The sequence below is a fragment of the Vanellus vanellus genome (genome assembly GCF_965231255.1).
Source record: "Vanellus vanellus genome assembly, chromosome: 21".
Taxonomy (NCBI): Eukaryota; Metazoa; Chordata; class Aves; order Charadriiformes; family Charadriidae; genus Vanellus; species Vanellus vanellus.
In genome coordinates, this window is record NC_138926.1 from 2,742,370 (window position 1) to 2,814,087 (window position 71,718).

Consider the following 71,718-nt stretch of genomic DNA (forward strand, 5'->3'; position numbering starts at 1 on the left):
TTAGCCAACAAGTTACTGGCTGAGTTTAAGTCCTTTGGCTATTTGTCAATTATCTCCAAATAGGCTTTGATTATTTTTTCCTCTGACATTCAGACTTTGTGATTTGTCTGACATACTTAGTTTTGAGCTTTATTCACAAGGAGCCTTAACCCAGCCTTGGATTAATATTTTTTTTTTTTTCATTTAAATCCTATTTTTAAAAAGGACTTGTAACTGCAAAGTTTGCCAGAAGGGGGAACTGTAGCTCTATCTCCCAACAGCTGCTCTAGCACAACTGGCAGGCCCAGACTTATTAAAAACTTTGGATTCAGTTAGTCCTTTCCCTCTTTCTCTTGAGGCAGCTGCTGGAAAGAACTCTTGGTAACAGTCAGAGTGTATTAATTATTCTATTAGATCAGTTTTGCCAAAACCCAGTGATCTAAAAATCACATCAGGTCTGAAGGGACTTTAAGTACTCATTTAAAGTCATGAAGTTTTTATTATTACAGATGCTGCTTGAAAGGAGAGTCTTGTGCTTTTTTGTTCAGTCTTTCAGTGGTTTGGTTTCTCAGCAGTCACAGTTTATCTGACAGCAATGCAATTACGTTTCTAGTAACATAACTCAGGAAGCTGGGACTTTAATAAGAGCGTTAGCACTACAAATCTTGCAATGAATTTTTGAGCCCTTCAGACCTCAGCACTGTTGGCTATCTGAAGGGACTATTGGGTGAGGCTATGTGGCATAGGCATTGATCAAGACACAGGCTCCACATGTAAGGTTGCTTCTTTTCAGTTGTACGTGCGGTTCTCCAGAGCTGGCTAAGCAGAGAACAGCAACAAAAAAGGGTAGGCGTGTGTTGCAGCTTTTCTGAGGTCACAGGGCTGGCAAGTGGCAGAGCCAGGAATTGCATCCATCTCCTGTGTTGTTTGCAGATGGCACTGTGCCTTCCCAGGGCACAGCAATGATCATTTATTAATGTTCAGTTTAGCAACAGGTCCATTATCTGCCTCTCCCGCTTTTTACTTCTCCATCCCTGCCCTTCACCCAGAATCTCAAACCACAACAAATTCTGTACCTCTTTTTGGGGAAGAGAACTCTTCAGAGAAAGTCACAGCCTTAAATGTAATGGAAACATTTGCTAATGAATGAGCCCTCGTTATACACATTACAAGGAAACACTTAATTGACAGTGGCCACCGGATAACAGGGTTTAATTAATAAATCTAGGTGGCGTCATATACACCACAGGAAGGGATTACAGGGGTTAATGTGTCTGTCTGTTGGACTTTTATGGAAGAGTTGTGTTGCCTGTCTTTTAACATGAATAACCCACATGTCTGCGACCCAACACTTGCAAAAGGGAGAGTCAATTGGTCATGAGAAAACAGCAGCCCGGTTTGAACATGGCTGTTTGAACATGGTTAGATGGCATCTGAGGCTGAAGCAGACCAAAGGCACATTTGTTTTCTTGCCTCTTTAGCCAGCATCTGTGTTTCCGTGGTGCTATCTATTCTAACCACACACACCATCCTGTGTTTGACAATGTTCTCAAACTTAGCATTTTAATGACCAGTTCGTTAGTGCCTCAGATAGACTGTCAGCACCCACCACAAAATACTAGCGAGCTTTAGCAGCAGGATATGCAGAACAGGGATTCTCAGCTGATGGATATTGATACCTTCATTGAAAAATTTCCAAAGCTGTGCTGACCCACCTCCACCTGCCACTAACACAGTGACTCCATATCCATTGGGAAGCAAGGCTTCGGAGAACCCACTAAAGTCTGGCCCAGAGGACAGACTGCTGTTACTCTGACCTGCAGCTGCTCTTCCAGTTTGCAGTGCAGTGTGAAAAGGTCAGAAAGAGTCCAGGACTTCTAATCAGTCTGTCTTTTGATAACATTGTCATCCTCTTCTATTTGCATGTATTTAGGAGCGTTAAAGTGCTCGTTTTAGAGCTGAGAGCCTTTGTTTTTTCGTCAAGCGCAATGGGGAACCGCTCACAAACACTCTACCTTTACCCACTCTGCAGATTGCTTGGGTGCTAGTCACTAAATCCTCAAAAATCCCTTGCAGGGGAGACAGAAAACAGCAGCTGACAACATGCACCTTTGCCCAGAAGACCTGTATCTCCTGTATAAGTTGGCTAAGTCCTGCAGAAGCAAACAGAACCGGCCCGACTTATCCCAGCCCACGATCCGGGCTGCATATCTACTCTTACTTAAGCATACAAAGTGACAACTAGGCACTAGATGAACAAAACTATTCTTTGCTTGAAGTAGTGCCTCATATCAAGAGAGCCTTTTGGATGATGGAAGAGTTGTTTGTACTCCTGTACACAGGAGCATCTTGTAACAATGTGGCCATACCAGTTCTACTCAAAACAATTAGGAACAGAAAACCCTTTAACCTGCTCTTTGCCTTTCCTAACAATCATTTGTGGCTTACCAGTACATCTTAAATCACTGTTCTTTGCCTCATTCAGGCTCTCATTGTCATGCCTTTACTATATATATCTAAAAACATCACATTGGAAGTTTAAAGGAGCAACTTTTCACAAGGATGCTGCTGTAAGCTCAGAGCAGGTCTTTATTGTTAAGCAGTTACTGATCCTGATTCAACCAAGAGAACAGTTGGACCATAGAGACCTAATTAGCTGGTAATTATCCTCAAGCTTTGCCCCATCTGGATCACAAACCAGATCTTTATCTAGTGTCAATTTAGTCCCATCGCAGACAATGGAACAAAATTAAACTGTTAGACTGGAACCTGTTCACAATCCTAATATTCTGGAAGACCCTGGGAGTCTGCAGAAACATAGCCGCTAACAGCACGTGTTAAATGGAAGACTGAAGTGAAGGTAGCATGCTAGCAATGATGCTTATTGGTCAAAGCAGCAGCACAAAAAAAAGGGACACAAATGAGCTACTGGAGATAGCTCTCTGCCTCATCTTCTCTAGCCAGGCCCCTCCATGCAATGGCATTCAAACCTTCTCCTCCTTCCTATTTTCTTCTTAGCGCTCACACCGCCTTTCATGCTTCCAATGCTCAAGTGCCCTCAGCTCCCCCCATCTTGCTTTCTGTTAAAGCATCCACAAGCTGCTTTATGGGGAAAGCTAAGGCAGGAGACTGTCATGCTGGAGCGGACTGAGAGCTGCCATAAGCTGGTTGCCACACATGAAGTTGATAGCTTGCTTTTCTTTACCCAGATAAGCAAGGTTAGCTCTGTTTATTGGTATCTACAGCATGCCCTTGAGTTTGGAATTAGTTGTACATCAAACGTCCACATTCAGGCATTACACCAAGACAAACACCTGCTAGTTTACTGTCAAGCTTTCCAGCTCATGATGCTATTACCTTTTATTGTCAGCCCCATCCTTCTCACCCCAGCTGCCCAGGCATGTCTGCCCAGGGTTTTTTTTTCCTGAAAGAATTGTAGTAGGGATGCTGTATATTTCCTTTACGTTATTTGTTATTTTACTCTATTATATAGGGGATGAAGGTCTATTTGTCATTCTAGGAACAGACATCACTGTAGAGGAACAGGCTGAAGTAAGCTGTTTCATTACTGATTGTCATCAACAAGCTATGAATTAGTAGTAATAAGTTAAAAAATGTTTGTCTTACTATGAGAAGTTTTATACCTTGGTTTACTCTCTAGCTGCAGCTGCATCATTTCTCACTTAATCACTGCTCAGTTAATAGAAGATTTTCTATAAGCCTAACTCTTCTTCCATGAGGTAATGTACATACCTACTTTTGTGTTTTTATTTTCCTATGCATTTAGTATTCTTATAGACTTTAGATCTGTAACAGCAATAAGCAATAACTTTCTTCTATATAAAAAGCACAGAAGAGAACACAGAGAAAAATTAAGACTAAGAAGTCTCAGAGTGGTCCCTAACTCTTGTTCTAGCTTGAAAGGAACATTCTCACCTACAACAAGGATCCATAGCTGATGAGAGTGAAGTTTCATGTGAGTTAGTAAAACTTGAGAAGCCTAAATCTTCAAACATTCTTATTCCAGGGCTAGTAGACACAACATTTGTCTGAAGCTCAAAATTGAGTCAAAAAGAAAGAAAAAAAGAATTCTACATGATAAAACATAGACTGTAGTAAAGTATCCTTACCGTAAGATTTCAGGCTTCTATTCTTCATGGTGTTCTTTTAGGCCAATATTATGAGTCGTGGTCCATAGAGATTATTCCCATCTTGATGGGGTCTATTCTAACAGCAAGAACACTTTGCTTTTAAACACTGAGATTAATATAAAGCTTTAACCACAACACAAGCAGCAACCAAAACTATCACAACTTTTTCTAAGACTGTCCCCTTTTTATAGCACAGAAGGCACTTAGCACAATGTCTCCTAATTAGTGCTTGCAGGTGGAAATGAAAGGGTGTGGGCAGTCTTCCTTTCTTATAAAAGGGGGAAGATGAGCTTTTCTGCTGTTTTAGCTGGTTTTCTTTTTCTTCTTGTACTTATATCAGGGAGACTTTCAGAGCTAACCAGGAAGGAAGGCATCATCTCAACTCTGGTAAGATAATAATAAGGAAATAATAGGAAATAAGAGAATAAAATGGAGTTAAGCAATAAAGAGTTTAAAATGTAAAGTGTTAGTTGGGTAAGCAGGAATGCTTTTGGAGTAGGAAAAAATGTTAATAGCAGATTGGTGGCAAAGTGGTAGGCAGGTAGCAGGGGCAAGTTTTCAGGCAGAGTTTATAAAAAGCTTTTTTCTGTGCTGAAGATGTTTTTCAGTTGTTGCTCTTTACAGCCAGCTGGAGAGTGTGGAACTTTAGCTTAGGAAATCTTGGAAATAGGCAAAAGGCTAATGTGAGTAGCTCTTGCTTGTGAACAGACATGACCAAGATCTGTGCAGTCTGAGTTAAGCCCTGAGTGAAAGACACTGTGCCTAGGATCAGTTAGCTGCTAATACCAGGCTTGAGGCTCCCAGAAGCAGTAAGGTTGCTGGCAGTGGAGACTAAGGGCTTTCAGAATGCCACTGGAAAAGGACTGTTGAGAGTGCTTTTGAGAGAGCAGGCAAGGAAACAGGCAATGGTGAGAAGACAAACAGCTCCAGGTGAAGCATAAAGCTGAGATTATGGGCAGAAAAATGGGACATCTGATTCAAGGAACTTGGAGGCCCTCCTTAATTGTGAGGGAATTGGACGCATGTGCCAGTTGTTTCATGTCCTACTCCCACACTTAAATTGATAACACAGTAAAAGCTCTGTGGCTTAACCATTGGCACCAGGGTCTTAACAGCTATGTGTATTTTAATGTCCTAATTATACTGAATGGCAATTGAATTATAGTTGGTTTCTCCCTGTTCCTCACGGGTACTAGCTGTTTTGTCTGAACCCTAGGCTTGGGGCAGGGCTTGTCCCTGCACCGTGCTGGGATCATCCAAAAAGCTCTATCTGAAAACATGTTGCAGCAAACAGAAGGGAAGTGAGGCAGAACCAGTTATTGTGGAGATGAGCAGTGGCACAACCTGATTGATTGCAGATTCCTGTGGGTGCCTTGGCTGCTGTTAAGCAATCCAGAGTGTGGCAGATTTGTTTCCAGAACAGCACTGCTGCAGACAGGTCATTCTTTAGGGCCAAATCTTGTAGTCCAAGGCTACTCTGAGGGATTTGGTGTTACAAGTGGTTTTGACAGAGCTGGGGTTGATGAATCTGAGTGTACTGCAGGCAGCCCAGCTGTCTGTGCAGAGTCCCCCCAAATACGGTGCTCCTGTGCTCTTGGAGCTGTGTGCTGGTTCCTAGCTGATGTTGAAATACCCAGCTGCTGCAACCCGGGCAACAAATCCTTCTGGGAATGGCATTGTTCTTCAGCTCTGGCTGTGAAATTGATTCCTGAGCTGTTCCCCAGGTAGGAACTTTATGCAGACTTTGTGGCAGGTTGAGGAAGAATACTAAGCATCATAGGCAGCCAAATTAGGCACTACTAATAGGAGGGAGACTCTCCTGTCTTTTGAGCACCAAACCCTGCCTTGATGGGCTACCATGCATACAGTAAGCCCTTTGCCTGTGAGCAGGCTAGCTCAGAAGTGTAAATTTGGCCAGAACCGCTGAAAGGGGTTTTCACTGCAGCTGAGGTTTTGCTCTTTCCTTGTTTAGAAGGACTGAATCTATTTATAGGCTCTGCTTCTTGGAAATCTCTCTGCCCTTCTCTTAGCATGAGGCAACAAAAGTCTCAGCCTTACCTGTGAACTCTCGGGACCCAGCAGTGCTACGGTAAATTCTCATATGCTGTTATTTATCGACTTCTAAAGCCCCTAGCTCTTCTTGTTTGTCCTTGTAGTAATTAAGTGTGAGTCTATCTACACTAGTGAATTGGAGCAGTACAGCGCCTGGGTAAGTGAGGAGCGAGACCTGGGCTCTTGTAGTGTACTGTGATAGCTGAGCCTCTTGCAGGCAATTCCTGAGACTCTGCAGCCTGCATGGGAGGGGAAGCCTGAGTGGTTTGTGTAGGACACATAGTGTCTGGGTTCCCTCTGGGGATGGTGGTCTTGGTTTGTTTTGAGTGGCTGTGCTAAGATCCATCTGCAGGTTTGAATTTGGGGTCCTGCAGAGCCCAGGCTGATGGAGGCTGTCTAGAAACCATTTATAAAGATCAGTACTTGATGGCATCAATAACTCCCTCTGGGCTTCTCGCAGGCTGAGATAGTGGCAGATTGTCAAAATTACTTAACGTCCTGGAACACCACCCATTCCAGTATGAATAGGCTTCTTGTGTACAACTCACATGATCGTGGTGTTTTTCTGGTGTCTCTATGGAGACCGGAGACATTCTTCTGGTCTACTGGTTTGGGATCTTTTTTCTTCTCTACTTTCAGGTAAATTGTCTTGTAGGAAAAAAGAAAACAAACAGATATAATCCTTGTGAATAACGAATAAAGCATCAGTCACAGAACACCAAAATGTCTTTGCCCCTTTTATAGAAGGAGTTGGAAATATTTTGATTTTTCCTTTTTTAACACGCCACCATCCAGCTTGGCAGAGATTTAGCAAGCCTCATGCAAAAAATAATTGGCCTTAGGCAAAGCTGGATAAAGCAGCATTCACATGTGGATCCTCATCCAAATTAGGCTGGAGTATGGATTAAAGACTGAAGCAGTATTAGGTTTGGGAGGCCCACCATGCCAAAAAATTAGGGGAGCTTTTTTAAGATGTTCCAATCCCAAAGAGTCTCATTCTCATGAGATCAGATGCTTCTTCTTACTGTTGGCTCCACTCTCTCTAGGAAAGTGTTTTAAATGAGATTTTTGTTACCTTGGCCATATTAAAATAGGTGTCTTGGTTTCCATTGGCATCCTGGAGAGGACAGCAATGTGGGTAGGATGATGAGGAAGGACTGTTTTGCAGTGTGGAGTTCCCTGGAGAAATGGATGCATGGAGAAACCAGTGTTTATTGTACCATTAGTATTTGGGATGAATAGTAAGGCAATGAACTCATCTGTCTTGCCCAAACTGGACCCTCAGGTGCTGTGCTTAGGACAGCAGTAGGAACAGTTGCCTTCTGTGACATTCGCCAGGATTTTTTCAGCAGTGGGCCTGTCCATGACTGGTATGATCTGCTACCTCTGCTCCACAGCAAGTCCCCTCGCTGTGTTTTATGGCTCAAGATGACACAGAATGCTCCTTTGCATTCCTGGTTGCCGCTCCCAGACTCCTTATCCCTAGTTTACAAGTCCGGATTCTAACCTCTTAGCTATAGCATGAAAAAACAAATCCCCACTTGCTGAAAGATGGCATATGTTTCTTGGCGTACACTCAGGTGTATGTGGTACCTATACAACACCCAGAAAATCAGAGCTACCCCATAAATATCTCTCTAAATGCCTTTAGTTCTGCCAGTGAGTCTGTCTCAGGATTCATAATGATTTATTCTATCCGGTTTGGTATGTTTGGTGCCCTGCGTAGCGGCAAGGCAACGCCCCCGGTGAGATCATGGAAACCACTCCAACCACCACTGCCAATGGCAGGATCTGGTTTGATTTTTGGTAGCAATAGAGCCTAGGAAAGGCGAAGCTGCTCAGGTGGTGTGCAGGCCTGCAAAGAGCTAACTGGAAAAATAGCAAGACGCTGTCTCACAGCCCTCAGTGCTGTTGTGGGGAAAAAATGAGGTCACAGGAGGAAAATACTGGGATTTAGATTATGCTCTCCACCTGGAGAATGCATGATGTTGAATGAGGTCTGGCTTCTGTCCAGAGGGACCCTCTGCCTCAGTTTCTCTGCATGTAGATCTGAAGCCATATCCCTATCTCCTTTCCAAGGGACTTTACAATCTGTGAAATGGGTTCTTTGTGTTGTGTGTCTGAGCCTGTTACCAGCGCTGGTAAAACCAACTAATATTAGCTGTATTAGTACTTTAAAGTAGAGCATCTTAACTAATTTTGGGGACTAGTCCCTGGATTCACTTATATAAGTACCATTATACTCTATTTCTAGATGATTCAAAGTTGGCTCTAAGTAAGGGAGACTAGATTTAGGGCTTGTGGCAGAGCGATAAAGGTGTTCCAATCGATAGTTCAGCTTTCACTACAATTTTATTGAAGAAAGTAACTCAAGCCTTGATTTATTCTGACCATGTCAAGGGGGCTACTTTCTAGTGTAGCCATAAGGCCAGGTCTGTCCATTATGGGACAAAACCTGCTAGCGAAGCCGGGGCTGGTTTGGAGCGAATAAATGCTGCAGCATCACAGTGGGGAAGGGGGAATAGGAGGAGAATAAGTTGGGCTCAGAGTGAGGTCTGTTGATGCTCAAAGAGGCTGCAGACAGTTTTAAAGGTGACAGGAGAAGTAATGTAACTGTGAGGATTTGAGACAGACTCTGTAGCTTTGGGAGCTGGAAAAAGAATTCCAATGAAACTGCTGGACTTGGAGCAGTCCTATTCTGCAGTCACTTAGGCCAGGAGTGAAATTTGCTTGTAAAGATAAGCTGGAAGCAACAGCCTCCCTGAAGCCAATGGAGTGCGTGAGCATGTGCGATTACCTCTCTGCTCTGCGATTTCTATTACATCGCACACTTGGGTGCCCAGTGGTATCATCTCGCCATCTGCGAAGGGGCCAAGGTAAAGTTTAGAGTCAACAAACGCTTCAGTTTCTCTTCTACCCTATGATGGGATCCAGCTTTTAGAGAGGCCTTCCAGGAGATGGGGGAGAGAGAGACCCTGATTGTCTCTCTCTCTCTCTCTCAAAAAACCACATTTCTGTCAGGGGAACATAAACTACTACGGGGCTCATTTGGTTTACCTTACGTGTGTATGTGTGGGGAGATTTTATGCTCTTTTCCTGGTTTTAAAAAAAAGCTTCCCGGACAATTCTTTTGTCTGGCATCAGGCAGATACTAGAAAGCCTCTCTACTTATGCGAGATGGATGCTGAGATCTTTTACTCAAAGGCACTTTCATGCACCAAGACCTTTCATGCTGAGAAGGCAAAGCCTCTGCATACGCTTCCCTTGAGCAAAATACTGGCCCAAATTGTGCCTCCGTGTTTCTAGCCACACATTTGATTTTTCTATTCTGGATCAGGTATCAAGCCCGATATCATGCTGAAAAAGGCATATGCTTAAGATCAGAGTGTTTGTGTTTAACAGGATTGGTTATGTCTGTATGAATCCACTTTCAAAAGTGGTTGAATTTCACTGGAAAAGGGACTTTTCTAGTGATTAAACATGGTAATGTCAGGGGGTTGTGAAAGGTATCTTTACCCTTTTGATAAGGAAAAGGAATTCGGAACAAGAACCAATGCACTTTAAAGCTTTAGCACTTTTTTTTTTTAACAGAATGGACACAAACCCTCCCAAGTTTTTTGCATTTCAAATTCTTCTTTAAATGTAAAAACTAGTGAGCTGAAAACCCACCAGATAGAATTCCTCTATTTAGGCAAACGATCCCAGTGTGCGAGGCAATGTACAAATACAGAAGCAAGTAATCACAGCCAGCTAGCTCTTCCCTGAGCGGAGCCAGGTACTTGGGTACTACCTAAATAACAAATTTAGTAATACAGCGGCAGCTTAATTCCTATGGCCTTAATCACCATCTTATGATAATGTTTGCGCTGGGACTAAACAAGTCTACTGTAAGGTGCTTAATCATTTTCCCGAGGTGCACAGCACCGGTGGGGTTCCAGTACTGCACGAAAAGAGCCTGGTAGCACAAATTGTCTCCAAATAGAAACAAATTGTGTCCAGAAGCCCTAGTTGAGAAGGTCTCCTGCCGTACCTTTTCTGATTGAACATGATTGCCCTCCTGGAGGATCTACTTTCAGTTCTCTGGCGGAGCGCTGAACTCCCTGCTCTCAGTCGTTAACAACCTGTTGCTGACTGACAGGCTCAGAGCACTGCTATTTTCCTCCTCAGTTCTGATACTGGTTTTACAGACAACAAAATTTGCCTCAGTCAGTGAACTGCAGGATCCTCTCCCTTGGATTAATTCTCCCTTCTCTCTTGGTAAAAGGGCAAGTGCAGAAATCCTGGTAACTTGCTGTCACACTGCCGTTCGGGGAGTGCAGGTGCTGGGCTCCTGCACGCAAACTGCTTCGAGTCTTCTGCCCTCCAAACCTTTCCTAACATGCCTTTTGCTTTCCACCCTCCCGTACGGCCCCATTTCTCAACTGCTAGAGAAACCTTAGGGAGAAGTGCTTATCAGCGAGGCTGTCCTACATGGGAAGAGTACGGGGGGCTCCAACAGCTGCTCGGGGTTTGAGTCCCCTTGGCAGATGTTTGCTATTCCAGCCACTTCATTAATGTTGGAAACAAAACCCCTGATTATTCCTGACCAAAGCACCCCCTTTTTGATTGACAGCCAGTGTGTGTTTCATACGACATAACCCACTGTATTGCTCTGGCCACTTCTTTAAAAAAAAAAAATCATTAATAAAAGAAAGTTTCTAGAGGGGTGCCAGGGTATGCTAATCCCACCTGCCAGTTCACGCTCTGGGGAGGGCATCGGTGTTTCTAGAGCACGGGCAGGGGTGCCAGCCCCCGTCTCTGGATATGCAGCCCTTCAGATGGGAGAAAATGTTTAAAGATAAGCGGAGACTCTTGTTGTGTGGTCAGTTGTGTGCGACTTCGGCGAGCTGACTGTTTTCTTCCCCTCTTGATTTCTGGGCTGGATCTAGTCGGGCTCATGGAAGACTCTGATTTCCAGCGCCTGCATTGTGTTCTCAATTTAGGAAACATTCCTCTGCTGTGTCTTGTCAGGTTTTGTGAAGCTGGTAAAGGCAAAATGGATTTGGAGTGGGGGTATGGGGGTTCCTGCCCAGCCACTGAGGAAACACGGTGGAGCAAAATGCTGTTTGCTGCTGGTTTTTGCTGTTTCAGGATTTAAATCAGTTACTCGCTCAGGTTATTGCTTCAGAAATATCATTTGCAATAATTATCAGCAAGCACTAATTGTTTAAGTTAATGTTACTGGTATTTTTTTTTTTCAAAAAAAAGTCTGAAAAAACAGGTAAAGAAAGTGTGTTCCTAAAATGTTTTATGGCTGAATTGAGTATTCATGAAGCTATATTCATAATGAAGGCAGCAAATCTCCTTAAATATTTGTAGTTTGTTCAGCAACAGCTTAAGTAATTTAAAAATAATTATATCATTGGGGGGGGGAAAAAGTCCTTGAACTCCTTAGTGGTTGTTGTCATTCTAGTTAAATTCCTGTTTGTAAGATAGCTTTAGTTTCTCAAAATAAAACGAAGTAAAACCATTTCAAACCAGTTTATTTTAAATGAGAATGCTGTTTCAATGGCTCAATGAGCGAAATGCTGTGTTTTATCTTTGTTTTACTATAAATTGCGGTGCTGTTTTTTAAAACCACGTAATGAGTTTTTAAGAAAAAAAGTTCAAAGGATATATCAAAAGTATTACATTTCCTTGCATTGGCCTTCCAGTTTTGACAGTGTGCAGCCAGTGCGAGTATCTTTTTTTGGTTTTAGGGCTGTCCAAATCGGCAAATGTCCAAATCTGAAGCTTAAAGCCAAATGATATTTGTAATTAAAAAGAAATAGTGCTTTTACAAAAGAGATTAAAGGTAGTTTATACATTTTTTAAAGTTTTTTAAAAATATAGATCAATAAAATAAAAGTTGCTTGAATGGTTTAGGAGTTTGGGAGGGTTGTTTCCTTCTGCAAAAACAGATTGAGTTTTCCAATAGAAAATAAGAGTTTACTGCCATTTGGATTACCAAAGCATGAAAGCTAAATGGTGGCTGATAGTGTTTTGTAGATTATGCTTAAATCCTTGCATGAAGCCTGCAAATAATGTTTTGGGGGGGGGGGGGGGGCGGGGGCGGTGACACATTTCCATAACGACCCTCTCTTTACCTGTTTAAACTTTATGTCCACAAGTAATTGCGAGCTACTGTGGTTGCTGGAAAACCATGCACCAACCAGTTGAAATGGGGAAGACTCTTCCTGATCCACCTTCCCCTGAATAAGGTGTCCTGATGATTCCTGTGCTAAATCATGCTGACTCCAAACGGGGCGCGGTACAATTTCTCAGCGGGCAAAAATCCCTGTTTGGGAGCCGTTCTTCCTGCGAATCAGGGGAACTGCCGCAGAGAGGCCGCAGAGCGGAGAAATAAAACTCCGGGCTGAGCGCGGGAGGAAAAAGAGCTTTGGCGGAGCAGGGAAATCTCAGCACCCCGTGCGCTGCCCTGTGGGCTGCCGGGGGTCTGGCCTCAGCAGAAGGGGCTCAAAACTCATCTTTGCAAAAATCCAGCTGAGATAAGCAGTGGTCTGCCAGTAAATCATCTCAGGCTGAGTAACGCTGCTCTGGAGAAGGCAGCGTTTGCTTCAGCAAGGCACCTATAAATAGGAATTTATTTTATTTATTTTTTTTTTTCTCGAGCTGCTCTCCAGCACTTGGCGGCTGGGGAATAGATTTGATGCTGATCGGAGAATGCTTCAGGGGTTCGGGTAAAAAGCATTCTCCCGCCAGCAGCCCGTATTTGCAGGATGTGCGCTTTTAATTTATTTAAAGTAATTACAGGCTAGAGAAGGGGGGGGGGGAATAGAGAGAGAAGAAAGGAGGGAGGGGGGAGAAACCAGCCAGTCCCAATCTGGAACCTTTCCAAATTAAAAAAAAAAAAAAAAGGCAAAGCAAGACGCACACCCCAGTATCTTAAAATAGCGAGCGGGGAGGGGAGAGGCTGGGCGGGATCCTCCCCGCCGGGCGCGGGGTGACAATGGTGCTCGGCGGGGAGCAGCGGGCGCCCTGATTGACAGCCGGAGCCTCCTAAAAAAGGCCGCGGAGAGATGCTTATCGCCGGGTTTATATAGCGGGGGCGCGGAGCGGCGCGGAGCAGGCAGCGGGGCAGCAGCGGCAGCAGCGGCGGCAGGAGCCGGGGCAGCGCTCGGAGGCGGCGGCGGGGGGGGGGGGCTCATGCCCGGCCGCCCGCCGCTCTGGCAGCCCCCGCAGCCCCGGGGCCGGCGGGCCGCCCCGCCATGCACTGCCAGCCCCAGCCGCGGCTCGCCGCGCCCGGCCGCCCCAAGGCAGGCAGGAGGCGCTACAAGACTTTCATGATCGACGAGATCCTCTCCAAGGAGACCTGCGATTACTTCGAGAAACTTTCCCTCTACTCCGTCTGTCCGTCCCTCCTGGTCCGACCCAAACCGCTGCACTCCTGCGCCGGTAAGCGCCGCAGCCGGGGGGATCCGGGGATGCTCTCCCGAGGGAATCGGGGCTCCGGGGATGCGCCGGGGTGCGTGGGTTTGCGAGCCGAGCCTCTCGCACCTCGGTGCGGCCAACAAACTCCCGCATGTCCCGCTCCTCCCAAAATCCAGCCCTGAACCCGAGTTTTCACACCCCGTCCCCAACGGAGGGGTTCACGTTCGCTCCCGCTCCCTGTGTTTTCCAGGGAAGCGCGGGGAGATGTCATTTAAGAAATCCTCAGGGCCACATTGCTAATCTCAGGGCACGGTGGTGGGATTCAGCTTTAATCTTCTTCGGGGTGTTCACAAATAACTAACTAATGCAAATGATAATGAGTTACCAGGAGCACAGGTCCTCTAGTAGAAAGCGGCCTTGATCGTGTGCTCGTGGAAACCACTGGTGTTTTTTTTTTTTTCACTGCCATCTGTGGGAGTACAAAGAATTTAATAGAAAATTTGGAAAAGGAGAAAACCTGCTGTTGAGGCACATCGTTTTCTACCCTAAATTCTCCCTTCCTGTGAAACAAGTTAGATTTCTAACAGAGGAGATGAGGAAAATATTTGTGTTGATTTTGTGGACGTAAGCCCCACAAATAAATACACACAAACTGATCTCTGTCCTGGAGACATACCACTGATTTTAATGCAACAAAAGGAAAGATTGTGTCTTGACCATGGGCGTTATTAAATTTCACAAACAGATTGGTCTAATGTGAGCTTTTAAAAATCCATGTTAAAAGTAAAAAATACCATTCTTATAATGCATTCCAGATTAAAAGAAAATTAAATATCCCTCTCTTTCTGGTGAAATAGGCAGTTTTCCAAATTTATATTCTTCCCATAAGGCAACATTTCCAGTGGTGACAACCAATGTCTTAACAGAATCGGCTGATGAAACTGAAACTTAAAAATACGTTATTCAGAAGATCTTAACTATTAAAAATATTTGTGAAGGACTAATTCCCAGTAAAATAATAGATATTTCAAAGTCATAAAATTATACTTTTCCTCTTTCTCTTTCCTGGGAATGTTCATTTTGCATTTGTATTAAGTTGTGTTTAAAAATTCAAGATCTGCACTTTGGCTTAGGTTTGGTGGTTTTTTTTTTTTGTTTTGTTATGTTTTTTTAATGCTTAGCTGAATATAAATAAGAAGGAACTTTTCAGGTCTTCACGGAGCTGTGCTAATATCAAACTTGCTGTTAGGGTATCCTTACAGTTTGACGGGTAGAGTAAGTCCTTGATCTTCCTCCAACCTCAATATTTATTTTATAAATACTTATAATTAAAGATCCAGAAGCAATTAGGAGGCTGGATCAGAATTAAGAACCAGGATGACCAACTTTTTGGGAGAGGTTACACGCATAGCGTGATCCTCATTCAACATTTATTTCTTCCGATTGATTTGTGCGTGACGTTCCTTGCCTTCTCTAATCGCTGACAGATTTTTATGCCAGAAGATCTGGTTGTTAATCAAGATATTGCTGACAAGGGAATTTTTCAGAGCTGATCCCTCCTTACTGCGTAGACAGTGAAATTCGGAGCTTGGCCGAAATGGGCATGAAGGTCCCAAATGGGTTCAGTGTATGGGAGCTCGCAGTTACACGGAGGGGACCCAATTCCACACACATCGGCGTCAAGGGCATGACTTCCACAGACTTTGGTCTGCCAGGAAGAGGAGAGAGATTTCCATCTCTCTTTGGACAGAAAAAGGAAGCAATAGAAAAGAAAGCTCCCTTTAGCACCCAAAAGGAATATTCACCTGAATATTTACCGACATCCAGAAGCATGTAGGACTAACTCGGCATCAGAAAACATGCTTTGAATGTCATGTTTAGTCTAAGGGATCCTTAGCGTTTTCGATGTGTGGGGCGTTTCCCAGCAGCTGTTTTGAGTCTCACCATCCCCATGGGGAAAAAAAGAGAGATTTTTTTTTTTTTTTCCCAATATGTAGTTCTGTGTCAAGTATAGCAAACATTGTCTTTGCAGGACTAATATAGATTCATTAAATAATCATTAATAATCCTCAAATGATTCAGCAGTGGATTCTGAGTGATGCTAGCATGACTCCTGTGGTTACTGTTCAATTAAAGCCTTATTTCTTTTTGTGCCTGGGATCTTTAATGAGTTTGCCCTCCAGACTGTGTTTCTAGCCCAAGCTCTGGCCTGTCCCTCTGTCAGGGTGGATTGTGAATATCTGCTTCTAATGGAATAAGCTTTATGGAGTTGCAGTGCTTGAGAAGTGAAGTACGGAGAGAGATTTGCTTGCGGGATTAAAACCATAAAAGAAACTGCTAGAAAAGTCCACGCTTCCAAATTGTAAGCCTTCCAAGGTTTATAGGTACAATTGAAGTCCTGTATGTATTAGATAATGAGATTTTTTTTTTTATTATGAAAGAGGACAAATTCTGTTGTTGTCTAAGAAGTGGACAATACCACAAAAGATAACTAAATATGAAAGAATTTGAAAAATACCCAACACAAATCTGTTTAAAAAAAACCAAACCCAAGTGGAAAAAAAAAAAACAAAACCAAAGCACTTAGTGACTAAAGAGTACAGAAATACAGCGTTATGGCGTTTAACTTGCTGCCTGCGTTTCCTTTGTCTCTTGAGTTAATCAGGGAGTGAGCGCTTAGTCTCTTTGTGGTCTAGAAGAAACGAATCTTAATGTACATCACAGAAGTGTACCTTGCCAGTGTAGTCATGGCTGGGACTCTGGAGTGCTTGAAACACTAATGAGTGATTAGTTACTTCAGCGGAACTTCTCCTCAGCAGCATGGCTTTTTCTCGAGTCAGGAGGCAAATCTTGCAGGTGTTTTCATGGCTCCGAGTTAATAGTTCTTTCGTCTCGGGTGAAGTCAGAGGAGTCTGATATGCCTTTATAATTTAGTTGGAGCTGAAAAATAGAAGATGTTTTAGTTGTGCAGCGTGTGTGTTTAACAACATCCCTTGTTAAGTGATCTGAAGAACATAGGGAACCAAATGGAAAATACTTTTTCTTTTGGCTATGATCAAACACTAAATATTTGAGCATGTGCAGCTGAATTGGGACAAAAATTGTCAAGCAGAGAGAGCTGGAGGGTGGAAGGAGTGTTTGGGACTTTTCCTGTGCATCCTGAAGGTGAAGACTGGTGGTTTAGTCGTGAGGAGGATGCAGGAGGTCCAACGCAAAGCTCACAGGTCTCACTGGGGACATTCCCATCGCAAAGAGCTTGGAACGAGCCCCAACCAAAGTTTTTCTTTGGAAAGAAAAATGCAATTACCTGTGGGGGGAAAAAAAAAAATCCATCACTAGCTTAAAATTGGTGTAGGGACATGTATTGTGGCATTCATTGAGCCAAATAAACGAGGCTGTACTCACACTGAATCTGTAACAAAATGCCCAGGTTCAGAGCCATTACGATCACAAAGATATTTAAACAGAAATATTTTCAAATACCTCTTTAATTTATGACTTTTTGGATTGTGATGACTTAGTGAAAACTTTTTATTTTGTTCCATGATATTTCTATTTTTATTGGCTTTTCATATTATGTTATCTAATTAATTTCATGGAATCACGGAGTTTTCAGAGTTGTATAAGTAATGATTACAGTGTTAATGTATACTGTGCTTAGTATGTTGTAGTGATTTCTGAAGGTTGCTTTTTGACTGAGCGAAGTCCTATAGGAATCACTTTTCAAATTGTCTTTATATAATTGTTCAATTTTAAATTTAAAAATATTTGTAGGTGAGTCTATACCGATTCTGATTTGATTCCTGGATTTCCTTAAAATCTTGTTTTAGCAATACATTCAAAATCCAAATGCCACATTTGTAGTTCAGGGCATGATAAAGACTCAAAGGACATTGTCGGTGTAGGATATTGTGAGCTCAAGCTGGAAATGTTTCATATTTACGGAAGTAACTAAAATAACCTGATAAAATAAACGCTGGGGTGGTCATGGACAGGGTGTGGGGGAGAAGTTGTGTGCTACCCCTGGTGATAGTGGAATTCCTCACATTGTGTATTGATAATGGACAATATTGTTCTTGTGTGTCCTTTCTAAATGATCTCAGTTAAATTAAGATGGCCGAATTAAAAAGAATGATGTTGCCTCTTTCAAGAGAGCTTTTTGTGAGTTTTGTTTATTTTAGCAATGTTTGCATTGCATATTATTTATCTATGCTCTGTATTCATTTTTACCTGGATCCGTTCTGGACCTCATTGAAATACCTTGAATTTAAAATTATCGTAGTGACTGACAATTTAAATTCCAATGAACATCCGTGTAACTTATTTCCATTCTACCCCAAAGTTTTTTCCTGGTCCGTATCTCGGGTAGGCCTGCGCTGCTTTCTCTTTTTGTCTGCGACAGTAGCTATACCTGAGCAATGCCTTGCATGAGTGTAGCTTTACAGGTACAAATATGCCTTATATTGCTGTGGTTTGGGCTTCTGAGAGAATTAGCTACTTTGATATCAAATATTTACACTTGTGTAAGGGGAGTTGTATTAAGGGGATTGTACTGCTTTGCGTATGTTTAAAAGTGCCACAGCTTCTGGAAGTGGACATAACCTTAATTTTCTCAGTTTTTTTTTCATCTTTTTGAAAGCTTACTACTAATCTGTGGAACTAGTTGCCTTTAAAGAACACTAATAATTATGACTTCCTTGAAATTATTATTTTGGATTTTGGGGTTGGGTTTTTCTTTTTGGAGGGGGAGAATGAATCGAGGTTTTCATGTAGGTAGGTTTCTGGTATACAGTGCTTCAAAACTTAAATTCTTCTTTTTCTGTTCTTTTGTCTGTCTTGTGTTGTTTTATCTTAGGATGAAATTGGGAACGGCTTATCCTAAAGGGTTTTTTTGAGCTTCCATTTTCCTGGTATATTTGATATTTTTGCTTTCTAGATTAAATAGAGCGATACCCGCAACCACTGGGGCCGGCGGGGAAGCTTTGCTTGTGCCATCAAGTGTGAGCTTTGATACTCCTGGTCCTCAGTCAGTCTTGTCAGCCTTTTTAGGAAACCATGGTGAGAAAGTAGATTTATTGCGTCTTAAAACAGCTCCGTTTTTATGCGTGACCTCACAACAAGATTCCTTCTGATTCTGTTCAAAAAGGCCTTGGTATGGACAAGGTTTGAATTTGCTCTGAGACATTACTTAAAAATCGGCTGGAAGCCATTTCTTCTGCTCAAATACTCGCTGAACCTTTTCCTTTAAATGGGTACTGTTACGGAGTTCCTGGGGAAAAGCAGGGCACTGTGGGAAGGGAAAAAGGAATCCATGGAGTGTATGGCCCAATGTGGGGAAAAATGAGATGCCATCCGTTCAAAGTGCGTTATCTGAAGCATAACAGCTGGATTAATCCCCTTAGATAAAGCAAATACAAAGTTGTGCTTATACCTTCTCCCAGGCTGACTTGAACCTGAGTGTGCCCAGCATCAGCCCTGCATCTCCAGGGGGGGCTGAATCGCCATCCCCAGTACGCTGCAGATGTGAGGCTTTGCCGTGGCATCCCAGTCATTAGTCCAAGGAGTTGGGAAGAGTTTTGGTCCTGTGGTGTGTGGAGTGGGTGCTCAGGAGACCTCGATGTCTTAAAAGTGCACCTGCGATGGCAGGAGCTGGGGCTCGATGACTCACGAGGTCCATTAAAGATCTGGGTCCCAAAATGTAGTTGCCGAGGGAAGCAGGACAAAATGAATATGCTTGTTGATACGGCAGCAGAGCGCGATAGGTGCCAACTTAAATTGCAAAGCTGTAAGTGTCTCTGCGAGGAAATCTACATTGCTGCAATACTGTTTGGGATTTTTTTTTTCTGATTTGTGCAAACATACGAAGAAAAATAAATCTGAAAGCTGCCTACATTTATTAAGTTTAGCTTACAGTGTTCAGTATAATTCTATAGCTTAAAAGCAAAAAGTAAAGGCGAAATGACAAAGGAAATCTATTAATCCGGACAAATATGAAGTGTTGCTTCTGTAGGTGTCTCCAATCCAGTATTAAGGAAGCTATCAAGTATTCCTAATAAATGTAAGGTAAGTCACAGATGATGTTACCGCATACAGATCCTAGAAGATGCAGTCACATTTAAGCTGACCTCTCGGCACGCTCTTCTAGAAAAGTCAGTATTTGCTGTCGGAACTGTCTCCCTGCTCCCGTAGCGTGATTTATTCAGCTGCAACCTCAGGAAAGTCTGAGTTTTCTCAAAACTCTCAGCCAAATAAAGCCCCATCCATTTTAGCCCTACAAGAAAAAAATCTTTCTGTAGCAATCACGCTGAAGACCAGCTTATCTGCTGAGGTAAACTGAACAAACGCCACAGGCTTTGACAGTGGATTTGTCTGTAACTGCTGAAAATTGGGCACAAAATTTAATTTTAAAGAGCTTGGCACTTTTCAGGATGTCTTCCTTGGTTTTTACGTGTTTTAATGTCTTTAGCGGAAAACATTGTTCAGAAATGCCAAAAAAATGGTGTATGAGGGATAATAATGGTCTGGCTAATCATATTTATATACTCAGGGAAGAATCTGTCAATTTTCTTAGGCAGATTACACCCAATATTAGAGGTGGTATTTCAGAAGCAAAGCCAGGTCAGAATCTGAATTTGAAAATGGGTCTCACTTAGACTGAGCAGGGAAGTCTGGCTCTAGACTAGATAGATATTTAAAAATTTGGAATCGAGGCTGAATTTTGCTGACTGTATCTTGGTACTGTTAATAGTGAGTAAAAGAAATTAATGAAAGGCGAAACTACGTGGAACAAAGCAGAAAATCACACCCCAGTGATTGCAATAAAACCTGCTGTGGAAAGTAATCAGCGTTGTGGTTGCGGTTAAGCGTGAATAAGCATTGTGGAGGAATGTTATAATAAGAGGTATTAATGAATGTGGGATTCCACTGGGAAAATTGACACCTACACCTTATTTTCTAAAGCCTCACGGCTCACGCTGAAGCGCAGATTAAATCTATCTACACAGGTTTAGGTTTAAATGCTGTGGATTTGTAAAAAGTATCCTCAATTTGAACACTGCTCATGGAGACTACGTGATACAGACCTCATGCCACAGCTCTCAAGTTATTGTGATTATTATTTTTATGACTTTTATTTAACTTGCTGCTGTAAAATGTAGGAAAAGACAGATTTGTCTAGTAGACTGAATGTCCCCCAGCATTGCTGCCTTCAGTAGCAGCTGGGTATGAACAAGGGCAAGAATCTTCACTGGGGAAATTGGGGGAGAAAAAGTGAGATTGTTTTGAGCCCACGGGTTGTGTGAAGTCCCAATCAACTCGCCAGGCTGTGGGGAACAGAGCAGTAGCTAAGGAGAGTTTTTGATTTTTCTTCTGTTTACTTGTGTTGAGCATTACATCTGTTTTCCAGTGAGAGAGTATGGTGAAGGACCGCTCGCTGTATCATAACCTTGGCAGTGTGTTGATCCACCTTCTGAAAGGTTTTAATGCCAATAGGAGTGTTGTACGCAGGTCTGGATGATGGAAAGAAATCTCTGCCTTTCTAACTTTAAGTAACTTCCATGCCCTTAGTGTAAGCCTGTGAGGAGAGAAGATTTGCATGTGACTGTACGTGGTAGATGGCAGAGCTGGTCATCTGGAATTGATCATCACATCAGGAACTGATCTCGGTGGACGACTCGCTCAATACACTCGCTGGAGTTGTTTCTTAATCCACTGCTGGCATTTACTGGGTTAGAGAGAGGCTCTGCTCTTGTACACTGTTGCTCAGATGGTTTTGATTTCTTGATTCTGTATATCTTTTTCTTGTGCTCATTCGCTTGATACCTTGTCCAGTTAGAGGTGATGGTGCAGCTCTGCTTGGAGGAACTGGAAACTTGGGCTTTGCATTTGCAGACCATGTACAAAATTTCATCACATCAAAGCAAAAATACTAGGAGTACTCAGAGAAATGGATGATTTGGTTTGTTGGTGGATAGAAGAAATAACAATTGTACTTCTCGGCTCAGTGATGGAAAATGTTTTAAATTTATTTTGGCAAGTTAAAAATTTAAAAAGTGTGTAGGGGGGAATCAGATCAGAGAAAACACTTGATCTGGAATAAAAGATTGAAAACACCTTCTAAAGGCTGAAACAAAACTCTAACACTTTCCTCTCATGAGACATTTGGCAAAGCAATGAAGTTACTTTTTGTATTGAAAAATTTTCATCTTGTTTTCTTTTTTGAGGAAAGGAAGTTACAACCAAACATTTTCAGTCAGTTCTATTTAAGAATTGCTTCAGCTGGACCGCGGAAGCCAGAACATGTTAACACAAGCTTCATTTGCTAGAAAATAATGGTTCCTTGGAAAGTTTAGGACCTGGTTTGTGATCTCTGCTGTATTTGTGTGAGTCAAGACAAAGTCTGTAACAGAACGGGATCTCAAGAACGAGCTAATGGGAGCCGGGCAGTGGATGTCCTATGTATGCTTTTACTCGGCGGGGAGTGGAGCACAGGATTGCTCCGCTCAGATGAGACAGACCAAGTTGTGCCCTCTGCTGATGGGAGTGACGGTGTCTGCTCACACTGCCTGATACAGGAAAGTGTCCCCTGTTTGCGTTGCTCACCTTTCTCACTCTGCCAGGAAAAGTTTCTGTGCCATGGTGTGTCTGCTCGCTCCCACCATGGATTGCACGGGTGAGACGAACATGAGAGGTTCAGAGTAGGCTTAGCGGCAATAAATCGTGAGGTCATAGTAATATTACCATCCAGGGAAATATTTGAGATGGATTTCTCCCCCCCCCTCCCCCCCCGGGTTATCTATTATTTCTTGTGTTCCTGGCACTCTGGGAGAATCTAGCTGAGAGGCTTCTAGCCCTTTGTTGAGTGATGTGAAATTCCCAAAGCTACATTTTAATGACATCTTTAAAAATATAGAGAGATTTGGTGTTAGGACCTGGCTCACACAGTAAATACTTAATATTTTCCATTTTCCTCTCATGTAACTTTTCATTTTGACTGGTTCTTGGCATCTTCTCCTTCATTTCTCTTGGCCAGAACGTAGCTCGGAAGAACACCAAGTCACCAGTTGCAGATATTTTGGACAGGTGTTCGGATACTCAGCACTGAGACCCATTTAAGTAACTAAAGGGAAGGGTGAAGAACAGCCTTTCCCAAAAATCCTCTGTTTTCCCAAACGTGGACCCCTGCACTAGTATTCAAATCTCTTCCAACTGCAGTTAGTGCATCCCAGTGTTGCAAATGAAGTTATATATGTGCTGCTTCTCGCATGCCCTCTGAACGTACCCAGGCCCCAGAGGGGACGAGTCCAAGGGGTCTGGGTGATGCTGGTAGAACACGGCTGTGAGGATGCTAAAGGTTTGATTCTGCTCTTAGCTACCTGATGAGAATTCATGAGAGTGGCAGGGTTCTTGGGGTCAACATCAGTTAGTTGGCTGTGTAAATCTCTGGCGTGCCACATAGAAAGGCAGTGCAGCATCTCTTCCTAATGAAAAAAAAAAAAAAAACCACAAAACCCCCAACAAACTATTTAATTTCCCTTTTTTGAATGATCTGTTCATAGCTGGCGCTTTTCTAGAGCATAAATATCTATCGTTCAGCAAGAAATGACTTTCATTAAAAACAAGAAGACATTTTCTAGAATATCCTGGCATATATGATGAGTGGGAAAAGACAGTCTTTTCCCTGTATGAGTTTTTTATAAAACTGTGGTTTTGGCAGTGTTTATTTCCAGAATATTTGAGCTCTCTCTAAACCACAAAACCTGAAAGAAAACTACCCTTAATCAACAGCTCCCAGAAAAAAATCTCTGCTTTGTTTTTTCATTTTCTGTAAAAAAAAAAAAATAAAAAAAAATAAAAAATCACACTCTCTCTTTTTGAAGGAGAAAAAGTTTTCCAGAACTTCCTATATGACAAAAATAGAATTCCCTTTGAAAATATGATGACAGAAAACTTGCAAATGCTTATGCTCTTTTTTTCTGTGAGATTCCGAGCAACAACCTTACAGTGACCTTAAAATGTGTTTGGATGTGTGCATTCAGGTCTTATCTTGTAAATTCTTTAGCGTGCCAGTGGTTTTTATTCATGTAGTTGGCTGACTTCAGCAGGACTACTCATGCAAAGAAGGATTTGAATTGGAAGCTTTTGTATTTGCCCTGTAACTCAGTCTTGCTGTTTTGTGGAATTTCTTCAAAATAAGAGAGTTTTCAGTGTGGTCTTCAAGTAATCTTTAAACATTTGGCTCACCATTTGGCTTTGGATATTTCTACTAATGATTATCTTCCAAGTTACAGGATAGTTAATGGCTAATTTTCCTGATGATGCGAATTATGAATTTTTTTTTAAACTGGGATTTTACTTCACAGCAGTTGGCTTTCATATGAATTTAATTTTACTAGCCATCTGCGGAACTAATGTTGAAGCAAGAACAGGTCCCTGTAGCTTGGAGTGTACAGGTGCCTATTGCCACATCTAGTGTCCAGCTGCCTACATTTACACATTAAAAAACAAAACACTGTTGTGTAAGCACAGCACGGTTGAAGCCTTAATAAAAGCATCTCCTTTTCTTTTACAAGACAGAGAAACGTGTGTGATAGGCTTGTGGTTACTTAAATAGGGTATTCTGTGACAGATTAACCTGTCATCTTTGAAGCAAAATTAGCAGTGGTGGTACTGTCTTATGGAAAGTATCGACTTGCACACTGTGTATCACGTACGTATAATTGCATAACATCTATGTCTTTAGGAAAGCCTAGTGCTTGGGCTTGCTTTTATTCACGTGGCTCGAAGAGGAAAAATCTGAAAAATCTCCCTGAAGTAGTGAGTAATGTAATAATTGATACAATATAATGGTGAAAACTCTGAAGCAAATGGGGATGATTATTATTTTTTTTTTTGCCGCAAAACATTTGTGTGAGTTTGTGAATACATTTTGCTTTACCCTTCTGTCTGTTTTGTTCAAAACCTCCTCTTGACAGCTTTGCTAACAGTTCATTTTGTTCCTGCGGTGACTAAGTAGTGGAGGAGCTGATATTTGAAGTTTTCTGTAACAGCAGAGGATGGTCCTCGGCAGTTTGGATCTCTGCCGTCTGCTCTTTGCTGCGCTCTTTTGCTTTCCTTTAAGCAGATTTGGTTTAGGTAGCTGGAGAGCGGTGAAATCCTCCACTGAGGGACAGGAAGGCATGCCAGAAGTTAGAAGGGTTGGTTTCACCTTGCTGCAATAAATTACAGAGCAAGCATAAATGATGGGAAGGAGTTTGATGAAGTGGGTGAGGAACAATTGATGGATTATTTTGGTTAAAATTACTTAGAGCCCAATCCAACTCCCACTGAAGTCAATTAAATCGCAGTTGGACCAGGGCCAAAATGAGTCAAATTCAATTATGCCTTAACTGTAAACATTTAAAAGCACATTATTATAAGGTAGTTTAGCACTTAAATTACATTAATACAAAAGCACTTACGAAATCCCAGACTGATAGTGTTTTATTTGTACAGCTCTATTGAAACCCTTTTCCTTGCGGCTGAGACCTCTGAGACTGGTGCCTAACCCGTGGAGCACCTGTCTGTCGCGACGAGATGTCTCAGCAATTGGTGCTGTAGACGTTGTTTCTGCCCATCAGAGACTAGCCGGCTAGCGATTGCATGAGAAGAGACAGCAAAGAACACCAAAAAGAGATCGTAGAAATCCCAGCGTCGTTTCATCTAATTGTCAGGGTTTAGGGAGCTTACTTGTGTAAGTATCAGCTCATAAACGGCTGAAGCTTTTGCATGAGCCAATCTCAAAACTGTAATGGTTATGGGTATTCATCTTTGTCTCAGCTGAACAAAGTCCAGCATTCAAAATATGATTTTAGAAGAAATAACGTGATAAAAAAGATGGATTTATGAATATATTGAAGTTTAACAACATATGGTGGTGTTTTCAGAAAATCAGGGAGATTATCGTTTAAATTGTCACAAGCCTGCTTTAGGACAATTTATGTATTTTTTTTTTTTAAATAAATTTAGGATTGAGCCTTTTCGTTCAGTCCTCAGAATTTCTCCTTGCCGTCCCTTTTGCAACAGGGCGAAGGCATCTCCTGCTGTTGGGAGCAGCTCAAAGTTGGCAGGTATAGGGTTTCCTGGCGTGCATTTGTGTGATGGGGTGGGCTGTCTCAGGAGGCTTTAGCGCCGCATCCTAAGTGCCATCCCTAAAGGTCTGTCAAAAGCTTTGGGACATGGCGAGCTGCGAATAAAACTGGGAATAGCTCTTAACTGGGGTCATTCCTGTCTCTCCGGGTGAACTAAATACACCCCACAGACAGACGATCTCCCAGGCCATGCCAAGCGCCGAAAGGACTTGTGCAGGGTTTGAAGTTGGTCTGTGTTTTTTTTTTTCTGTCTTCGTAAACAGCTGTGTTTAAAATGACAGATAGGGCCTGCTCTGTGTTTTAACTAAGGACACATCACTCTGGCTCTGTGAAACGCCTTTGTGGTGGATGGAGATGCAGAGCGGTGAAAGGATGGAAAATGAGACATGGGTGGAAATGACAAAGATGGGTTTGGCGGCGTGCGCAGCTAGCACAGGGGTGTCGGAGCCTCTGCAGAGCTGTTTCGCTGGCTAAATGGACTTTGTTTTTAGGCTGGCAAACTCAGTTCGGCAAATTATTTCCTTTTCTTTTGTGCTGTCAGAGTTTTCATGGTCGTCTTGCCTCTTCTTGTATCCTTTTCTGTTTTCCATGTGTTTCTATTAATAGCAGGATCAATTAATAGCTTCCACTAACACTTTCTAAAGAGTTTGCAACTATGATATAGAAATTTCTGTCCTTCAGAGAAGGGTAAAAGTGATACCTATCCAGCGGTCTTTCTCGGGGGAAAAAGGGATACAACCATGATAAAACGTTGATAAATGTTGATCTAGGACTTCTGTGGCACATACTCAACTTGAGGAAAAAATACTGCCTGTTTTTGTCCCCATCAGTAAAAACCAAAGACGCTGTGGTGAAAGCAATGCAGACAACTTGATAGCTATAGTTTATGATCTGTGGTTTTAATATGTTTGAAAAAAAAACGATTTCTGTGCCTTATTTCTCCGTTCTTGATATTAGCACGATTAGTCATGTTACAACTTGTAAAAATGCATTAAAATCAGTTGACAGCTGTTTAAAAACTGAGCATTACTATTATCTATTCACAGATACTGCTTAGTACAGCCTAGGCGTGATTTGTTTGACTCGTATTAACTCACCAGTGATCTTAACCTTTCAAAAGCAAAAACGGTGATAATGTTTTTACCTGCTGATTGTATTTCTCTATCTCCAAGTATATGCCTGCAAAATAAAAATGGTACTTTCCTGTAGTAAATTACAGGATAGAAAATCCTTTTGGACAGTGAAGGATACTGAAAACGCCTTCATTCATCACGGTGCCTTGACGGCAGCTTCGGTTGAAGAAAAACATTTCCTTTAGGGGAAATATCTCGGGGAAAACTCCCGATATTCCTTCGGAAGCAAAGCTTATGCTGGATTTCTGAGTTCCTCTGCAATGATTTGAACTTCTTGCTGATGATTTGCCAGGACATAGCCCACTCTACCCTGAAACCAGTCATGCCTACACGGTATTCACTGAGTATTTCTTCCATACAAAAAAAGTTGTAATGGAATAGCTGCTATTGCCTATTGCTGCTTTGTTAATTAATTGAAACTTGTGTTCATTGCCAGTAGCTGGTGTGTAGCTTGAGTGTGGCTTAAAATGTGGTGGATTCTTGTCTTAAAATGTTTGTTTTCCTCAAAGTCAATCATGGGTCATTTGCCTCCAGTAATTGACACAGACAGTGGAAATGTTTGTCCAGTTGATGACAAAGTTGAGTGTTTGAAAAGTTATTGCCTTTGGTTAAACTGGGGCCAATTTGCACATTGTGAGAAAACTCAAGTACACACCTCATCTGGTTTCTCTCCACAAGAATTTTCTTCATTCAGATGTCTCACTTTTTACAACAATCAGTAAATAGTGACGCTTATGTATTTTAAACTCTAACCCTTTCCGTGCTGCAGATTATGTCCAAATACTGCTTTTCTCAGCATCTCTTGATTTCGCCCCCCCCCCCCCCCCCCCCTTTCTTATTTACTCCTTGAAGTCAATAGAAGTTTTGGGTGTGTAGAGAAAGAATTGCATCAGACTGCAAATATATGAACGCTTTCTGCTGAGCATTCATTTAGCTGGCAGCTTGGGGCATGCCGCTGTTGGGAGCGGGGATAACTGAATGGAGCTTGTGATTTTGCAGAGCCCCTGGAATAGCTGAGACCTTTGCAGTGGGCACTTGGTGGTTTGGCCATCTCTACTTGACTCGCTGTATGGTGCGGAACCAGTTACATGCTCACTTCATGCCTCATCTTTCCCATTAGCTAAAGGAAAACAGTGGTTCATTAGACACTTGTGCAAGGTATTGCAAAATCCTTTGCTAAGAAATGCAAGAGAATCCCAAAGTAATATGGTCACTGGGGATGGCATACATTGAACTGTACTCTTCGTGAGGATTAATTAAGTACAACTAAAATCTATGTTTTTCCCACCAGAGAGAAGCCTGTAGGAGGGAAGAGCTTTCCCCACGAATCACACTAAGATAGGTGTTAAGACAAAGCTGTGGTTATTACTTTGTAGGGGTTTCAACTCATTCATTGGTGACTTTTATCCATCCTTTGACCCTTTGCTGGACCTTTTTCATTCTGTCCATGTCCTGTGCTTTTCGATTTGCTCTTTCACCGTCTTCCTTCATTTTTTGCTCCCCGAGCTCTTTCTTGCTGTCTCCCCTCGGCACAAACTGCTTCTGATAATGTTTGAGTTCAAGCCGAACTTTCGAACCCATGACGTCAAGTTGGTTTGGAATTAGGCAAAACCAGTTTGCCCATCCCTCGTTGTAAAAGGGTTAATCCTCTAAACTATTGAGAGACAAGGGCAGGGAATTATGAAAGGAGTCCCTGTTTTATAAGCATTTGTATTGCCAGTGCTTGAATACCCGTAATAAGTAGGTTGCTTCTGTGATTAATGACTGCGTTTTACATGCTGATGATGGATGATGTGTCTTATTGTAGAAGCCATTTATTTTTATTTGGTTTCCTCACCCAAGCAGTACTGGAAATGAGATGTTAACGTCTTGGTGGGAGTATGTTTTATTCTCAACAAGCTGATGAAAGGTGACCCACAAAGAGGAGAAAATAATTAAAATGATGCCTTTTCTTTTGGCTCTTCATAATGTGTGCAAAGGCAACTCACAGGGATTTTTGTTTTAATACAGGATTTTTCTTTTTCTTTAGCAATTGTTACTTTGTTCCCTCCAAGTTGGAATGAATGCATTCACTGTTGCATCCATCTAACTTGAAGATTTTCATTTCTATAGACTGATCTGATAAAGAAAGGAGGAAAAAGACTTAAAGGACTCTAATTGGAGAAAATCTATTTGAAGACTGTGAAATTAGTTGCAGCGTCCAAGCAAGTCTTTCTAAAGCTCTACATAAACTGAAAGACTTGGGATCTGGCTTCCCAGCAGATCCTCCAGGGCGGAAACAGAGACAGCATGGCATCGATACTTCGAGAGAAACAGATGAGTAGGATTTTTTTAAAAACGGTTAGAATTGAAGTGCTTTTTCCGATGTGGTTCACCAAACATATATTAAAGGCTCATTTAGCACTTGGAATTTAAAAGACTCCTCATAACTATTATACCATGGCTGAGCAAAGCAAACCAATTCAGCTCAATGGATTGGAAGCGTTCATTGCTTTTCATCGTATAGCAGTAAATGCCAATAATTGCGTAAATTCTCTGGACAGATTATCTAATCACGTTCTGGGTGGGATACGGCCCCCATTTCAAAGCTTAATGAACGCACTGGCAATGTAAAGAGCCTGTCGCGCTGCCTGCAGGGAGAGCATGGAAATACCCAATCTAAGATGAGCTTCATCCTAGCGGTGCCACATAAAGGAGTCTGGTAATGATGGTGTTTGAGAACTAAAAAAAATATTCCCTGCAGATTTATTTATTTACATCACCATCATGTAAAAACTGGCAGTCATGGGTGATCTTTGGCAGAATCTCTCTTGGTTTAGAAGAACTTTAAAAAAAAAAAAAAAAAAAAACCAAAAAAAAACCTGAAAAAAGTTATTTTGGTCTGAAAAACCACGCACTGCATATGTGCCTGTTACTGGAGGAGTTCCCGTGGAAACATTGCCAGTTGCACAATAACAGGATACATGCATTGCTTCAATATTAACATATATATTAATGGCACATTAAGGAATTTTGTAATCGTATGACACAAAAGAGTTCTCAATGCGGCGCTCATGCAATTTATTAATGGGACATGTCTTCAGCAAGCTGTGAGATAGTAACACCTCTGCCTCCCCTTGTGGCTTCCGTTTGAGTACTTTCCGGACCATAAAACAATGTTGTGTGGTAGCTATTATCATCCTCATTTTGCATGTGGGGAAAATAGAAGTCCGGTGAGATTCAGGGACTTGGCTGAGGTCCTACGTTAAGGTGGTGGCAGGGTTGGAAACACTATGCCTAATGTCCTTCCCTAAAATCTACGCCTAGGTGAACAGAACTTTGTTCTTTTGGTCCTTTATGGGGCAGGTGAGAGTAAAGTCAGTAGGAATGAGACAATATTCCCATCAGTCTGGATTTGTTTCTAATGCTAGTGGGAACTGTACACCCACACATGTGTGGAGGGAAGAAAGGGCTGCATTGTTTTTTGCGTATTGACTTTTGTGATTGGTATTTAAATGAGATTATCGAGTCACAGACGTACCTGTGGAACACGGCGATGCTGCATTCCTCAGTGACAGGTGCCGTAGGAGAATCAGAGGTAAATAGATGTGCTGATGAAAACCAGAGATGGGTGATAACCAAAGCTTCCACTCAAAGCCCTCCAAACCTTAGGGTGAGGGAAGGTATCCCATCTGGATCCCTAAATCAGAGCGTTTCTAGGGGCGTGTTTGTAGTTCTAGATTGGAGCTGTTGGGAACAGGCATTCTTCTAACATTTTTGTCCTTCATGGCATTAATTCACAATTAAAGCTAGCAGAATTTGAGCGCTGTAGAAGCCTAATTCAAACCCATATGATTAATTAGGGCTTATCTCCACCCTAAGTCCTACTCTGTATTTGTCTGGAGATGTGAAAACAGTGTCTCCTTGGCTGACTTCCTATCAGAACAGAAAAAAAAAAAAAAACATCCAGCATGCTGATGGCTGATGTGAGTGAGGGCTCGTATTGTTTGGAGATTGGGACAGGTCGAGCTCACCAACTGGAATTTCTGGCTTATCCTTCTACCAATGCTGTGGTATAGGCAGGCTGGTAGCTGGGAAACCTTGTCAGAAAAAAGATGACATGTGAGCGGTTGCATGCCTCAAAAGTGCTTTGCAACTCTAAGGTTGACGTTTTTCTCATGGAACTGCTTACTCTGGGTGCGTCCGTTTTGAGCCTGCCCATCCTTGAGACATTTTTCAGCTTGCTTTTGGAGATTAGATGAATTTCAAACTCATTTTGGGCTTCAGCTGAAAAAATCCACCACCCACCCTGAAATGAATGGGCTGGGTCTCAGCTACTATAAATCAGACTGGTTTTGATGTTGGGAGCTATGCAGGTTTGTACAAGCTGAAAGTCTGGTGCAGACAGTACACCCTGGTGTAGCATGGACTTAACTGTTGTTTGGAGTCCTCTAGGTCCTCCTTCACCGAGCAGTTGGCTATTCTGCTTGTTGCTTGTCTCTTTTCCCTGCTACAGACCAACCCCATAGCTGCCTTGTCTGTTCTGTTTGTATTTTCATCCAGTGGCTGTAAGCTGCAGTGAAAATACATGTGTAATGCTGCGGTCTGACGTGCTCTTTCCATGATGTCTCCAGTAGTGAATGCAGCTTTCCTTGTCCTCACTCACTGCTGGGCCACAGGGCAGGCTAATTATGTGCAGATGTTGAAGTGAATGGAATATCGGTTTGCCTGGAGACTGGGGGTGTAAGCGATGTGAGCATCCCGCCTGCCCGTGTCCATACTGGATAGACGCGGCTGCAGGTAGAGGCAGTGATGACACCGTGTGACCGAGGGTTCTTGCAACATCTTCAGCTCATGACTATATATGATGTAGCCAGTCCTGCTGAAGTCAAGGCAGCAGCTTTGGGAAGGCTGTTGCCAGCACTGGTTTTTAGCAATGTTGCAGAACGGTTTGCAATGAAAAGTCTTGATAAACTTGAAATCCAGCTGTACTCCCCCCCTCCCGCTGTCTTTGATTCATTCTGTTTGGGTTAAAATTCAATCCATGGGGTGACATGGGTATGCTGTTATTTGATGTGGAGGGAATAAAAATAGCTATGCCCTGTGCTGGTGGAAGCTATGACATAGTCTTTGTCAGCTTATTCCACCTAAAAAATCAGGTTTGGAGGAAATCCTTATGCCAAGGTGCTCTAGATTGCCATAATGAGGTTTTGGCTTCCTGGAGTAATAGTGTAATGTGCATTATGCTTTGCATAATTCCCTGTATGTGTCTCTCTTCCTTACCCCAGCCACAAGAGCTGGGTTAAGATCACTGATCTAATTGGCAAACACAAAGGATAGACAGGCTGTGAACAAAACCTGCTCGTGTATCATTTGCATCCTTCTAAATTGCATTGTTTGTGCAGCTGTTCAGCCAAATCATCCGCAGAGTTTATTTTTGTCCATAGAGGAAACAGATGAGTTTTCTCTCTGTTAGGGCAGATGCAAGATCAAAGAATCATATATGCAGCTCAGAGAGACCAACCTCTCTGCTAAACATGTCCTGATGGGGGCAAGATTATTAATAAAGCGACCCTTGAGATGATAAGCCACAATTATGAGACAGAGGCTTTGCCGAGATATGACAGGTCTCTTTCAGGTTAACACTGGTACTTGCTGAAGTCCCTCTTTCATTTCAGTGTGGTTGAAAAGAGGGGGGTGTCTGTGTATTTTAAACACTGATCTACTATTCTCCCGAGAAGAAAAAAGCGTTTTCCAAAGGATCCATCAGGCAAACTTACACAGTCTGGTGTTTAGAAACAATTGAATGCTCTTTCTCCCCATGTGTCACTCACCAAAGTGTTTTAGAGGCGCGAAGCAGGAAGAGGCGGTGATATTTATGGCAAGCTTTTTGCTGGAGCTCACACAGGGGTGGGCTTGAGAAACCTGAAGAGTGCTTTTGTGTGCACGGCTAGTCAGCTGTCCAAGGCAAGTGTTTGCTTATGGATGTTGTGATAATAATTAACAGAGCAGGAAGTAAAGGACTGATTGATTTATGCGTGCATGGCATTATGTGTTTGAACTTGGACAGAAACTGCGAAATCCCGAGAGGGGGTAGATTTATTTGTCAAATGTGTAAGGAAATAAGAATGGTCATAATGTGTCAGTCCAAAGTCCATATAGACTTGTAGCTTGGACGGTGGCCAGTGAGAGATACTTAAGGAGCAGTATAAAGAACAGAATGTGACTTATCCTTCCATTAAACTGTACCCTCTCAGCTCTGATGATCCGTTTCCAGATCTAAATCCAAATTTTGCTCCTTGACCAGTGACACCATCTGGACAGAGGACTGGATTTGGCCTCCTGTGTTTCTCCCCAGTGTCCTAAGATGTCTAGTCATCTGGCTGTCATCAGTAAAGACAAACCCGTTGCAATTTAAGCTTAGACACCCTGAGAGCTATGTCATCTTGGTGCAGTGTTTCTCCTCCACCCCCAATAGACAAGAGCAGAGGCTCTCTGTAAATCCATTCCTTCTAGCTATTTCACTCTGTAATCTTTTGGCTACTTTGCTTCCTAAGTCTGCGTCCAACGGGTGATGAGCCCTAGAGTTGAGACTTATCCTCGGTAATGGAGGAAACGCTTGGCTGAAGTATATAACATGACATAGTTTAAAAGAAAGAGCTTCAAATTGAAGTTGGCTTAATGGAGCTGAAGTGTCCCTCGATGCAGATATTGTAAATGAGGTGATGGCTTCTATCCCAGTAACTTTCCTGCACTGCCTGCATGCTGTCGTTTATGGAGATGTGCTCATGTTTATTTCTCTGGGACTAATGTGGCCTGGTCTTAAAACTCCCTCGGAGTCCGAACAGTAAGGGCCTGGAATGGAGGTTCATGTCCAAACCCACCCTCCGTTTGGAGCTGTTTCCAGTCGTGATGGCCTTAGGCCCATGTATCCTAATAGGAGATATTAGGACTGATCTGCTTCGGTTCAGGGTACCTCCTTTCCCACTCAGTAGGATTTAAAGGGATCATCTGCTGTTGGGGAAGAATCCCAGACAGAATCATGTTTCTGTAGCCTCAGACAAAGAGCAGGACCTCTCTCAGCCACGCTCAGTTTGCCTGGAGAGTATGGGTTTGACTCAAGGGGGGCTCCCTTCCAAAAGGCAGGTTGCTGTTTGAATACGTGAAGCAGAATAATTCAAAATAGAGAACTGGTGCGTGTTCTTCTGATTCATTCTCTACTGATTAAGCCAGAGTGCTATTACATTTGCTACAAAGGATTTCTTGAGAGCCAGCCAAATAGATTCTTTAAATGCTTCTGAAAAAAATAATAATCTTCTATATATAAATTTTCTTCTTCACTGAGGATCTGACAAGGTCCTGGCACACTCCCCTGTTTGACAGACAGCCTGGAAGGAAGGCCGCTGTGTGCAAGGAGAACAACCTACAGCACCCAGGTGGTGCTTGCTTCTATCTTTCTGGCAATTGAGAAGAAACCCAGCAGCTAAGTGTTGCTATCCCGTGATAGCAGGAAACCACGGCGGAGTGACTCGCCCCGGGATAGCAGCACAACCAGGTCTTCCCACTCCAGGTTCAACATGCATTCCTATCTTCTCCCCCACCAGTGTGGCCCTTGAACAAAGCTAGCTTGTTATAATGGGTATCGCCAACCCTGCCAGAAGAACCCTGGTGCTGTCCTTTAGGGATCTGGCATCCCTGGAGACGCTGATGCCGTAGGTGAATTTTTGGATCATGTGTATAAGAGATAATCACCCCACAGCAAGTCCTGTCGAAGGCAGGGTATTATACATCTGCCTGTGGCAGCAGGGTGCGAGACTAGTTCTCGTTCAGGGAGGCGCTCAGCCTCGTCATTTGTTCAAGGCCAATTACTTACTGTGTGTATGGTGCCTTAAACATGAAAAAAAACACAATATAAATATCAAATGTCATTATTAAGTGAGGATTAATTATCTTTCTGGTTAGTTTTTGTGAAGGCCTCCGGCGTGCATGCCTCAGATGCGTTCAAACTTATTAATTACTGTTATTATGTAGAAGTTATACTGAAACATTATGTTGAGAAATTGTTACTGGAGACAGGCTTGAAACAGAAAACCTGGATCTCGCAGCTCCAAGCGCTGAGGAAATGTCACTTGTGGCTTTAAAATTGGGCTAAACTTAACCACAGATCAAAGTGCCCCACAGCTTGGGGAAGAGCAGCTGAAGTGTGTGTCCAGCCCCACACACCTCTGGGCAGCTGGACAGGTAGTTGCAGGATGAGAGATGCTTTGAGGAAGAGCACCTTTTAGCTGCAATCTGTTACACTTGTTATTCTACAAGTTAATATTTACAGACATCAGGGGTTTTGTTGGCAGCGACTTAGCTGAAAACCTACCCCCTCAAAAAAGTATCATTGAACAGAAAAGTGGCTGTGCTCAAATGTGCTTAGGGAAGGTAAAATAGGACTCCTGGATGAGTTCTGATTTTCCCCCACCTAAGAAGCTGTTGTCAAAAATTACCATTTGATGAGGTGCCACTTTTTCCCCCCCGCTTACATTTGGCTCATCACAGAAGCTATAGACTCCTGAAGAATTGGCCTTCAGTCAGACTGCCCTACGCTAAAATTAGCTGCACTAATTTTCATTTTTTTTCCTGTTTTCCTCCTGTGGACGCGTGCATGTAAAATCCTGGCTCCGCTGAAGCTGATGGGCATTTTGCCATGGGCATCAGTTGGGTCTGAATTCTTCCGCAAGGGAGAGAAGCCATTTGCTACCAAGCAGGCTTTTTTGCTGTGTAGCTGAGTTGCATTTCATTTTTGCAAGGCTCGTGGTCCTTGTCAGGCTAATGGAGTTCATTGAATTGAAGTGGAAATAGAATATGGTGTAAACTGTGCCTGCAGCCTTTCATGATGAGCAGTTAGACTTCGCTCCAAGGAACCTCGCTGTGTGCTATTTTGGAGCACCACCAGTGTCTCTTCGTGCTCCAGCTCTGCATTTAGATTTCAGGGTTGATTTTCAGAGTTGTCTGCTCTGCTTTCCCGTAGCCTCTGTGACACTCATGATTCCCATGGAAATTTTGGCTCTGTGCATTTGGGCTGAGTCTTGGGACTATTTTTGGAAGCTTCCAAAATGTCCCAGAAGTGCCCTTCACCTCTGTTTATGTGCAGAGACTTTGGCTCTTGCTTAGCTACAACTGGTTTCCACATCTAACTAAAGAAGAAGAGAGCTAGTAGAAAAAGAGACAATCAGAACAAATGAAAAATCTCCCTTCCCAAAACAGTGCTAACTCTCAGTTAAGTGACCAAGCTCCTAGGTGCTGAGATGCTGGAGAAGAGGAATGGCAACAAAGAGCATTCTCAAGCATTCCCAGTTCTGGAATTCCTATTTAATATGTAATAACCACAGAAATATCTGATGATAGAGTTGAGATATGGTACTTCTAAAGGTCTGAGGATCACATGCAGGTTTTCCAGCTATTTCAGTATTCAAAGAGGGGTGGACTCTGTAGGGTTGTCTTACAGTAAGACTAGAAAGAATTAGAAGAGAACCAATGTCTGAACTGGCTGTTGCAAGGGATTGCTGACAAATTATCTGTTGCCACCTCTCTGGCCAAGCTTTGTTTGACAGGGATGCTAAAAACATTTAAATCTGTACTTAGGTACCACCTCTGGGCTTGAGGCTCAGTCACCTTGTGCAAGGGACAGCTTCAGGAGGACTTTGGCTATGCCTGGACTTCCAGCCCGTTAGGAGAGGACTGTAGGTAGGGGTAGGTGGCTCTGAAAGACCATCTGTGATAACGTGTTGCGAGAGCTGCCCCCTGCAAATACACTGACTCATGTCTTGGAAACTGTCAAGCTGTCAACGCAGTTTTCACAACCTAATTAGCCCACCTCTCTTCAGGCCATAATTGGCTCAGGTGCAATCATACCCTGGCATGGCTGTGCTGCTTCCCATTCTAGAGATAGCTGGGGGATCTGTGTGCAGCACCATGCCGCATAGCGTAAACATCACCCAGGTCATTTTTTTTAACTTGGGATTCAAGTGCGTGTTAATGAGAGAACTCCAGTGGGCAGACCTTCTAGGAAAGGACTGGATCTTGGGCTATCTGCAAGGAGGCTGGGGGACCTGGTTATTTCCCTTCAGCCTTCTCCTAAGCATCTGTTCCTAAGAGGGAAATGAATTTGCCTGGTATACACCCAGCCCATTACTGTTCTTCTCTTTCCTTTTGCCTTTATGTCCTTATCAGGGCGCTTGGTGGAGCACAGCATTGATCTCGGGAAGAACCTGATGCAAACTGCCTTCTAATAGTAATCATAAAGGGGAGCTTAAGGAAAACATTAAGAGTAGATGAGTGCAGTACTTTTATTTACACAGTGGCTTAAGTTTTTTGTGTGTTAGTGGATAATATAATGCAATTGCAAATAAGCGAGGTATTTCAGTGTGGCAGCACCTGTAAAAACATAAGCATGAGGAAGAGATAAGTCTCTCTGGGGAGGTGCTTAGTTGGCAGTAAACTTGGCAGCTTGAGGGTACAGGACACAAGGGCACAGGCAGAGGGGGAGTCTGTGTGCATGTTCCTCGTCCCACCGCCTCTTGCCTGCTGCCTTGCCTCAACCGACCGTGTGGTTGCTTTGATGACAGCTTCACTCAGCAAGAGAGCCGACAGCGTGGCTGTGCAGCGATGCAGTGCTGGATGTAGGCTGAGACGAGCCCTGCCAGGTGAGGGAAGGTCGTCTTTCCAGGAAAGACAGGCAGCAGTGCCCGGGGAGAAGCTGATCCTATGCTTGCCAATGCTGAGGCTGCTGGGGAGGCAAGGATGTGGAGGAAGAGGGACGGCTCAGGGCCTGAGCCAGGTGTAGATGGAGCAGAGAAGGCTTAAATCCAATGTCAGCAAAACCAGATGAGGTAAGGCCTAACCTGAGAGCATCAACTGCTTTACTACCCTCAGTGGGGTTTCTGATGGACAAGAGAGATGCCACAGGGCCACGTGGTGTGTGCTGGCTGAGGACACTAAGCATGTGTGAGAGCCATGCTAGGTCCCTCACCAGCCTTCAGCTGGCTCTAGCAACTACAAGGCAAAGGAGCCCACATTGACCTGAGAGGATGTCCTGTGTCCTGGGGGACACAGCAGGTATTTGGCTGTTATCTTTAACCAGTTGGCTCCTGGGCCACGTTGCATTTCTGGATTGTATCAGGTCTATGCTCAGCTTTGGCTCACCCCCACTCCCATGGAGGCTGATGGCAAAGTTTAGCCAAGACCCGTGAGAATGGCGTGGCTGGGATATCTCAGCTTTTGGGGGAATCTGTGCTGAAAAAGTAGGTGTAACACCCTCCCCCCTAAACAAAGGGTGTACGATTCAACTTATTCTCAACATTTCCTTGCTGCTTTTGCCTTTTGTGCTTTGCACAGGGCTTGCTTCTTCCTTTCAGTAGGCTGCCTCCTCCTTCAGCAAAATGAAGCTCTTCCCTAAATGAACTCAACTCCTTCTTGGTTCCCTTTTGTTTTGACGCTCAGGAGACAGCAGATTTATAGACCTTCCTGAGTTGTAAGTTCATTTTCTTTTATTATTTACCTTTCACTGCAGCCCATTCTGAGTGAGATTTCATTCTGCCTCCGAGCGGGGCTAACCTGCCAAGAGGAGCTGATCCATAAATCTTTCCTTCCTTTTTCTTTCTTTCCAAAACAGAATTAGCTGAGTTTGCCTAGGAGGAAAACTGTTCTGCCATTGCCGGCAGTCAAACAGTGCAATTAATTAGTGCTTTCCCTTTTCTCTTCCCTCTAGTCTGTGTCTGCCGGGGTTGAAAGTAAGCCAGGGAGAAGGGGGAGAGGGAAAAAGAAGGGGAAAAGATTTGTTTGAAGTATTTGTTTTTAATTAAAACTTTTGCAACACGATCTGATGTAGTGGCGATGTACCTATTGTGTCATATCTAGTGGCCATGAGAAGATCAATTGAAATGTCCCAGCGGATGAGTAGAGATGACTTCAGGTTGGTCTGATGAACAGCAAAGTGTTCCCAATCCCTGCTCGTGGAGCTGGAGGCAGTGTGGGGAGGCTCCAGTCCTTGCTGCTGTGCCCCTTGTGTTCACATCTGGGGGAAGAGGGAGTAAAAGGCCAACACACTGCAGAAATTTGCCTGGGATATCCGCTTGTTTTGGCTAGTGAAAACTGACACTCCGGACTGAAACCTTCTGGAGAACATGGGATGAATTCTGTGTCCTTCTTGATGTTACTGCTGAAAAGCAAAACAAGTGAGAAAAAAGTATCTTTAGATATGTTAGATCGTGATGCATTTCTAGGACAAATATTATACATGTAATTAGGAAATGGGAGTCCAGGCTTCTTCTAGACCTGTGTGGCTTTAATAAGCCAGTTAATTTCAAGGTGGTGTGGTCGGTGCATTGTGCAAGGTCTATTATTCCCTCTACAGCGGCTGCCAACATGGCCTGATTTAAATAGCAAAGCAAAATGTTTTCAGATCCGTAGAAAACACTCTGCAGATCCAATGTCCTTTTTATTTTTAGCTCTTGGTTAGTTTTAGCAACTGAGTGGCCAGATGTTAGCTTTATGGAGATGGACAGAAATAAGAGCTTTCTTGCTGCTTGAAATTGAGACTATTCAAATGCTTAGAAAAATAGCTCCAGGAAAACTGTTGCTGAAGCACTGCTCCTTCAGTTGTGCATGGTATGGAGTAGGGATTATACTAATACTTCCCAAGTATTTGAGAAATATTCAGCAGCAAAGTGAGCCCGAGACTACCCTAGACTTTGGGGTGATTAAGATTATTCTAATGGATAAAACTGGGACTTCTCTGTATAAAACTACATAGTAAGAGACCACTGTCCCTATGGACAGCATTGAGACCTCCTGAGTCCTAAACCACTGGTGGCTTCCATCATTGGACTGTGCTACCTCTTGATTGTTTTAGAGGAGACAATAAAACACTTGAGGTGTGTTGCTGGGGTAGCAAACTAATCGCTCATTTTCTGGGTTACGTGGGCTGCTTTTTGAAGCAGTGTTTCTCTCTGTCAGCTCTCTTCAAGTGCAAAAGGCCAGTGGGTCAGGATTGGAGAAGGCACTTGGACAACAATTCAGGAAAGCATGCGTTCAGCTGAAACTGTTCAGAAAGGTAGGTACGGAAAGGAAGAGCGCTTCATTTCCATTCCTTCCCATTTGGGGAGACAGAGCATGTCACAACAGTGCTGAGCAGACAAGAGCTGCTTGCCAGCATTTAATTTGTTGAAGGTTAAGAAATTATTCCATTCTTACAATACCATGTCGGTCTAGAAATACCTTTGAACTCTGGGGGATGTGAAATGTAGATCTAGCCTCAGATTTCATAGTGTTTGGAAGCCAGAGCTTTATCAGGGTAAGAACTGTACAGATGGTTTAAGGGGAGTCATATTAATAGTGTACCTAGAGACAATGGACTGGCTCAACTTCAGCTACCTTTGAACTTTGGGATAACTAGATCCAGAACAGGACACTGAACTTCGGCTTTTTTCTTTGTGACCTGGAAGCTAGTTAGGGCTCTGCAGAGGCTAGCTAGTTCTGGTTTCTGGCAAGGAGAGTTGACTGCTAAAGCATTGCCCTCTTTCTGGCCAGCAGCTTTGCCCCCAGAAAATATCTGCAGCCTTGAACTCCACATCTTTTTCTAAATGCAGTCCTTACTCTATGCCCTAACCGTCCTGTGTCCTTATCAGGCTGAGGGCAGAAAGCTGAGAAGTCTTGTATGTAGCTGGGCTGAACATCAGCAGATGCTTTCATTATTTACGATTGGTTTCTAAAAGCACTGGTGCAACTGTTAGTGTCAAACCGTGAGCGAAGGCTTCTCTTAGGATCACAAATGGTAAACAAATATAAGACACTTGGTGTCAACAGCCTTGCAAATCTCTTCACCACCTGGAGCTTGAAGCAACTCAGCAGTTGCAAACCACTACTTGCACAGAAGTAGAACAGTGGTTTCAGAAGTGCTGTAAGTAAATAAGTGTCCTGACGTGAGCACCAAAAATAAGCGTGTGCTGAGCTTTTCTGAGCATTTGGCCAGGTCACAGCTGCTGAATGTCTTGGAAAATGTATTCCCTCATTCAGGTGCTGAGCGCTTGAAAACGTGGACCTGGACAACTCCAATGTCATCTGCTTCTCTAATAACAAACCACTGTTTTACCCTACAAAAATAGCCAAGTTCTCGCTGCTGATCCTGGAAGGAGGAAAGCAGTTCTTTTATTCCTGATCTTACCTGATTATTAGAAAAGTAGCCTGAAGACTTTCCTCTGTTTGATGGAGGCAGATCTTAAGCTCTGGGACTAGGGGAAAGCAAATATCCCTGATTGCTCTGATATCAAATACCTTTTGCTGACCTCCCTTGAAGAGAGTCCCTTGTAAAAATGCTGTTGTCCAGAGGTTTCAGTCACTTGGAGCCTTGCAGGGGTTTCTGAGCTCTGGTGATTTATTACTCCTTTGTAATCTTGTGGTTTATGGAGAGCCCTGCTGGAAATATACAGGGGTACAAGGGTAAAAGTATCAATTATCAGTGATCTGGTGCCAAAAGCCACCCATGTGCAAGGTCAGGAATGGGGTTTCAGGCTATGAGATAAGGCTTGGCGAATGAACCTGCAGGGGAGCAGGAGCTGTGGGATGGGAAGGTTTGAACCAGGAGCTCCTAACAGCAGGAGAAGGGTATATAATAAGGCTGGATCCACTCTTTTGTGGCGGATAAGCAAGGGCATCAGTTTTCAGTCTCCTTATTCAGAGCAGGTTGGGACTGGAGTGGGATCCTTGAAGTCTCTTCCCTGGTAGCCTCTGTGAACAAGAGCAGTAGAGCAGAAGGGCTGTCCCAGGACTACTGCCAGATGCAGACCATCAACACACCTCATCGCTTACCCAGGAACATCTTTTACAGAGGAGCTGGCATCGGGGTTCCTGCATAGGACCCTTGCAATGGACGTGCCCTTCAAGAAGGGAAGGGGGCTGATGCTTTCTGGCAAATATGGCTGAAACAGAGGAAGTCATCTGTTCCATTGGTGGGTCGGCATTGCTTTTGCTACCCCACGATGGCAGAAACTAACTGTAGTGGGTACTGGTGAGGAGGATATAGACTATGGGAGCAGGCTCTGGTTTACCTTCTGTAGCTGACTGGTGTCAGTGGGTGCATAAATATCAATGAGGGCAGAATTACTAGTGCAAAGCAAAGGACAGCACGCTCTATCCTAATGTGGGATCTTTGAACAGCCACTGAGCTTGTAAATCGAGGCAGAATTTCTGCCAGGTTACTTGGTGATGCTATAGATCAGCACGGTCTTCAGCTGAAAAAACTCCACAGAAAGAAAAGGTAGGTAACGCGTTACACAAACTAAAGGCTGGCTTGGCAGTTCTGATTTCATCTCTCAAGTACTTCCTTGGTCGTTTAAGTGGAATAATTTAAATTTAATGGGAATATTTATTTTTAGTGTTGCAGTGATGTGGAGGAGAAAGCAAGGCTTAAATCCCAGGCTGCCTAAACTCCAGTCTGTAGTCACAGTCTTGCTTGAATCCCAGTTTGTTGGGATTTACAGTGGTTTGGCAATAGTTTTCCAAGCTTGCTTTCTAAATGGCTGGATTTTGCACAACTCGCAGTGGTTGCGGAGAGAAGTGGCGATCAACAAGATGCGCGATTCGTTGATGTACCCTGTGCGCTGCAACTTACCTGGGACCTGATTTATGCACCCACAACCCTTCACTGGCCGGAGGAAGGTAGCAAATATAGGTCGTCAGCAGGCCAGGCTGGCAACTCCTTTCTTCCACTGTGGTGAGTTACTCACCAAAATAGACTCATCGAGGTCTACAGGTCATTATTTTCATTAGTGGTGATTCATATTAAGCGTTTCACAATCAGGCCTGCTGGTGTAATATGTTCCTTTCCAGAGTACCATTTATCTAAAGATCTCGGAATACTTTATATACATTAAACTTTAATCCATGCTCTACCTCCAGTGAACTAGGTAAGGAAGACTGTTTCCATTTTGCAAATGAGGTAAACTTAGGTACGGAGCAAGAAAGTGACTTACCCAAGACTGTGCAGGTTGGTTGCAAAGTTGTGTAGAGTGCTATCTTGCAATGACTGTACGTTTCCCATACAAGGCCCTATTTCCCTGCCCGAATTTTAAAGGAGCATTTGATTTCCTGGGGCTAAGGCTGAGCAGAAATCTGTCTGTAGCTGTAAATTCAGAAGATCTGATGTGAATCAGAACTTCCTGAAGTGTTTGGGAATGTTTAGATTTGTCATCCCAGACTGGTCCCAACCTGAAAGGATTGGAGCAGAACTGGGGGGATTTTTTTTTTGTGGTATCAACTGGTTGGTATAAGATGTAGAGTTAAGAGTTGGTGAAGGACTCTGCTTCTGATCTGTTCATCCTTATTTGCCTGTGTGGTCGACGGGATCAGTATAGACAGCGGAGGATGAAAGTGTCATTCATCTGACTCAATTACTAGAGGATGAGATGAGTTGTGCCTGGAACTCCATTGTCTGTCGTCTGTGAAGGGAGATAAGGTCACTGTCTCAAGTGAACCCTGTCCTAGTCTCTGTAGAGAAGCAGAGTTGCATGAATGGGGACAGATTTCACTGTTTGCTTGGAGTTTAATCTCTTGTGATAATTACATGGATGACTTCAATATTGTATATTACAATAGCTCCTAATTAAAAAAAAAAAAAAAAGACAATGGAAACGCAGGCCCTTCTTTCTCTGTGCTAGGGAAATGCACATCAAGACTCCCAGCCCAAGGAAAGCTAAACCTATGCAATCTGGGAGAAGGAAGAGGTCCAGACAGGGGAAATGACTTGCTTGTGGTTGCTCAACAAGTGAGTGGCAGAGCCAGGGAAGGTATCCCTCTCTCCTTACTCTCTCCAGTGCTCCCATTATTTAACCATATTGCCACTGAACTGGCCTTTATCCACCTCTGCTTCCTTCCCTGCCAGGGTCCCCTTCTCTGAGGGCATATCCTCTGATCTCCGTCATCACCAGGCAGCCCTCTGTGGTCCCTCACCTCATCCCAGCTGCCACCAGCTCCTGTGTGCTGCCAGCCCAGCCCTCCTCGGGGACTGCAAGCTCGGAGACACCAGCCAGTGAGACCCATGCCAGCAGCGAGTCAGATGCAGAGCAGCCTGCGCCTCGGTTAAAAAAGCCACGCCGGAGTAGGACCATCTTCACGGAGCTCCAGCTGATGGGCTTGGAGAAGAAGTTCCAGAAGCAGAAGTATCTCTCTACCCCTGACAGGTAAGTCATTCTCTTACACAAGGAAAAGGAATGAGCGAAAGGGCTGTTCTAGCGCTGCTCAGCTGTTCCCATAGGAATGAATGCTCCCTGCTGTAATGTGCTGCCTTCTACCTCTGCAGAGATGCCTCTGCCATTGGCCAAGGACACGGGCAGATCACCAAATTCAATGTCAAGGCTAACTTTTCCTGGGATCAAAGGTGACATGAATAGATTATATCAGTGGAAATGCCACATGGTGATCTGTGTGCTTCCTAGCAGCCATCCAGGCTCAGAGATAGGCAAGGTACAGAGCAGAAGGCTCCCTGCTATTCCCATTTCTGCTGCTTACTTGGAAAAAGGTGGAGCCTGTCTGCTTCTGGGATCTGGTAGTGAACGGCTCTGTCTCCATGGCATCTGAGAGGTTGGCTGTAGTTTCAGCTGGCTGCTGAACTAGCTTTCGTCTAGCATACTTGGGTAGCAGTTCAACAAGAATCCCACAGAATGGTCAGGGTTGGAAGGGACCTCTGGAGATCTAGTCCAACCCCCAAGAAGGTGTTGGCCTGTCCACCAGCTTGGAAAACAGTCAGGGTTGCATAGAGTTGAAGGTTACCTTGCCCTTGGGAAAGCACAGGCAAGTTCTTAAGGACTGCATGGTACCAAATGGACAAACCAAAATAAGAAAAGATTTTATCTGTTTTAAAGGCTTTGAATCCTACTCTGCAAATTTAAATTACAGGAAGACCTGTCCAATTCCTATTAAGTTTACAAACCTAGAGAGGGTTTGAAAGGTACAGCAGACCTTGAACTCCACAGATGGCAGTGTCCCAATATTTGAATTGATTTTGAAGATCGACATTCTCCACTCGTACTGCCCATCACCAAAGCCAAGGATCACAGCTAGACCAAATTTCATGGGCACGGCTGGGCTGCCTCATGCCGTTTCAGAGTTCTTAATGCTCCTGTACTGGCTCTTCACGGCTTCACATGACCAGGTGGTTGACACCGTTGATGAAGCACTGGAGGCTGTTAATTAATTTTATGGTGTGACTGTTCCTTGGCTTTGTACATGGTTGAGGCTGACTATGAGCAATTCCTGTCTATGTACCACTTCCCCTCTGTTTGTTTCCTCATGTTTCTAGGCAATACTGGTTACGCTAATGTGTGTGGCAACAGGTGGTAACTGGTTGCAGGTAATCAAAGTGTGATAAGACATGTGCATTAAGGCAAGAGTTAGTCAAGCAGTGTTTCTCTCTGTCAGCTCAGGGCTGGAAACATGATGGCGAAGCAGTGGGTTGTGACCTGCATTCACTCCTGCAGTTTTTGGCCTGGGCACAAGATGGTACTGCTTCAAGGGCAACTGGAGCACCTGGTTTATTTGTAGTAAGGAAGTGCAATACAACGGAATAATGCCTCTGCTAGATTCCGCTTGTCAAATAACAGCGATAGTATCTTTAAGTCAATGGGATATTTTGTAGGCATTATGTAGTGGTATAGGCAGCAGGCAAACCAAGCCTGTAGGTCTAAAGTGAATCCAAAGCAGGGGGGAAAAGCATGAATCCATGAGTGTGCGTTTGAGCACAGAGAGCTGGTGTGGTGTATGTCGGTGCTTGTAAGTGTAAGAGTGAGTCTGACTGTCGTAGGAGCCCAGCTGAAACAAAAGGTTTATTATGAAAAACTTGGCCTTGACAAATGTGTTTCCCCCATTCAAAGGTGGGAAAATGTTTTCCAAGATGTTCACACAATCCAGAACACCTTGGAATGGGCCTCTGAGTTTGAGCTGTCCCACCTGCAGGACTTGCGTGACTCTGTGGGGCACTTGCCCAGCTTTGCTGAGGATTTCCAACTCCATTGGTTGTGCAACTCCATTACAACACTGCCAGATGCACGGTGCTGTCACCTGTGGGGAAGGATAAAGAGTTACTCTGAGCTGCATTTGCTTCATATCCTGGGTTTTAATATAGAAATAATGAATGGTTTCAGATGAACTTGCACAGATTGGAGATTTGTGGAAGATGAATCAGGATTATGGGCTGTCTGCCACATATACCCTTAAGCTAAACACGCAAATAATAAATTCATTTATAAGCCTAAATTGCCTATAATAGCAGAATGCGTAAGAAATTAATAGATTTAGATGTACTACTATTCCGTGAGAAATGAAAGTATTATTATCCCCATTATGTAGGTAGTGAAGAAGTTGTTGATACAAAGCAGCTCTTTCAAAGGCAGACTGGTGCTGGGTGTCTGGATTCTGAGGTGTTTGCTTCAGACCCCATAGACCTGTTTTTCAGGGATGCAGCGTACAAGTAGCTCCCTGCTTCGTGGGCAGACGTGGAGTGTCAGCAGTTGGAGTACAGCAGGCTTGTGTTTCAAAGAGGGCAGGCGAACTTCTGAAGCTTCCAGGCTTGTTCATTTGTGCAGTGGTCACTGAGAAGAAGAGAGAGAGCCTGCAAACACCTTAATATTCTTGATTCTTCCATAAAAGTGTCTGTACGTCCTAAATTCACAGGGGTTTCCCGCTTTTGTCTTTTTTCTCAAAACAACAGCTGCACCCAGCATCTGAGCTCCTCTTCTCCATGAACTCATTTCAATGTCTGTCTTGTCTCCCAGGCTTGACTTAGCCCAGTCGTTGGGGCTGACTCAGCTCCAGGTGAAGACATGGTACCAGAACCGCAGGATGAAGTGGAAGAAGATGGTAAGTGGTTTGTTACCGTTTCTCCATGGTCCTTAAAAACTGGTTTCCAAAGAACAGATTTGGAAGCTGAGCATAGTGTCAGTGGTCTGTGTCTACTCATTCCAAATTTTTATTTTATTCTTGATCACTTTTCTTAGAAACATACTCGTTTAAAAAAAGTTTATACTGCACCATGTGTGGTGAGCAAGAGGGACCATAGGCAGTAGGAAGAATACAAGGCAAAGGGATGAAAGAAATTAGAACAGAACAGAGGGAAGAACCAAAATATCTCCATCTCTGTTTTTGGCATTCCTGTGATCTGAATGCTTGTGGGATTGGTTAGATAAAAAAGATTGTGTTGCTCCATGGAAACCAATGCCTTTTTAAGAGCTAATATCATTAATTCTTGCTTTTCATATCTTCCTTTTGCTTTGCTCACTTACTCTTAGCTTCATGGCCCTTTTCCAGTTAAAATGCTTTTAGAAAGGACAACTGTTCGATAAATCCTGGTGGGAACCATGATGCTGTGATATTCTCCAGTGGAGATGTTTATGTATTCTGATCTGGGAGAGGAGATGCAGTTCTAGACTGTATCTTTGAATGTATGAGACAGCTGCAGAAGTTACTGCCACTTAAAACAAGTTTAGGATTAGCTTGGATACAGACCTTTGGTTGGAAGTATCTTGTTGCTGCAGTGATGGTGTGAAGGGAGAGGGAATTAAACACAGGAACAGACCTGTTTTGCAGACTCCCACCTTTTACACAGATGAGGAGGGTCTCTGTATTTTAATACAGGTGTTTAAAAAAAAAAAAAGCTATTTCAGAAGCCAGAGAGGCTGGAGGAAAAGCAGTCGGAGGAAATTCTGGCTAAGGTTTCTGACTGTTCTTGCCTGGGTTTCGAGTAAAGCAAACACTCAGGAAAGGAACTGAATTCTGCATCAAATCTTCTCTGTCTGTAGCATTGAGGACTGTGTGCCTAGGTTGCTTTTGGGCCTCTTGTAAGAACTTAGAGACCTCCAGCGTTCTGGGTGTCCTTGCTGGTAATGTTTGCATTTTGCTTTATTTGATGGGGGAGCTGACGCCATGAATGCAGGGCACTTCTATGGGGCTGAAACAGTGACCAAGTCATGGATTAACTTTGAGGTCAATGCTGAGTTTCATCCTTCTCTAAAGGATGTCTCTCAGCAGCGAAGTCAGATTGATGCTGATGGTTCTTCTCTTTGCTCCAGGTACTGAAAGGTGGACAGGAGGCTCCAACGAAGCCCAAAGGCCGTCCCAAGAAAAACTCCATTCCCACCTCGGAGGAGATTGAAGCAGAAGAGAAAATGAACAGCCAGGCGCAGAGTCAGGAGCTGGAGGGATCTCAAGCTCCCGAGGAGCCTAAATTGACAGAGGAGAAGCCAGAAGTCTCCTCGGAGACAGAGAAGTCTCCAGAACACACACCAGAGCCCTCCTCAGAGGAGACTACGCCGTTAAGTTAAAAGGGAAAGCAAGGAGGGGAAGGGGGGGGGAGGAACAAAAGCAAAAAAAGATAAAGGAGAAAAACCAAAACCAAATATATATATGTATATATATATTTAAATATGTATGTAATTGTGTGTGTGTACATATATATATAAATATATATATATGTAGACCTTGTGTATAAGTCTAAAGGTTGGTCACTTTGTGCCTTTGGGAATCAGCCATCATGGGCCACGGTGGAACAAAGACATGCCGTGTGAGTGGGGACGACCCGCCCCTCCGGCAGTGCGCGTGGGCCTTCCCACAGATAGTGCCGGAGGCCTGAGCGTGTTTCCAGAGAAAACCATGTCTGGAAACCCGAGATGGCTCCTGGCAAGTAGAGAAGTCCAGGGTTCCTTTCGTGCTGCAGGAGGCAAATGCGTAGTGCTATGACTGTGTTGGAGGGTTCCGTGTGTTCGCTTGATTTTATCTTTGCCTTTTAAAGCAGCGCCAATGGATGGAGTACTCGGTCTGGTCTCAGATCGGGGACAGCTGAGAAATGGGGAGCTCTGACAGCACCATTTCATCGTGTAACCAGCACTTATTTCTGTTAGGGATGGGCCCAACTTCAGCAGTTTTAGGAAGGAGTTCAGACCCATCAGTTTGCTTTGGCCCAGTGTAAAGATCAAAGCTTCCGAAGCGAGATTCATACCCGGGTCAGCATTCAGATTTCATCTCTCGTGGTTGTTTGGGTGCCGTGTCTGTGACTTTGCAGTGATCCAAGATAAAACTTTGAATGAGATGAGGGTTTGGATTTGAGTCTGCTCCAGAAGCTTTGGGATGCTTGGGTCTGGGATTTTTGCTTTGGGCCCACTTCTAATTTTTGTAGGGTTTTTTAAAGAACATTTAAATGTTTTCAGGGTTTGGGGAGAATGATGGATTTAAGAAGTTGCTGCAGAAAGTTCACGTTTGTTTAAGATGTGTGCCAAGAATAGATGTGCATCATGTTTCATAAAGTCTTGTTAAGGGTGCATTTTGCCCAAAGGCTGCAAGAGATGTATTAAGATAACCTTTATTTTTTAATTAAAAATTAAATATATAAATAAAACTGTTGTTGTTGTTGTTTCTCTCTCAGAATGCTAGATAGAGACTTTCTGGGCTAGGTTTTTCTATCCTAACAGACTCTGGAGAAAGCGGGAGTCATCAGACGTCCTGTAACACTATTGTGCGGCAGGAACTGTGCGGACTTCCTTCTAGCACCTTCCTAAGGTAGGGGAGGGGTCTTGGTAATGCCACCTTGTCACTGGGTGCTGATGAACGTGTCAGAATGAGAGCGCTGGTGGTTTAGCTATTTTCTGTCACCTCCCCTCCCGCAGTTCCATCTAGATGACTAATAAATGGGTCTTTGTGACCCTGTGAAGAGGGTTTCTTAATTTCCCTTTTTTTGGGGTGGTGGTAGCGATTCACTCAGCTCTCAAGTGACTTATCCAAGGAGTGTTGAGTGAGGAGAAAGGATTCCCCCCCCTGCCCCCCCTCCAGTTTCTTTCTCAATGGTGTTTGAAAGCCTTTAATTCCACCTCTGCATTAGCGCTGCAATGGCACGTGCATCTGCATCAGGTAATACTTGGCGTGGCAAAACTCCAGCTGACTTCGGCGGAGCCAAGGTGGGACAGTGTCCCACTCACTGCGTATTAAACACACAGTAATCAACTTTGAAAAGGCACCTGTGGGTTTAAGTGCATCTACAGGTTTGTACCTAAACCTAAAACAAATTCACCAGAGTTGGGCGATGCTCATTTGCAAGAGGCTTTGAAAATCCCAGGCATTTCGTGCTATTTAGCTCTCTTTTTATGGCACAGAGAGATGGAAATGGGATAAAAGATTTCCCGCTTGCCTGCTGTGTCGCAGGCGTGGGCTGTGTGCTACGAAGTCTTCCCTCTGCCATTAAAATGCCTCAAAACTCGTTTGTCTTCGAACCCTCGTGCTTTCCCCCGAGCCCTGACATACTCGTGACAGGCACAGTGAGAGGCAGGGGCGGCGGGGCAGGATTTTGGCACTTGTCTGGAGTTATGATACAGTATACTGCACATTCTTTATCTGTGGATGTCTCTTTTTTTTCTCTTTTCCTTTCTAGAACTGTGCTTTAGTTCAACCGTATCCATTGGACTTGAAATGGCATTTAATTTAAAAACGGCCTATGGCCTGTTTGTACAGGAATTAGATTAGATGGTCTATGAAATCTGTAATCGTCCTCTATTGTTCTTGGATAGTAGCAACAGCACTGTTATCTCAAAATAAAATGTTTCCACAAGTCTTAAATGCGGTAGTACTCGGCGAGGGTGAAGGGAGCAATTAACTGGAAATAATCTATGTAATGAGTTTCACCATCAGATTGCAAAAAAAGTTGTTAAGAGTCTCTACTAGGTTTATTTAGAAGCCTGAATAGTTCATTAAATCAAATTTTTTGTGCAGATCATTGCAGAAACGGAAAAAGCTGACTGTCGGGGAAGGCATCAAAGATACTTTAACTTCTCTGAGTTCAAAGTGAAAATACCTTCTAGTGAGTTTTTAAAAGAAATTTAAGAGATGTATTTAAACCATAGCATTTGGAAATTTCAGTATATAGCTCTCAACCAAAATGTGTTCCATAAAATGGATAATGCGTGTGGATTTTGTGGGAGGTGTGTGTTTTGTGGTTTTGTTTTCTTTTTTTGTATGTGGCACCCAGTGGATTTTGAGGAATTTTGACAGGTTTACATGGCAGGGGGGAAAAGTAGAAACGGGGGGGGGGGGGGGAGTTACTTTCTTGCCTTGAAATACCAAGTGGTGTGTAGTGTGTCTGTGCTATCCAATGAAACAGATCGGTATGGAAATACAAAATTAAAAATTTTACGGTACACTTCTAAATCACAAGTAAAACAAAGTTGGTTGTTTTCCAGCAAAGAGCAAAATAAGTTTTACAAAATGACATTTCCCACTTCCTAGGTGAAAATAATTGTTTCTGACTCAGCCCCACTTTACAGTGGGAACAGTTTCAGTTATATATATATATATTTTTTTTTTTTTTTTTTGTTAATCCCATTCTAATCACTTATCAGTCAATCTGGGTGAAAATGCAATACTCGAGCTGTCTGGGCTAGTTTTTAATGAGTCCATAAGACACTGAAGATGTTTTTGCTCCTCTTTAGGATGAGTAGCAATCTTAGCATCCTATATTTTGATGTGATTATTTAAGTGCAAAATTAGCTCTTGAAATGCTGTCTGGTACTCGCTCACACTGAATTACTTTCCCTGACTTTGCTGATAATTTCTTGAATGCTCATGGAAAGCACGTTCAGAATGCGTGTGTTTGGAGGGAAAGAAAACAGCAGGGGAACAATGGTAAAACCCTTGAATTATTTCTTGACTAAATCTCTTTATACTTCTTGTTTTTTCTGTGTTACATCTGCATCTACAAATTCTAGTAGAATTGAACATTTGATTCTAGTCTGTGATTCTATACTGATCTCAGCCGTTGTTGGGAAGTGAGCGCTCCTCTTCCTCTTTGTTAAAGAAGTTTCTCCTGTTCCTTTACACTCTTGTTTTAAGATTTTTCCTCCGTTAAGCTTATTTTTGCTCTTGTCACTGAAGTGCAAAGAATTGAGCCGCTCTTCCCCTTTGCTTTGGGCTGAGCTGAGGATTAGCTTTGAGCCGGGGCTGGAGAAAGCAAGCCTGGCGCTTTGAGTTCAGCCTTTAAAGGGGTCTGTGGTGATGCCCAGCACTTGTGGCTGCGAGTGCTGTTTGCTTCATGCTCCTGAGACCCAGAAAGAACGCTACAGGTCTCGCTTCAGGCACCCTTGTTCAGAAGTGTAGCCCTATCTGCAGTCAATATGGAGGAAGTCTGCACAACCAGGCTTCATCTTTGCCAGCAGAGTGACCAGAGGGCTTTCCAAGTGCCTTTGCACTGGTCCTGAAGGGAGTTTTATTTCTTTAAGGTTGTTCTGTCTCCCAGGCACCCAGTTCTCCTGTCCCAGTACCACTTGTCACTTACTGGAGGATTCTGATGGGAGACGTGTGCCCTTGGGGTTGAGCCCCGCTGATGTTCAGGGGTGTTCGGCTTCCAGTTGTAACAGCAAGGAACAAGCCCCGATGTCGAAATCCGAACTCCCCTACAGGGATGGAAAGTGCTCATATCCGGAGTTCTGGCTGGGACCCACCTTTTATTGTACCCACTGTTTAGATAATTTTGCAAAGCTCTGAGCTCATCCTGAAAGATGGTAAGTTCCCCCAGGTCCCAGTGTGGAGGAATGGGCTTTTCTCCTGTTTAAAAAACAAAACAAAAAACAAAACAAAAAAAAAACAACCCCAAAATATGTATTTGTTTAACTCCAGGCCAGTACAAAGAAATCTGGTGTTGGGGTGGGTTTTCGGTTCCCCCTTTTCTCCATTGTCTGTCTTCAGAAGCAAAATGGAAACGGGCAGTAAGAAAGGAATGAGTGAAAAAAGAGGGGATAAAGAGGAGGTGAAAGAAAAAGGAGAGGTGAAAAGCATAACTGTATGCAACTACAAGAAAAATAAAAACATAATCATGTTGAAAAGTCAACTTTTCTCTTTTTTGTAAACTGACAGATAAAGCTCTGGTTCTGTAAAGAGGGATTTTTCTGGAGTTTAACATGCAAAGATGGTGAATGACGGGTTTTTCGTAAGTTTCCTCTTATGTGATAGCAGTCCAAACCTCACTGAGTAAAGAGCAGTTGGATTAGGCTTAGGCTACAATATAGGGTTTGGTCCCAAATCTGTGTCTTGGCAAAGGCAGAGGTTCGGTGAAGCCTAGATCCCGTGGAATCTTAGATGTGGGGCATGAACATCCTGTAGGAACCTCACTCCTCTTCCTTCCCATGGTCTGGTAGCACGGTAGCTTTACTTATTTTTCGTTTGTTTTGTTTCAAGTCGCACTTTGAAAACATAGTAGTTGCAATTCAGATCTCTTAAATTAGTGGTACCTGGTTAAAATTACAACTAAACACACCCCCCCACCTTGTTGTTTGTCTTGTGCTCTGCTCTAGGAATCCATAACTAGACACTAGCTTTTAGCCTTTGAAGTCCTGGAGTTAAAGGAAGAGATTTGATCCCTAAAATTGAAATATATTTTTCCCTAGCAGAAATAGATATTATTTTTAAATTATTTTTTCTCATAACCAGATACCTTGTGATTTCTAGTCCCTTCCCATATCGCTAATCTCCTTGAAGGTACTGTCCCAACGTAATGGAGTAATTGCGCCTTAGCATGGCAGTAGCTGCTCGGAAGGAAGCCTCTTATCGCTGCTGGGATCCGTAGGTGCCAAAAGGAAGAGGTGTACTGGAGAGAGTTAACCCCTCCGGGCTGTTCTGACATGTCAGTTAACTGCTGGAAACACTGAAGCTCTTGTTTTGTCAAACAATTGAGAGTAACAGAGTTAGTCACTAAGAGAGGTTCTTGAAATCATCGGACAGCCTACCTTCCTGCATGCCGCTGGGAGGAGGTCTCTTTTTTTCCCCCCCAGAGATTGGTGAGAAACAAATTTATCAAAAAGAAATATCAGAAGCCGAAATTTCCTGGGGAAGGCGGCTGCGGAGCATGCCAGAGCGCGAACAAAAGCAGAGGAAGCAATGGTTACCCCTTGGGCAAATGCTTCTAATATTTGCATAAAGCCAAAGGAACCAAACCCTTGGAGATAAAACAATAGTTAAATATTTTGGGCCTTTTACGCTTCCCATACGAGGGCCGCTAGCACCGTTGTCAAGTGGCAAATATTACAACTTCCCGGAGACTTAAAACTTCACTGTTCTCACCACGCCGGGAGCCCAGCTCTTACTTAAGCTAAAGCAAAACCTTCCTTAATTATACCAGAGCTGTGATACCCAGTTCTGATGCTGTGCGGATCTTTATAGACCTGCAATGAGCTAGGGCGGGTTTGGCTAAGGTAGACCTACGTGCATCCCTGCGAGGTGTCAGAGGAGCTGTTGTGGCAAGTGAATTAATTAAAGCGGGTCTGAGAGCTGATTTTAAGTCAGTCAGGTCGGAACATTTATGCAAGAAGCAAACCACTGGGAGAAATTTTCCAGCCGCATCCTTTTGTGTGGGAGGGAGGGAGGGGGGCTCGGGTGGCTGTTCCCGCGGTGTCACCTTGTAATTATGAAACTATAACGGGGGGGGGGGGAGGGGGAAGAGGTGTAAACTCATGAAAACAGCGGGGCTTCTTCCTTGGGACTGCCCTGAGGATTTTTGTGGGTACTTTTTAGCAAGTGAACATTTTGGGGGGGGGGGGGGGGGAAGATTATTTTTGAAGTCAAATCACAGCTGCTCTCCGGAGCTTTCCTGGTGCCCCTGGAGAATCCGGCCTCTCCTGGACATCTAGTAGCTAAATGAGAAACAAACAAGCTGAAAGTGGTGGATTAGCGGTGATAAATAGAGAAACGGGTCACAGGCAGGCGCTTTCCTGCTGACAGCTGTTCCGCGGAGAGATTATGGCACCGGCTCAGCGAGAAGAGAGAAACCTTTCCTCTGTCATCCGTCCCTGTCCATAGCACATACGTGCCCGTACGAGTCTTGCTCCTCTGGGCATCCAAGGTCCTGCCAGGAGAGATGGGAATTTCCCTCTTCTTACTGGAAGCTCGGATTACCCCTAATTCCAGCTCTTTTTCCAAACCTCCCTGCATCTGCCCCTTCCCGGTCAGCTTTGCTCCTGCAGGAGATCCCTGGGGCCTCAGCAGCTGAGGGATCGCACCTTCCAGGATTCCCGCAGGTAGGAGCGGTGATCCACCCGTGCTTCCAGCTCTTGAGCCCCAGTCTGCTCCCAAACCACCCGCTGCCACAGCAGAACTGCTTTCTGCCTCCAGAACAGTTAATCGCTCCCTTAATTCTGCGGCTGTGCCCATCCCTGGATTGATCTGGGATGATCGGAGCAGCACGGCTTCAGCCCGAGAGAGCAGACGAGGGATGTCCAGCATCAGGTCCCTGCACACCTCGAAGCCAAGCGAATAGCCGGAGTCCAGGCCACCTAAGTAGGGAGAGCCGGCTCGCTGGGCTGGGATTTGCACGTAGGAATGTTTTCATGATGAAAATTAAACGCAGCTAATCCGTAACGTCATCTGCAGCTCCACATGGAGATATTTCTATTATTTGGGTGGGGAACATGACTCAGAGAAATTATTTCCTCTCTTGTCCGTGCTTCTCATTACTGGAAGTACAATGGTATTTTTTTTCCCCTGCGTTTCATTTTGTGTTATTTAGGATAATGAAGCTGAGGAGGTGTCTGATAATGGGATTAGAAGCCCAGACTGGGAGTTACCTGTCTTATTCTCTGTGTGCCTGAGCGAATATTTACCCCGGAGGTAATAATTAGACCCATTTGCGCAGTGAAAAGTCACCCGTCACGAGCGGTAGGATGAAGATGTCAAAGAGCGGAGGATGGCTCGACGTTCGTTCGAGGCTCTTGCCAGGACAGACGGCGTCAGCCAGACGTTTCCCCGCTAAATCTGAGGTGGGTTATTCCCTTTCCCCAGGACCTGCCTCTCTTCTCCGGCGGTTTTGCCACCCGGGGATAAGCGAAAGCCCGTGAACTCCATCCTGCCCTGCGTAAAAAGCTGTGCAAAAGCTCTCCGAACCCCTTCCCCAGGAATGCTCTGCTCCCTGGCTCCCAGCCCTGGTCTGGATGAGGCCAAACGCGGTGACCTTTTGGACGCAGTACGGAGCCCATCTGTTGAAGCAGTAATTTGTGGAGAGCCCGAGGTAGCAGAGAGGGGGATTTCAGCCTGATTTACTCAGCGCAGCGTGCAGTTTGTGTGGGACCCGGGCCCGGGAATAAGGGCCAAGATAAGTCTTCAAAGCCTGAATTGGAGGCACCCGAGAGAGAGGCTGAGTTTTCAAGCAGCCGATAATCCCTCCTCTGAAGATAGAGCTCCTTTGAGGGCGTCACGCACCGTCTCCTGCAGCGGTGGTTCTCCTCACTCAGGGGTTACTCACTGCAAATCCAGCAAATGGATTGCAAAGGCGGGATGCTGTTTTTTTCTTATAGAAAAAAAAAAAAAAAAGGGAAAAAAAAAAAAGCTTTCTACATTTCAGATCTTTTCTAATAGCTCTTTTTAAAGATCTGCTGTCAGCAAAGAAACCACGCTCTGGTTTTGGACCATAAATCTGGAGCAGGTACACAGGGGAGCGTTGCCAAACCAGTGATGTTCCCCAAGTGCTTCAAAGCGCTGCGCTGTCCTCTTCGGAGCATCCCATCATTACCGTTTTCATTTCCTGCTTGTTCTTCCGAACAGCTTCGTTTGATTAAACTCGGCATAGTTGCAATACCAACGGGCAATGGAGCCTTGTGAAATGTAATACAAATATTCCCCTTTTCCCCGCGCAACAGGACTCTCCGCTGTTGCTGCTGGGGGAGTTCTTCCTCGAGCTGGGACGCTGTATGACGGCAGGAGATAACGCTGGGGGTTACCAGGGGCTGTTTGGGTTACGAAGACCAACTTGTTGCCATTGCATGTGTTTGTTCATAGTTTCCCTTTCATAAATATTTCCATCTCTGTTTAAAAGCAAACGGAGGGGTTTTGTACATTTCGGCTCCTCTTGGAAAGCTGTTTCCGAAGCGAACTGCTGTGCCAGTCCTTCATGAAATCTTCTCTCTGCACTTACCTATGTCCCGTTTTGTTATTTTTTTGTTGTTATTATTTTTTATTTTTTACTAGCGTTGTCCACTAGTGCAAACAGTTCTGCTCCCTCTCTGCTGCTTCGCTCCGTGGGTATTTATAGCGCGGGATCATATCTCCCTGCATCCCGCTGGGCTCTTGGCGGCTTGTCTCGTGAGATAAACTCCTGCCCCCCGAGCACTCCCGTATCCTTTTGCTGCTTCTGTTCCAGGCTGAATTCGTCTTTCTCGAATGTAGGTGATGAAAACTATGCGCGTTGCTACAGAGAAGGTCTCACAGCACTGCTCTCTGCAGCACAAATACCTTATCTGGCTCCTTTGGGAGTGACAATTGCGTTTGTTTTAATAGGGCCACCTGATTTTGGTAGCCAGGAACCGCGGTTAACCACGCTCGTGGTTTGCTCCTGCCCTGTCCCGCTCCTCCGTCCCCGTCCTCCCTCTCCGGGGTTTCCTGCAGGTTGTACAGTCCTTTTCGGGAATGGCAGTCCGACTCAGCTTTTTGTCATCAGCGAACTTTGACGGCTCAACTCTGCTCCTTCTGCCCAGGGATTGAATTAAAGACTTACATAAAATCAGTCGCAGTCTGAATCCCGAACAACTCTGTTAATAAACTTCCTTGAGCCCACTTGTGTCCCTCGGAACACGTTTCCCTTTGATCTCTAGCCGCCTCTGTACCCTCTCATACAAAACCCCACTTTTGTCAGTGAAGTTGTTAATTCCCTATACAGAATTACACAGTCCCTACAAATTACTGGTGTACCGCATTTCCTTTGTCTAGAAAATCCGTTATCTTCTTGAAGAGAGAGATTAGACATAGCAAACTTTCCACGTTATCCCTTTTCCCTGTATATCTCCCCTACATTTAGGGTTGCTTTTTGTTTTCCCCCAAGCCGTTAAAATCAGTGTTCGCTCTGTTTGCTTCTTTCAAATTCTCTTTCCAGTTCTTAAACGTATGTGACGTTTCTCCAGTGCCACCTTCGGCTAGATTTGATTTATTAAAACTCGGAGTTTGTGGTTCCGTGATAAGCATCTCGTTTGCGGCACAGGAGCTCTAAGCTCTCGGAGGTTTGTTTCTTACTGGATTGTCATAGTTCCATATTTCTACCCTAATCCCCCCCCCCCCCCCCCCCCCCCGAGTCTGACTCCCACTTTTGGCAATTTGACTATTTGCGTTCATTTTTCCTATATGGAATCAGGGTTACCGTTTCAGAAATGTGAATTTTGCTTTCCACGAGAGGGGAGGTGCCCTGTCGCTAATTCAGGAGGTGGCAGTGGGAGCGGATACCCACACGGAAAGGCGGATCTGCCCTGTCCGCAGCACATTTATACGACCGAATAGGGAGTTCCCAGGTACCAGCCAAGCCCCTTTTCTTCTGGGAATGCAAAGGTCAGCCAAACAGGGGCAGGAAATGGGAGCAATCCTGCACAATACCATTTCAAACAGTTTTAATGACAATATCCTTTCATACCTGCCAGGGATTTATTTTATTATTATTTTTTTTTTAGCTCTTTGGCTTTGTTAATCTTTTTTTTCCCCCCCTCGTCCTCTCTGTTTATTTTCGTTGCAGATTTATTAGGTGCACAGTTAAGTGCCATTTAGCTTTGCAGAACTGTCATCACCGGCACTTTATGAATGGGATCATTCACCGACAAACTATTTAAACACTAAAAGGGGGGAAAATTTACTGCTACAGGTCAAGGAAGAAGCCAAGATCAACTGAAACTCAGCTGTGTTTCTCCTTGAATACAGGAATGTGACGAAGGCGCTCAGAGTTTTCTTTAACGTATCCTCATCCTTAATTTATCCTCACGCGTCAAACTGAATGTCAGTCCGTTTTGCAGTGGTATTTTACCTAAAATAATGCCTTTCTTTCTGACAGCTTGCAAGAGCCGGGCGAGCTAAAAATGTGGCTAAACAGGCAGTCACACACCTGCTAATTAAGGCTATGAATAAGCTGTGACCAGTCATGCAGCCAGTTCCAGGCAGGGGAATTTTTTAGGAAAAAAAAAAAAAAAAGCAAGGAGAGTTTTGTGGATCGAATGCAATCCGGGTTACGGGAGCCCGGCAGCAGTTCCGCCCTTTTTCCCTTGAAAACCTGGGAAAAAAAAATAAAAATCTTACCGTCTTTTAATATTTCTGCCCCAAACCTGGCAGAAGGGCAGCGTGGTGCCTCCTTTCTTCTAGCGATAAGTTCACAGAGTTACAAACTTTTCAGGACAGATATCCGAGCCGGACTTTTCCCTCAGTCGCTTCTTCCACCCGTGTAGCACGGTAGGAACGTCCATAGGTCAGTGCGTAGACCAGTAAGGTTATCCTCAGAGGTCCTCTCCCGCTCTCCTTGCGCTGAAACATCTCGCAAGCAAGGGGAGCACTGGAGGAAACTGCTTTTTTTAAAATGTTCTTGAAAGAGAACCATCTCCTTTTTTTTTTTTTTTATTTTTTTATTTTATAATGTATATAGCCTTCAAAAGACACATCAAGGTTGTCTGTTTGCTCACGCTATTTCGTATGTTTAATCACGTCCTTCACATCCTAAGCTTTCACAGTTGTATTTAATTACTTCGGAGTGTGCAAATATATATTTTTATGTATATATATATGTGTGTGTGTGCGACTATAGATTTGCAGAAGGACTGGACGGGCTCCAGGAGCGCAGCCGGTGGGGACTGCCGGGTGTTGAGTGAGGGAGCTAGGTGGCCTCAGGTTTCCCGTCTCGCATGTCTCTGATGCTCTGACCCCGTGAATTCCACTGTTTTTTTTCCCAAGTGAAAGTTTTCTCTTCACCTGATCCTGGGGTACTGCCAGGCTTACAGCTCATTATACACGGGGGATCAAGTTGTATTGTAAAGTTGACAAAAATGACAATTTTATATATTTTTCTCCAGCAATTCCACGTTGCCGTGCAAGGCTTCTTGACTAATCCACTCAGATTTAGAGTTAATCCTTGTGCACTCCGTATATTTGCGCGTAGGTATTTGAGAGATTTAAATGGACACTGCTAACCCCTATGGGGTCTCGTTTCTTAACATACCTTAGAAACATAATCTGGCGGAGGAAGATGAGACACAAAGGCTTCTTTTCTGTAGCAATTAGCTTTAATTTTACTCTCCTTACAGGGTGAAAACAAGAAAACAAGAACTCCATGGCCGTGATTTTTAAATGCTTTACCAATGTAAGTTGACATTAAGCTTCGAAGTTAGGTGAAGAGCCCATTTTACAGATACGGACACTAAAGGCACAAAGAGGAGAAGCACAATAAGAGTGACAATAGCGCAAACCTCTGATAGCAATAAGAGCACAGAGACGAGTTCAGCTGCTCATAAGAAATGTATTTTAACTCCTTTGAAAGGTTTTGGCTCCTGAACCAGGGTGTAAATCTTGCCAGATTCATAAATTCTCCCGAATTCCCGTGCTTTTGGTGCATGGGGAAACATTATAACAGAGTTTCTGGTAGTATTTTATCACCTGCAACTCTTGCCCAAGTCAGCAGGTGCAGAAGGATGCGAGGGACAGGGATGGGAGCGAGCTGCAGCGTTCAGGTCTGGAGCTGGATTATGAAAACCCACAGTGGTGGTGGAGCTTGCTGTTGGGGGTGAGCTTGTGAAGGCACCCGAAGCTGGCAGTCGCATAAGTACTCCTGTGGGGCTGTTCGTCAGCTTTAGAGAGGCTCAGGTTGAAGCCACCAGCCCTTAAATATCCGTAATTGGGTCTTCACACCCATCTCCAGTGAAGCCACCGTCAGCTTTCCTGTCTAGTTTGGGGTCTAAGCCTCTTCAGGTATCTCAGGTCCCATTCCTGCTTTGCTGTACTGTAAATCCCATACCCAGATTGCCATAGACAGTCATGTTTTTAAGCCAAATGAGCCAATACCAGTGAATTTTACCTGGATTTAACAGAAATGCTGTCATGATTTCTCGGTGGAAGTTGCTGTGATTTACTCTCTCTTGCTGGCTCCTTCTCCAGCATTCTCCTCCGGCTTTGGTTGGTAGTTGGATCACTTTATCAAATTCTTGTTGCTTTTACGGTATGCAAAAAATGAGCCCTTTCACGACTGACAAGAGGTGTGGAAATAAACTTTATACTACCTTTATTTTTTTTTTAATTAAGGTAGAAATTTTTATTCTCATGTTGAGAATCTGTCGGGCAACGCTACACAACAGTGGCCGGAAACGCTCCTTTTGGGTGGGCTTCTTCTCACCCGACTTTGACCATCTAAAAGTTTGCTGTTTAGTCTGACCTGATCGTCTTATTTCCATCTACGGCCAGTCCAGAGAAAGAGGCGATTTCTCCTGTCTCCTGCAGAGGTGCATAGCTCTCTGGAGACGTCTCTGACCATAGATAGAGGTTAAGTTGGTTTCCTTAGTTTAGATTGCTGATGTCTAGATAAGATCTGAAGGCACCAGACCCTGATTTGCATGGAGGTGGATGATCCCCTGCTGCCTTTAGCAGATGTCTTAAAGTGTGGCTACTTCGTTCTTAGCTGAACGTGACCCACAAGAAAGTTCGGCTACTTTGTTCTTAGCTGAACATGACCTGCAAGACGGAGTGGAAGTGGAGAACACTCAATGGTTTAGGAAAAAAGGTGTCCAAAAAGTAGACGGTGTCAGCACTGGGTACCAGGGTTCCCAGGAAAATGCAAGGAACGGTAGCAGGCAGATGCAGAGCAATCTTTCTTCCACAACGGCCCTTTTCCTAACCTCTAACAGATGGCTTAACCCTGGTACATGACATCATATGTGCCTTCCAAATGCTTCTTACTTCTGGCTCGAACGACCCTAGGTATTATTATCCACATCAATTACACTTTGGCTCTTGGGTTTCAGAAGCCCGGGGTGGCAGGGAGTCCCGCAGCTTCATGAAGCTCTGCCGTACGCCCTTCCTTCTCGCTTCCGTGCCCATCTGCTCCTCACTCGCCAAGGATGGGACAAGCCCTTGGGCAATCGCTGGGGTGCCTTTGGCTTCACAGACCTGCCTTCCCTCCCGCACTCGGCACTGTGCCCTCCTGGTGGCTCTGGGTGAGAGCAGAATCAGGCCCATTGTCCCTGTCATTGCTGATGATTAGAATTAATAAAGCTCTCTTTTTACCCAGCTCTTTTTTTTATTTTTTTTTTTTTTCAGGAGCTGTGGGTACTTTGGCGTAATAACAGATGTCGCATTAAAAATAGGTGGTCTTGCGAAACAGGCCGGGAATAGTTATGTTCTGTTCAGCCTTTGTTTTTTAATGTGGGGAAAAGCAGAAAAATATCCGCGGTTGCTTAATGGAGTAATAATAACTCGCTGTTACGGTTATTCCATTTGGCCAACGTGGAAATATTCCCCTGTGCTCAGGCACAGTGTTTTTGAATGGAGGCAGCATTAACGTGGCTGAGGCTGTACGAAACCTTCTATTCATAGGGCTCAGCCTCGTGCTGTGCCAAGTCCCTTTCCTTACGTGCTACTTATATTGTCAATGAGTTCATTAGCTCTTGGTTTAGAGTCAGAAGCAAAAGAGCTGTAATTGCAGCTTCTGGAAAATAATATCTTTTGGGGAAGGTGATTTCTTTTTTTTTTTAATTAACATTATACTTTTTTTTTTTCTTGCATTAAAAAATGATATAGAAGTTGCAATGACATGCATCTCATTTTTAAATCTACTGGATTTTCCCTAATGGACGGAATGGGTGATGGAGCCGGCAGGAGAGACGTTTTAACAGCGGGGCTAATTGACCATGGAGCAGCGTGCCTAGGTCATCGTGGATTTTCCATTACTGGAAATATTGATACCCAGAGTAAATTTCTCTTCTTAAGAAACTTCCTCTAGCTAAAATTAATTCTGTGTTATAAAGGAGATGAAAAGGGGGGACCACACTGGTCCCCCTCTCCCCGTGTTTTATTACCTCCCAGCCCTGGCGCTGTTGGGATCACCGCGACACTTTAGGACCCGACGAAGCCCCGGGAGCTGGTGGATGTTCTCCGCCGTGTCCCTGGGGCGGCACTGAGCCTCGGGTGGCGGGGGGCACGGGGCACCCCGCTGGTTCTTTCATGAAGAAGCACTCGTTTGGTAGCGCCTGGCATTGCTGCAATGCAGTTGGGCTAAATCCTGCCGTGGCATCATGCGTTTCCTCGCCCCACCTGGCCGTCCTGCTTTATAAATAGAGGAAGGAAAAATTACAAGCGAGGAGCGGTTTAGGGCCCGCGACGTGGTGCCATCGTACCCGGATCTACAGGGGATGAGGGAGGGGTGAGATGGAGCTGTTGGCTCTGCCGTGCCAGAAGCTCAGCACTGGGATTTCTCCTCCCGTCCCGGTCAGCGGGCATCTCCAAACAGGCTTTGGGGGAGCAGATGAATGACAGGAGGAAAAGAGGGGAGGAACAGACATCTGTAGGTAAGGTAGGCTGGAACGATGGAAAATATGGAGAAGGCGGCATCTGTATTGTGTAACATATCTCACCCAGGCTACTTCTATAGGTGTTTCCTGAAAAAACAGAGCTTAATTTATCACTTCTTGCGACACCCAGTTCCCAGCATCCCCAGCTTCACAGAATCACAGAATGGTCAAGGTTGGAAGGGACCTCTGGAGATCATCTAGTCCAGAGGCTAGATGATCTAGACTCCAGACTCCACGGCCTGGAGTTTGCAACTAAAATGCCACGGGTTTGTGTTTTTTTTTTTTTCATGGTTTCTTCTTGTTGTGTCCAAGTGTAAGCCTTGTCCTCCCAGCTCGAAGGCATCTCCGTGATGAATTGCAGGGACGCTGCACCCTGGCCGCTGCCATCCTGCTCTCCGCTGCCTGCAGAGCTGTCCCTGCAACGAGTCCTCTCTGCTGGCTGAGCACGAAAAATAAAAGCATAACACAGTATAAAAAGCTTCGGGAACTTTGACAAATAGCTGGTGGGGGATTTCTTTCTGTTTTGTGTTGATTTTTGTTTGTTTTTTTGTTTGGTTTTTTTTTTAAGGAAGATGTATTCTGTTGAGGCAGGAGGAGAGAACAGCCCCTCATTCTTTTCACCTGTTGCAGTAGCTCGAATTTTTTGCTTCGCTAAAATTACTGCGTTCAAGTGCAGCACAGTGCAACGCCATACGGAAACCTAGAGACGTAGCCGAGTCGTATTTTCAGCTGACATAAATCAGCGGGGAGCCATTCGTACCCTCTGAGTATCTGGCTGGGGATTAGGTATTTCGCCTTCTCTCCTCCCTGCCGCAGGCTCATCCCACGAACAAGGAACAGCTTTGACCCAAAGAAGGTAGAAAGAAAGGTCAAGGTTACACACACCGGCTCCCGAGAAGTCAGCGAGGGTGGGAATTTGCAGCGGCGTCCGCTCTTAGTGCCGCGTTGATGGGAAGTTCTTTAATTCTGCATTTTGGAGAGGGAGGAGGAGAAGCGTGTGCTCCAGCGGGGGAGGCAGCAATGCCGTGTTTCCCCGGCGAGGACCGGGATGGGGATCATCGCGGGGAGAATATCACCTACAGGAAAAGGCCAGGGCTGAGGAACAATGGGATCCTGAATCGCAGATAAACGCTGGGAAAGCCACATGAATCATGAGCCCCTGCATTAAATTGTTACACGCATTTTGGAGAGGAGAAAGAAGAGCCTTAGCCGGCGAAGCCCGGCATTGGCAGAAAAAGCTGTTCCCACCTATTATCTTTTGAGGCAGACAAAGGGTGAAGAGAAGGTAGAAACCACATATAAACACTAATTAATGCTCGCCAGGCTGCTTCTTCTTGGTCACGTTAAACCTTTAATCCCTGGGATTTCAGACCGCGGCTTTTTATTGGTCTCCAGATAATAAGCGCGGAAAGGAGCGCTGCGGGAAAGCCTTCGCGTCCAGCTCCTCACGCGCTGGGCCGGCGCAGCGAGCCGGGCGCCCTTGGAGCCCAGCCGGCATCCCGTGGGAACCCAGGTGCTGCCGAAATCCACTCCGCACCCCCGTGCTTTCCATTGCCCCCTTTTATTTACCATTTTATTTACATTATTTCCATTTATTTTCCATTTTATTGTTATTTTCCATTAAGAGCGTGTATAAGGTCACTATCCTAACGCTCGTCCAAGGGGCCATCGCAGCCTGCTGGTACCGCTCCCGCAATGGCAGAGCCTGGAGGGAGCGGGGCTCTTCGGCCGCATCCCCACCACGCGGGTTAAAAGCGATCGGTGGCCGCTGGCGGGGAGGGCTGGAACGGATTTCTTCTTCTCCGGTGATTACTGCTGCTCCTTGGCAAGGGGAAATGCTCCCTCGCTTGAACTCTTGAGGTTAAGCCACATCATTCCTGAGTGTCATTCAGCGCTTAAAGGTGCTGTCAGGAAGATGACACAAGAATTTGTTAAGAAACTAATGTTTCCCCTCATCCCCTGCTCTCCCTTAGGGCTCGCAGGCACCCCGGCTAAGGAAGCGGTAACGAGAGGGGAGGAATGAAATTGCATTGCAGCTGCCCCGGCGCCAACACGAGGGGCTGGCTCCAGCCTGTACCTGGGCTGTGCATCCTTCGTGGGGCACAGAAGGCAGGAAAAAAAAACTCTGGATGCTTTTTCTGAGCTTTAACCCCAATTATTATCATTTCTTGGACCCAAATAATCTGCAATGTTTATTCCACGTGAGTTGATCTAAGTCCACTTCGCAGATGAGCGACTGAGACCTGACCGCCTTACCATCGTTTCCCAACCTGAGTCGCTCTTTCAAGCGACAGATAAAATCAAGATAATATCAGTTTCAAGAAATAGAAACCAGCACATTTTCGTGGATGTTTCCGAAAGCTGAATAAGCAAGAAGCGCCCGTCCCACCGACAAGCAGGAGCGAGCCTGAAATGCAGGCGGGGAGGATGCCCAGCCCGAGAGGGGTCTCCTCTTTCAGAAGCTGTGCTCTTTTTTCATGCGCGGAGCAAACCATTCATTTTCGCTGGCGAATAATGATAGTTTAAGGTTAAGATTTATGGCATGGCTGTTAGTGTCTTGATGGTAGATATGCAAGGCTATTTAGCTATTGCCGAAGGTGGAAATCCATAAAGATGATGGAAGATTCTCTCCCCAGACAGCACAAAAGGTCGTTCATTTTTTTCCTGAAGATCTCCCCGAGCTGGTGACGCCATCGGTTTTCCTCTCCTCCCCTTCCCCTTGGCACACCAGGCGTACATTGCTTTGCTCCTACAGTTTTATGGGCAAGCTAAGGTGCAAGGAAGGTGCTTCTCATTCATTTTCTGCCACTCTCTATTTGTATTTCGCCTCTAGTGTCTCTTGCTGGGGTTCAAAGCCTTCAGCCTGAGCACTTTAGCTACCTCCTTGCTCCCAGTCCCTTCCCGGGCTTCTTACCATCCAGCTCGCTGCACTCCACACTGAAAGTTTTAGGTGGTTTTTGCCCCATTGCTGGCTTCATTCATGAGTTCCCCTCAAAAATAAATGCACATTTTTATGTTGGAAGAACAAGGTGAGGCAAAAGCAAAATCCTAATGTGTTTGTTGCTGGGTATTTCATAACAAAATCATAATAAATAATAATAATAATAATAATAGTAAGAGTAATAGTAGTAATAAAGAAGAAGAAGAAGAAGAAGAAAGAAGAAGAAAAGAAGAGGAGGAAGGAGAAAAGAAGAAGAAGAAAGAAGTGGAGAAAGAAGAAGAAAGAAGAGGAAGAAATGAAGAAGAAGAAAAGAAGGTGAAAAAGAAGAAGATGATGAAAAAGGAGAAGGAGAAGAAGAAGAAAAGAAGAAGGAGGAGGCAACAGTTGCTGGGGCTGCATGGGAAACCAAGTCTTCTGTCAAAACAAAGTTTTGGCTGAATTTTTCCCCCTGTTTCAGGTCGCAAACGGAGCCTCGAGCAGGCAGCGCCGCATCCTGCATGTCCAGACCCTTCTCCCCCATCCCGCACCTCCCCGCTGGCGTAGCCCATCTCCAGCCACTCTGGAGCAGAGACGAACATGGCGATAAACAATAAACAGAGGTGACACAGCCAAGCTAAACAGAGGAGGCGAAAGCCCTGATAATCATTTTTGTTTTGGAAAGAAAGGATTTAAGAACATGCACTCGGGAACAGCGGGATGGAGCCGTGTTAATGCTTGGCACCCTCTGGCACAGCGACGGGGGCGTGCGTAGCCCCGGGCCCTCGGCGAGGTCTGTCCCTGCACGTCAGGTGGAATTTTTCTGCTCATATCTTTCATCGGTGAAGATGCATGTTGGCTTCCCAAAAATCCTCATCTCCTGAAAGATAGGTGGCCTCTAGGAAAGGGGCTTAGCCCCGTGCCTTGAGCAAACCCGCCCAACTTCCATCCGATTTCAGTAAGAGTGAAACTTTCAGCAAGCATAAATAGAAAATCAGAAATTCCCCCCTCCCCTCCCAATCCCCTCCCTCCTGGGAGCAGCGGAGGCATGGCATGGCCAAGTCCCGGATGCCGGTGATGCCCCTCCATGCCAAAACCTGCAAGTGACCCGCCAAATGCATCCAGCTGTGAAATACTCGTTTCCTCTCACCGCAGGTGCTCCTTGTGGCTTTCAGGCTTGTTTAGTCCATTAAATAATTGGAAGCGCTTCACGGATAGGCAAGAGAGAGCAAATTGGGTGTTTTATTTTTCTTTTTTCCACAACTGTTGGGTGTGATGTTGACTTAGCTGGGCAGAAACCACATCAGCCCGGGAGGACTGGAAAGCAGTGCCGTGTTGAGTGTGTGCTGTGACAAAGAGCAGTTGGTGTTTGGCACTCGATCCCACCAGCCCCAAACCCAAAATCCCCTGGGTGAGGCGAGCTGGGGACAGCGGCTGGACTCTTCTTGCCCAGTTTCTTGGAAACTGCGGCCAGAATATCCTACGGGAGATGGGAGAGCTTTGTGAAGACACGCAGCAACCCAATAGCAAGCCCCTTTAAACAGATTTATATCAGGTTCTGGCCCCGGTCTCATTTTAGAATGATCTTTACAGAAAAATGGAAAATATATGCACTTAGTGGGGGGAAAAAAGGACGGATGGGTAAAATCTCATTTTCCATTAGATCCATGAGCAATTAATTTGGCCTCCCGCAGAATATAATCCATAGACCTTTATGTGCAGTGCCTGTGTGAGAAGATGCGATCGTGGCACTAACTATTGCACCAGCAAGTGGTGGAACATTACAGACTTCTTGTCCTGGGGAAATTGCAGTCTCAGCAGGCAAAACAGACATGAGCTTGTGGGAGGAGAGAAGGTGAAGCAAGAAAAAATGACTTAAGCAAAGCTGTGCTCCAAAGGAAGGGTCTAAGACGTGACCACCACTAGGTTTAGCTTGGGTGCCTCAAGTATTAGTGCAAGAGGAGAGGACACAGCCCCTGCTCAGCTCTCCTCGCTGTGTGGATGGTCAAAGACTGGACAAGGAATGAGGCAAGTAACAGCATCAGCTGCCCACGCCATGTCCTCCTTGATCATGGCTCTCTTGCCAGGATTGGGGTGGGAAGAAGCTCTTGAAGGGTGTCTCCTTGGCCTCACCGCTTACCTCCCCGGTGTGATGGACATTCATTTTCCTACCGACATTTTGGGGCAATCACGTTCTTCTGTCTTCTTTGCCCAAGCCTGCATACCAAACCTCTCCTCTATCGGAGGCCAGGCGAGAGCCAGGAAGAGCTTCGCTCTCCCTGAGGCATGGAAACCCTGAGTGGAGCGCTAGCCCTGCCCGTTCTTGGATGCTTTCTGATAACGATGTTTTAATAAAAGATCTGTCACTCAAATATTTCCGAATCATTAAAGAAAAAAGGAATGAAAAGGAGTAATTGGAACCCTGAGCCCAAAGGGGTAATGTAAAAAAAAAACCAACCCACAACCCAACCACAGAGCGGGTGAGAGACCCTAAACTTGAAGCTGAGTCTCAAAATCCCTCTGGGAATGATTTTCTTGTCCGAAATCCAGAGGGGTCTGTGATTCATAGCCTGATCCTGCCCTGCAACGGCAGCTGCAGAGGATAGGAGGCGTATTCAGGTGTTAAATCCTCTCTCTGTCCTCCACCGCCGGGTTTGAGCTGGGAACGGAACAGCAGGAGGAGAGCCAGGAACGAGTGAAACATCTCAAGATGGAGCGGATCCCAGGCCAGACCTCTCGGTTCCCGCTCGGGCAGCGGTCCCACCAACGCGAGGCCTTTGTCAGCTCCTGTGATTTTTTTTCTTTTTTTTTTTTTTTTTCTGTATGTCTAGGATAGGTGGTGTTTGTCCAAAAAACCCTGGCTCTAGGAGTCATGGGATCTCCTGAGAGCCTTTGTTCCCGGGAGAAGTGGAGATGGAAATAAATCAGGACATTTCCACCTCGTGGAGTAGGTGGGAAAAGCTGGAAAATGTGGCTTCTACAAGTGAAGAACTTAGGAGGCAACCTTTATTGTATTCAAAATCTCGTCACTTTAAAGCTGATCTCATTATCTGTGGAGATGAGTCATGGGTTTTTGAATGTGTGTGGGTGGCAATATAAAAATTTCCTCTGAGTAAGGAGAGCGGGGTTTGGCGAGTGGGCAGTTGGTACTTTCTCCTCTCCTCCCACAACGAGACAGCGTCGCTTCAGAAGGTGATGGAGTGAATCATTTCTTCTCCTTTTAATGGCAAATTCTGGCTGAGCTGCATGTGCGTAGCCAGTCCCCACTTAATTATTGTTTAAAACCCACTTAATGTAGCCCTTCAAAAATTACCTCTATTTTCAGCAAGAGAGGAGATTGCAGGCTGGGAGCGGGGGCTCTCTGTCACCTTCCCTCTCAGCCACGAGCATCTCCTCCACCTGGGTTCATTCGATGATGGCTGGAGAGAGATATAAAACTATACCACTGTAATTAATCAAAACTCAGGGCTATGTAGGCACTCTATCGGCACTCGATGCGCCTCAGGCTCGTTTCACTGTCACTTGATAATGCGCCTCTTATCCTGTGAAATACAAACTTGGGTGGAGCTTCCCTTTTCACCCCTTTGATTGTTCATCTGGAATCCCAAGGGACTGGAAATGAAATACATTGGCTTAAGTGATGTTCCCCAGATCAGTAACTGGATCCTGGGAGGATCCCCCGGGGCGGTTTTCCACCAGGTGGGACGAGGGACGTGTCTCGCTGCCGCGCTGACCCCTGCTAAGGCAAGCACATGCTTGAGTCACTTACTTATTTTTATTTGTGCGGTTTAGCGCAATAAATCACGCTCGTCTTTCCCAGGCTCCCCCGTGCAGCGGTATGAACGCTTTCCCGTCCCATTTTAAAGCGCGGTGCTGAGCTCTCCATCCCCCTGCACTGCCCGGGGACTCATCTTACCTGTCGATAGACATCTCCATCTGCAGCAGCCGGTGGAGGTTCCACCTCCCACCTTGCCGCAAGGTGCAAAGGGGAAAGGACTGGTCCACTGAGAAGAAACTCGACTCTTCTCAGCTTCTTGGAAAATAATTTCCATTGAGAAACGGAAGCATGAAAGCAGACGATTCATTCCTTGAAGAAATCTATAGATTTGTTAAAAATCCCACTGTTCGTGGGAAGGTTTTTATGGTTAAAGATGTCTTGGCTTTATCCTTCCAGCCTGTTTTCCTGTGAATGAGAACTCAAGGTAATCACTGCCATTTTATCCTCACTGATGTTATTTATATTTCTGTCTGATCCAGGTAGATGGAAGCCCACCGTTTTAGGCACTGTCTGGCTAATGGAGAAACAGCCAACAACATGCCTAGAAATAATCCCTAAAAATCATGAAACTCCTTCCTTCAAGTACACAGAAGTTGTCTGCTCTTGGATATTTACCAAAATAGCTATTCTGGAATAATTATTTTGGTAGGGACATTTGCGTTCCAGAATAAGAGTCTCTTTCCCCTCCTTTACCTTAACGCAACTTGGAAGCTAATTTCTCCATACCCAGCATTGGGCAACACCTCACCAAGATGGCTACACACCGTCATGCATAATAATATTTCCTTCTCGCGCTGGATCTTACGCTCCAGGATTCCCAGGTCTTTGACAGTTCACAGCACCTTCAGCGAGGTGACTAAGTCTTGTTTAATCTCCTTCATACAGATAGGCAGGAATTGGTGGAGCAGCTCAGGGTCTTGCTACAAAAGGCCCCAAAATCATCATATTTGATTTGTTTTGACCACCACACCGGGCTCCATCACCTTGCACAGACTGGTGGGTTCCTGCAGACGTGTCCATGGTCTATTTGGGGTCTGAGGGCAGGAGGGTCAGTGGAGAGCAGTGATTTCCCCTCCCCTCCCGAGCACCGACGTGCTTTGGCGGGGTAATCTCTCGCACGATGCCACATGCAAATACGCGCACATAAACAGACGGAGGAGGTTGCTTGATCCGCCTGGCCTAATTGAAACCATAGAGGTCTGTTGTGGTGCCTGTTGCTATAAACACGCTGGCAATTTGCACAAGTATGTGACATTGTAAAAGTTCCTGAAAGATTTTATCTGGTTGGTTTTGGCCGACAGCCCTTTATTCACATAGAAATGCCAGGTAGAAAGACAATAACTGTGTATCCATGTGTATATTTTCAACTTCCTAAAGGCCATCAAATTGGAAAGGGAGTGGGTTTACTTTACTCAAACATCTCCTGAGTTGAAGACAAGGTAACCCAGGAAAAGCCTTTCCTTTTAAAAAAAAAATAATAATAAATTTTGCTTCTCAGCGTCACTCCCTGCACAGATTGTCTGGGCAATCTTTAACAATCTCTTGTACCTCTGAGTTATTTTGATTTTAAAATATTAGTTCATAACAAATCTTAAGCTGTCAAAACTAAAGGATTGTACAAAATAGCTTCAAGGTTACATAAACAGAGTAGCTGGGAAACAATTCGGTAATGTGTATTCATCTCAAGAGTAGAACACATTTATTTTTTAAAGAAATTTTCCACCTGAATACTGGCCCTCTTTGTTTTGGGAAATGTTGACTCAATGGGATTGAAATACTCTGTGTAAGGACAAGGGAGGGCAAGTGGCAGAAGACAAACTGGACAGAGGAGAAGA

General features: G+C 44.5%; 1 protein-coding gene across 1 annotated transcript; it reads left to right on the forward strand.

The window, feature by feature from the left end:
* Positions 1-13,429: 13,429 nt before the first annotated feature.
* Positions 13,430-49,248, forward strand: BARX2 (BARX homeobox 2; the record flags this gene model as incomplete). The annotated part of the gene is made up of 4 exons (XM_082493849.1): positions 13,430-13,616; positions 43,760-44,057; positions 46,647-46,731; positions 47,940-49,248. The coding sequence occupies 4 exons, from the start codon at positions 13,430-13,432 to the stop codon at positions 48,189-48,191; spliced, it is 822 nt and encodes a 273-aa protein (XP_082349975.1). The 3' UTR covers positions 48,192-49,248.
* Positions 49,249-71,718: the final 22,470 nt, after the last annotated feature.